This window comes from Mytilus edulis, chromosome 8, assembly GCF_963676685.1.
Source record: "Mytilus edulis chromosome 8, xbMytEdul2.2, whole genome shotgun sequence".
NCBI lineage: Eukaryota > Metazoa > Mollusca > Bivalvia > Mytilida > Mytilidae > Mytilus > Mytilus edulis.
The window spans coordinates 62,804,610-62,872,904 of NC_092351.1; the positions used below are offsets into that span (position 1 = coordinate 62,804,610).

The 68,295-nt window shown below is 33.0% G+C and overlaps 1 protein-coding gene across 1 annotated transcript; it reads right to left on the reverse strand.

Moving 5' to 3' along the window:
• Positions 1–26,216: 26,216 nt before the first annotated feature.
• LOC139486044 (uncharacterized) lies at positions 26,217–60,736 on the reverse strand. Its single transcript, XM_071270737.1, has 12 exons — positions 60,558–60,736; positions 50,216–50,420; positions 49,180–49,482; positions 47,906–47,954; positions 38,769–38,848; positions 36,111–36,179; positions 35,847–35,888; positions 33,831–33,896; positions 31,276–31,365; positions 29,587–29,691; positions 28,904–28,960; positions 26,217–27,900 (listed from the first exon to the last, which is right to left on the reverse strand). Exons 1-12 carry the CDS (start codon positions 60,591–60,593, stop codon positions 27,308–27,310), a joined length of 1,695 nt encoding a protein of 564 aa, XP_071126838.1. The 5' UTR covers positions 60,594–60,736; the 3' UTR covers positions 26,217–27,307.
• Positions 60,737–68,295: the final 7,559 nt, after the last annotated feature.

Here is a 68,295-nt window from a genome sequence, read left to right on the forward strand (position 1 = left end):
TTCATGTGAACTTCAATTTAACCCCTAGCTAGAAATTGACAACGCATGCATTGTACGTGTACTGGTTATTTAAGACAATACAAGAAAAGAATGTCAACAATGAAAGTGAAACTACGATAAATCATTTGATTACTAATTCGATGCACATAAAATCATTCTTATACGGTTAAAAACAATGAGAAACATCTATTTTTAATCTATAAAACAAAATCAAACATACCTATAAAAATCCAATTGCACGTGTTAGTTTAATCTATTCATATCTTTATTTATGTTTACATCGTTTATATGGTCATCTGAGGTCAAATCGGTAGTTAATAAGATGGCGTCTGGACTAAAATACACACGAAACGAGCCTATATATTATCTACACCATGCTCTGTAAACTGTTTATTTTAGACTTTTGATAGTTTGGATAAATGTTTTACATTGTAATAAATCAAATACGAGAATTGGAGTCAAATCGGTGACCATGAATTAGACAGCTAGTGCCCCTTTAATAAAATAGCAAGAATGATATTTCATGTATCAATGATGTATAAGTTTATATTAAATGTTAGATTAAACGGCTCAAAGAACCATCTTAATAGTCTCATAATTTGTATATGTATTTTATTTGTACTTTTCCTTTTTCAATATTTATATAGTTTTTTATTCACCCGACATGATAATTTCCGCGTTGGATTATTTTTTTTTTATAATTATTTTTAAATAAACAGGTCAAATGATATTTATCTACTCCTTACTGCTTCATTTGGATTCAAAATCAAATAAAACAGTTGCTGATTATAAAAATGATATCTAACTCACATTCAAAAAATTAACATCCCGTTTTTAAAAATGCTGTGTTCCATTATAATTTCATACAGAGAGTCCGTGAAGCTCCGTAGGTATTTCGGAAGGTTTATTAAAATTAAGAAGATGTGGTTTGAATTCTAACGATACAACTCTCCATCCAAGTCACAAGGATCAAAAGTTAACAATCATAGGTCAAAGTACGGCCTTCAACACGACCAGAGTCTTAGATTACACAGAACAGCTAGCTACATGTGTATAAAAGGTCTCAAATTGACTGGTGAACAACAATTTCATCAGGAAAACAAACGGTCTAATCTATATACATGTAAGAAACGAGAACGAGAAACACATTTGTACCACGCCAACAAACGACAACCACTAAACAACAATATCCAGCATGGGCAGCTTTCGTTGTCAGTATTATCATTATTTAAAGCACGTTCAACACGACCAATCTCCATATCGTACATGTACGTACTGAAGTCATCATTTTTGAGAGTCAAAATGTCATACACTTATCAAAAGTTGTTATTACTCTTCCTTAAACTACAATGAATAAATATATCTGCGCTTGTGACACATGCAAAGCTGGCTTTTTTCCGCTGTTGTTTTCATTTTAAACGTTGACTACACTCTTCTTCACGGTTAACAGCTGATGTTTTCGCAATTACTTCAGTCTTCAATGTCATATACAGTATTGCATATTTTACAGTAATAAGTGCACTTTCATACTTCGTATATGATTGGCTGGTAAGAAACATAAAAGTCCGCATTCTTTATGCTTCAATATTCAAAATTTTCTTCTCACCTCAATCAGTTACAAATTATTATCGTTTTGATAAATCAACGAAGAAGTTAACTTAGTCAATTTCATGGTAAATACTTTCAAGACTCGCCATGTTTTCTTGTATATTCAAGATTAGATTTGGTTCATTCTGGACCTTGTTTTGGTGTCTGTTACGGTCGTTTAATTGTTTAGTCCTACTCTTTTTACGAAGTTTAAAAAAGATGAAACTTATTGCGATGATAACCAAAAAACATGCTGTGCATACAGAATATATCGTTATGGCTTGATCAAATGGTCCTGACCCTACAAAACAGCCACAGATATAAATAAACAGAGTGCAACGATCTTGAAGAAGTATATTACAGTTACTTAGCAGAAATTGAAAGGACATATAGTTAACAGTCATGTCCTTTTTACATGCTGGTTGAATGACTTTTGAAAAGCATTGATTGTTGCTGTTTGAACTAATGACATCACTAAATTATAAACAGAATAATACAGACATATCCATTTGTAATTTGTAAATGTTTTAGGTGTAACGATTCTTTTTAAGTGTTGTGTAATAGAGAAATTACCTTTAACTTTTTTGTTATGGTGTATGTAGTATTTACAAGGTCAATGTAAATATGAATTTTTTTTCGAATTATAAGTTTTTAGTGTGAATGGCAAGATAGTGCGGCTAGATTTTCGATTTTTTCAATAGCTTACCTGCAAATATACATGCATAAATATTATATATAAACACGTGTAGTTCAATTTCAGTTGTGTTTCCTTCGTCCTCATTTGTGACCAAAATTTAAACTGTTGGCTTTTATTTTTAGCATGAATTGCATTATCAAAATTCACAATTTTCTTTGATATTTTGAAAATACAGACATGATGAAGACATAATATTTCAATCAGTTTAATTAAAGTCTGGAGCTGGCATGTCAGGTAACTGCTAGTAGTCTGTTGTTATTTATGTATTATAATAATTGTCATTTGTTAATTTTCTTTGGTCACATCTTCTGACATCAGTCTCGGACTTCTCTTGAACTAAATTTTAATGTGCGTGTTATTATGCGTTTACTTTTCTACATTGCCTAGAGGTATAGGGTAGGGTTGAGATCTCATAAACATGTTTAACCCCGCCGCATTTTTGCGCCTGTCCCAAGTCTCTGGCTTTTGTTAGTCTTGCATTATTTTTAAATTTAGTTTCTTGTGTACAATTTGGAGTTTAGTATGGCGTTCATTATCACTGAACTAGTAAATATATATGTTTAGGGGCCAGCTGGAGGGCGCCTCCTGTTGCGGGAATTTCTCGCTACATTGTAGACCTGTTGTTTACCTTTTGCTGTTGTCTGTTCTATGGTCGGGTTATTGTCTCTTTGACACATTCCCCATTTTCTTTCTCAATTTGATATATTCTTAATGATTTCTGAACTAACACTATGTATTTTTTTTAATTTTATTTCGATGATTTGAAAACCCCGACATTAAATGAAAAACACTGCACGACTTGAAATACAAACTTTCACGAACCTTTTGCGTGTATTATATTGCTTAATATTTGATTTCCTGTCATTTTAATAATTGTGTTGTTTGTAATTCTCTATTTCGAGGGTAAGGAAGGATACAACTGAACAAATATTTGGCAATTTTTTAAAGATTTTTATCTGTTCGTGGTTTAACTGAAAGATGTATTAAGAACGTTTTTAGTACAATATCAATGATAAAACAATGTGATGTTTTCTTGGTTTAGAGTTTATCTCTATCGGTTTTCTATTCAATGGATTGAATAGTGAAAGAGACCAAAATAAAAGACAATATAGATTATTATTTGACGGAAGACAGACAACACCATTACAATAGATGAAACGTCAATTTTACCAATTATGTATAAAAAGTCTTTTTTTCTGACCTAGATATTTATTAATAATATTTGTAGAATTATATACATGATATAATTTGCAAAATGAGATAACAATTTATTTTTATTTTCTCAGGAAGAAAATCATCAATCTTTAGTTTCAATAGCCATAGGCACAATACTAACGTAAGCGATATACTATTGTTCAGATTGCTATTAATGGTTTCTATCTTTGGTATCTTATCTTTGTATACTTGTATTGTGAAATATTTTATTGCAATACATTGTTATGTATTTATCGAGATGTAAATTTACCCTTTTCTGATTCATTGTCTTTTTTGTCTACCATCTCGGTGTCTGGAGTGGTTAACAATGGATACACCCCTGTGCTACCTATGAAGTAAAATAAAAAGTAAACATAAGAATAATACATGTACATGTGTTTGTTTACTTACGTAGATGGATTGGAGTACCAAGCAATTTCAGCAGTGTGGGCCTATACAGTTTAGAGAGCAACTACAGCTACCACTCAAGTCAATCACTAAGGAATTCAAGGTGACCAAGGTTAGACAACATCTGACGTTAAAAAACAGCAGGGATGAGATATTACGGTCAGCAAAAGTAGAAGTAAGAACTGGAAGGATGTAGTCAACAAAGAAGACAATAGAAGATGCTGAGTCATGATGAAAACACAGTGAGATAGTTGGCAGAGTTGCAGTTGGAAGACAGGGGCTGGATGTTACACCTACAGTAAAATAGAGAACAGCAACAGTGGACGAAAAAGACACCTGGTACAGAAAGAGGTACGATCAATGGAAGAAGAAAGTAGAATGGTAAAGGCAGTGAGTATGAAGAAACAAGGAAGCTCAACAAAACAGTCAATCCTACTGGAACTAACCGGGCCATGGGAAGAAAAAATAGAAGATGCCAACGAAAGAAAGAGATTGAAGTATCAAGACCTACTTGCAGAATGTAGATACAATGGATGGAGGGTTTGGTTATTTCTAGTGGAAATGTAAAGCAGAGGGTTTGTTGGACAGTCTGTGTGGCGAGCATTGAGAACACTTGTATTGTTGGAGGGGAAAGAAGTAAGCTGATTGGTAACTTGTGTAAAGACACATAGACAGCATCAATGTGGTTATGGAGAAAAAGGTCAGAACAGTGGAAGCAGCAAAGGCAGGGATTGATAGCCATGTGGTTTCGGTTTGTGACTTGATCACCCCAGTGGGCGCACCTCTAGAGGTTGTAATGGACAGCGCCAACACAGCCCAGAAAGGAGGATTCACCCGAAGACGGCACCACGCATCTTTCCAACAGGATGTACTAAGGTAATGATATGCCATAAAACATTTTGTAAAAGGAATAGTATATAGTAGACAGGAGAGTGAACTCATGTGTTACATAAGTCAAATATTACAGTGAGAGTAATAAGAGGGTTAGGGTTAATACGTGGATCGATTTTGAACTTTCATGCAGAAATCTTTAACAATCTACGTGTTTAGCTATGATATTAATCTAAAAGAAGTGGTATTGGCTCTATGAACATTAATCGCCGTTTCAAACATTTGCCTTCAAGTTAAAAAAATTAGTGCATAATTTAGTAATTATGTTTTAAATTAATATTGTAACTAGTCTAGATGGTTTTAAACATTTTGTGTTTGCAAGTACTAGTATCTAAATCAACACCTATGATATTACATGGACTCTCAACAGTAAATAAATGCATGGTAAGCCTGCCATGGGTACCAACTTCGCAGACTCTTTGACACATTTTTTAAAAATAAAGAATAAAAATAATAAAAACTTGTAAAAATTCTACATTTGGAAAACAATTCGGAGTTTTCAATGAACTTCCTAGCTTTATAAGAATGATTTTAGTATTTGTAAATATCAAATCTACGTGTTAAAATGGAATAACCTAAACAATTTGTTTTCATTTTGAAAAAATCCTTAGTATTCATGATAATAGTTTCTCCTTCATCGTTGAGACCCACATCGATGGTCTTCAATTTCTACGCAGTTAATGTTTCTTCCCTAGATGCGAATTAAGTATAAATTGACATTTTTTTTTTAAATTGTTGAGTGTCGTCTGCTGTTAATTACAGTGGATTTCGCAACTAGTTTTTTTCATTTTGGAAGAATTGGGAATTATTATCAAGGGTAACAGTATTATACACATCTCCAAAGACTAAATGAAATACTTCTCGTAAGTATAGAACTGATAGCGGAAATTATGAGTATCGGTGCTTTTAGGGTAAAGCTGTGCGGTAAAATTCCTTAGTGATCAATATAGCTAAGAAAACTATGTATCAACATGATCCAAAATAGTTTTAAATTCGTATAGATAATTGGTTGTACCGTGGAATTTACTAAGATCCTCCTTATCTGGTCACAAGAGTCATTGAATGGCTGCATAATAACGTTCGTTCATAATCTAAATAGTCGAATGTAAGATCGAAACCGCTGGCAGGGAGCTAACAAAGCGACTTCTTAAATTATTTCAAATATTTATAATTGTGCCGAGTACTTATATTTTTTTTCTGATATAGTTATATAAATGTATGTTTTCATTTTAATGATGTATCTTGTAAAATACTGATAAACTAACAAATTTACAGACAGTGTATAATCTAAATACGTATGTCCTAAAAAGACTTAAATTAGTAAACAAACCTTTTAAAAGCATGTTGAAACTTGTGATTTGCAAATCTATGCATCCGATGATATGTTGACACCTATTTAAAAATAGTTACAATAAAACACATATTACATTGTGATATTTACATTTCATTATCATGCAGTTACTGTCTCAAACTGCACAAATAATGTACGTACTGTGAGAAAAATGGTGAGATTTTAAATTTCGTCTTGATACAAAAAGTATCTAGACATATTTTAAAAGTTTGATAAAATACTTTTTAATGGTGCGTGTACCTGGAGCTGATGCATACAACAAAACAACAGATATTCTTTTCAAAGAAGTATAAATATTACCAAAAACAACAGATGGGTGCATTCCTAACCTGTACAGACATCTTGACTGGTCAAAGATAACCTACTACGGGTTGTAAGATTGATTAGAATAATACTGGCCTACAAGCAAGTGATCTTGAAAAGCTGACTTAGTCTTAGGACTATTTTATGGCTGTCGAAAAGATAAACTTTGATACAGGTCTGCCACTATCATATGTTAACTTCGATACCAGTACAGCAACGTGTTTACTTTGATTTTGACAACTTCGATCAAACCAGAACTGATCTCAAGTTAACTTTTGGCTGGTCGTCTCAACACCAAGTAAACTTGTAATTAATCAGATATATTGATTCATAAAATATTTTTGAATGTCTTTGTTTTTTTTATTTAAAGAATACAGATTGTGAATAAAGTAGGTAAACAATTTTGCTTTTTATACAGTTTTTTTTTTACAAATTGAAATCAATATTGCTTACACTGCTAATGTGCATTAAATATATCTTTCAATAAATATCAAATTCTTAATTCGTATATACATCTATTTTATATAAAATGTATACAGTCTGATATGTTTTATAATGTAGCACATTTAATCTTAAAAACGTAGTTATTAATTAAAATTGACAAACAGTGACATTGATGCATAGTTCAAAAATTGTATCAAAAAGTCATGATAAATGAAAGCAATATTGGTGTACAGTTAATTATATATATATATATATATCATGTTGATGGTCGGCTATATTTCGAAGTGCCCACACTACTTCTGTTTTTGATAAGCAAATGCAGCCACTAGAGCGAATTTCTCCAAAAGAAGGCCAGATAGGACCCCTTTTTGGCCCCAAAATATAGCATTTTTACAAAACTTTAAGCTATCTGTTTGAAAGTAGAATGTTTCATGAATATGAACATAAAATTTAGAATGTAAATGGATAGTGTGTCAAAAGGACAACATTTGCTGTTTTTGACAATACAACACACAGGTATGCTGATTTTACGGGGTTTATTTTAATTGTAAGTGGCTGCATTTGTGTTCAGTCTGTATATTCAAATATCTGTTGTATTTGATGTTAATACGTACAATATATAATGGTTTCAACTGAAAACTTGTTTTTTTTACCAAAACCCCCTGAAAAATTATGTGATGTGTCATATTTGATATAATTTTTCTTAATAAGCTTGAATTTGAGTGTCTTTTATGACTAAATCAGTTCTAACCTCTTGCATAAACCGATTGAATTGACTGAAGCAGACACTTACGTGTTTAAAAAGTGTCATAAATCTGTTATCAATATGAGGCCAAACCTAGCACTTACTGGACCATCTCCTTTGTTTGGAACTTTCAGAGACAATAATTCGGAATTCGAAAATACTTTCTTATTCATTTCGGAAAAAAATCAACTCCAGTCAAAACACATGGTCACATACAAAATAAGAAATTTTGTTTATGTCAGGCTGGATTGTATAATACAAATGACAGCAATATAGGAACACAATGACTACAAAATGTTGCTCAAGTCAATTTAATTACTAGAGCGTTGTCTTTTTTAAATAATGACGCGTCATATTAAAGGCGGTACTTTAAATATCTCAAGCTGTATAACATAACAATGACATGGCTGATTATATTTGTACGTTTTCTGAAAAGGTATGAGAGGTATCATCTGGAAATAGTATATTAGTATATGTAGTAAGTCGTTCGTTTGAATGATTTTGTTGGTAGTAAATATCCAGGGGCAAATATTTCATTCATGTTCAGGACGGATATATTCTTTCGCACAACCCAGATATCATTTATAAACGGTTAAGATGAATCTGCAGAAATTGGCGAGATGGCTCATAATTAAACAACAGATTTTATATCCGAAATCTAAACATGCATTTTTCGTCTAAACATTTAGTCAAAAACAGAATCGTAAATTCATGCAACAAAGTGAATTGTGGCACGATTAATAATCAATGTTATCTATGTTGTTATATTTGACAAAAAATGTAAAACGTTTGGAAAGAAGCAACGTCGACAATGATGTTCATTTCCCATCATATAATTTGTTTTTCCTTTTGTTATAAAAGCTGCATGTATATATGTTATATAAATCTAAAATTAGCAAACTATGTATACAGAGTCATTAACGAGTATAATAGTAGTTTGCTATTTTTCGGGGAAAGAACAATACGATTTCTGTTTAATTGATTAATCCGATTATTATGAAAAACTTATACTTGACAAATAAATAAACTTATCGTAGATACCAGGACTAAATTTTGTATATACGCCAGACGCGTGTTTCGTCTACAAAAGACTCCTCAGTGACGCTCGAATCCAAAAAGTTAAAATGGCGAAATTAAGTACGGACCAAAATTCCTAAAAGTTTTGCCAAATACAGCTTAGGTAATCTATGCCTGAGGTAAAAAATAGCCTTAGAATTTCAAAAATTCTAAATTTTGTAAACAGTTATTTTATAAATATACCCTTATCAATGATAATCAGGCAAATTGTTATACGCAGACCAGTCCTTATGTATGCCAAGTAGCAGACCTGTCCACGAGTGTGATCTGTAGCAGACCTGTCCACGGGTATGGTCTGTAGTAGACATGTCCACAGGCCGGTCTGTGACAGACTTGTCGTCAGGTCTGTTCTGTGGCAGACCTGTCCTCGGGACTGGTCATTATCATACTTGTCCACAGATCTGCAGCAGTCAAAAAAAAAAAAAACAACAGACATAGGTCTTCATGGTCTGATCTTACACGCAAGAAATCAATTTTTTTGGCTGTCTACAATATCTAAAGTTAACTTGGAAAGCAGTCATACATATACAGTATGCTCCAAGATAACGTTTGTACAGGTCAGGACAGCACTTATCTGTATATGAAAGCTCTTTGTGTGAAAAGTCAGCATATCTATTTACATTTGATATGAATTAAAAATTAACCCATCAAAGTTCTCCCCAAAGACACAGCTCCAAAACAAAAGAAGTTATACACTTCAGCGAATACATTTGAAATAATTACATTTGTTTGTCTGTACAACTGCATTGATAAAGACATTTTTCACCATAGGTATTGTCTAAGCACGGCACACAACTTCCGTTTATAGAAGCAAAACCGATACTGCATTCTAAAAAAATAATAGATTTGTCAAATTAACATCATCGTTAAACAATTTCATTCAAATGTGACGAGAGAACAGGCGGATTCATTAGTATTGAAAATCAGCATTTAAAGCGTACTCATAACTCTCGGTTATTATTGAATTACGAAATTATATGAATAAAACAGTACAAATGAACACTATTGTAAACGTATTCACACTTGTTAATATTTGTGTGCTTTTAAACCTCACTTTTCAATTCATATATGCTTTCGGTGCGGTTCTATTTCGTAGTGTTGAAACACAGTTACAGCCTTGAGCTGTTGTCTGCTTGGTCATCGGGTGTTTGTCTCTTGTTAACACTTTCTCAGTTGTAATTCGCTATTTTATAACATTGATTTATAGTACAAGGAAAAGTGTTTCATTAGACGTTAAAACATATAGCACTATTTACAAGTGATATGCTTACGTGCATGATATCAAACAATTACATGTGTGTACCTATCGAACAGTTAAGCGCAGACAGAAAATGTTCAAAGTTTATTAGTGGTTACATTATCAAAATATAATAATACATTTTACTGTGATTACTCGGATCACTCATTATTTAGGGTATTTCAAAATGCAGTAATATGGTACGTTAAACTATAGCATGCATAGTATCGTCAACATAGAGTTGTTGGTTCAACTTCGTCGAACTTTGTTAAAAACAAGCTGTTATTAAAGTAAACATCCGCAATTACAATTATTTATAACTGGAAGATGAGAAATAATAAAACTGGTTGGTAAATATATAAATTAGTGTATAGCAAGCATGGTTTGTCATTGCTTTTTATGTTTTCTTTCCACTTCTGATAAAACTAGTTCTTGTTGTCAAAACGTATACAGATCTATAGATAAACATAACAAAGAGGTGTGTTAAGTTTTTAGCAATAATCATATATAGTTTTTTAGGTACGGCGCGACATGTAAAAATTTTTTTTTTTAATCATCACCAAAAAGTTTACCGATAGTAACAAAGTCACGTAACTCAAAAAGTTTTAATTTTATTTTCACAAAAAATTATACAGATGGTTTGACATGTTTGACCATCATAAGAAACAACTATATTAGGATTCATGAAATTTGTCGTTCTCAAGTTACGGTGCGCCATGTTTACGCCGGTCAGACAAACAGACAGACGGACGCCGGACATTTGCATACCATTATACGTCCCGTCAAAATATTTACGGGCGTTTAAAAAAGTATGAAACAAATACTTATGCAAGTTCCGTTCTTCATTCCGTAGTTATCACAGCAGAATACGACGTCTTTGTCGCTATCGTTATCTTTCCTGAAAACATAGTAAATATGAATGTAGATGATAATTTATTATGTACAGCTAAAGACTTCATTGATTTACTTATAGTATGACTCTATTTCATTTGTGAATCTGTTTTCATTTATAAACAAAAGTAACTAAGGCTAAATGGAAAGCCAATTACACACCAAATGCCATTATAATATTATAATATATATGTCATGATGGAGATTTGCCTCATTAGGTCTCATACCACATCTTCCTATATCTACACACTTCATTGAAGTTGTGTTCCTAATTACTAGTAGCTCAATCATTCCATATACTAAAACAAACAGAAAGTACCGCGATGGAATTTAGTGGTGAGAATATTTTCACAACCTGCAATAGCTTTATAGTGGCAAGTCTTCACTAGCAATTGGATTAAACATGCTTTGATTTGTTTTAATGGTCGAATTCAGACTGCAGAACAATAACCGTTAAGGCTGAGTGGTTTTATGTAAAAAAAATCCTTTCAAAACTGCACAGTGACACTTCTTTGAAATATGTGTATGTGATCCTTTTTTTAACCTTCAATCATCGAATGTAAACCATTTGGTTGATCCATATCCAATCATACTAAAAAGACGATAGACTCGCGACCGAAAAAATGAAATCGTAAGATAATTAAGTACAGATGTTCATGAGCTGATCTTACAACTTTGAATCTTAGTTTTCAAATAACTAAACAATTAATCAGTGACAAACATGAGGAATTTGAGAAAAAAACATGTTATAAATCATGTCAGCACCGAAATCGCTACTTAACCACAGTACTACTCAATTAAATTTGATCGTTAACGGTGCCCTGTAATTCTTGCAATATGTCAATATTGATTTTATAATAAAAGTGACAGCAATATTGGACACAATGATTACAAAATGTTGTCTGCATCAATTTAGATGTCTCTTTTTATTCAAAATAATGACTCGATACAAAATTGCAGTAGTATTTATACCTCATGCTGCTTTGCATAACAAGCATATTTGACCGCATCAACCAAAACAGACACTATTTGTAATTGTTTTAATCATGAAAAGTTACCTTGTTTACATAGCCATATAATGAATCAGTTTTGCTTTTATGTCACAATGAAGTGTATAATACAAAGTTCAGAAACATCGAAACACAATGACTAAAAAAACATTGCCTGTATCAATTGAGCATGTCCTTTTTTTATTTGAGATATTGACTCGCAACAAAATTTCAGTAGTTTTGATACCTCAGGCCGGCTCGTATAACAAAATTGTTTGACAGCATAAACAAACTAGAGACTATTTGCACATTATTATTTGAATCTAATTAGCTGCATAATAAATCTGTATCATTTTTGCAAGGATTTGTTTCTTAATACAAATGACAGCAAAGTTAGAAAACAATGACTACTAATGTTTGACTGCATCAATTCCTAGTGGCAACATGTATTTATTTTGCCACTAAAAATCAATTGATATATCGGGCTTGCTAGTATAACAAAGTCAGTTCACCGTATCAATCAAAACTGACCATTTTTGCACTTATTATGTAACTTGTTTTTGGCCGCATAATAATGATAAATGTCGGGATGTTTTTTTATTTTCAAATGATAGCAATATTGGAGCACAATAACTACACATTCTTGTCTGCACCCATTTAGAGTGATAGCATACCCTGTCTGTATTCACCATGCTATTGAACCGTCACTAAATTAAGTCAGTTGGTCAGGATGGTTGAATGTCTGTAACATTCTTATTAATGTATTTGAGGAACGAAGCAACAATGATGTTCACATTCCATCATAAAAAAAATGTGGTTTCTATGCGTTGACTAAACTTTCTATTCGCCTTCTATAATTAAAAAAAAAGATCCTGTCTTTTATGAAAACTGAAGGTTTTTTGATTGTATTGCAATTATTAAATGTTTTTAAGAATATAAAATGAAAAATACGACCTATATAACGTGAACAAAATCTATACAGAGTTAAACGACTACAGTAATTTGGTAATCTGGGAATAACAACAATGCAAGTATTGTTTACATAACAAAAGTTCTTGTCTTATCTGAAAAGTCTTACAAAGATGATAATCTGTCAAAAGTGTAGGTGATTTAGGGAGAGTTTAATTTACGTCTAACGTTAACACGTCTATGAACGCCGTGATTATTTATCCATTGTTTACGTCACATTGAAATTATCAGGCTTATCTACCTAAGGAATATATTACCTTACCTGTATTTGGCAAAACTTTTAGAAATTTTTGGTCCTCAAATGCTCTTCAACTTCGTACTTTATTTGGCCTTTAATACAGTTTTTGTTTCGAGCGTCACTGATAAGTCTTATGTAGACGAAACGCTTCTGGCGTATATAAAATTTTAATCCTGGTATCTATGATGAGTTTAATGACTCTCTCTTTTGTTAACGTTCATCTTTCTTTATATTATATCTTACTTAATTGATTTGAGATTACAAAGTTAAATTAAATAGACGTTGTTTACTGCCAGTCCTGACATTGAGTGTACCCATCCGTCACTTGGGTGCCTTGATCAGTGGATGTAATGATGAAAAAGAAGGCATCAAAGTGGGTCACTGAGGAGCCGCAAGAAGATTTATTCAAAAGATACAAGACGAGTTAGAGAAAAAATCCAACTCAACGCGACTAAATCCAAAGCTCTTCAATGAATTTTTATGAACGCTATATTTCGTGCAAAATATAATTGAAGGGACATGTATGAACTCGCTGATCATGGTTTTTGTTTTGTCAAATGAAGAGTTAGATAGATTGTTTTTAGCAAACGTTTATCCTTAACTTGCTGCTTGATGGATTTATTACGCTTTTCGTGGTGGCGTTAACACATTCTTGTGAAGCTCATTTCTTAATACTATTATGCTATTTTGTGTACTGACGTAAATTGGTTCTAGGTGGTCGTTGTTATTCTGTGGTTAAGATGTCGAAATGTAATATTCTTTTATTAATTGATGTATGTCTCTGTATTCTTGTATTAATTTGCACAGTATTCCTGTAATTCAACGTTGGCATGTAACGTTTTCATTTAAGCGGTATGTTTAATATTACCATTAAGTGCGAAGTTTGGCTAGCCATCAAATCAGGTTTAACCTTTCATTTTTCTACAAATGTCGTGTACCAAGTCAGGAAAATGGCAGTTGTTATCAAATAGTTCTCGTCTATGTATGTTGCTTTGGCTTTTGTTTTTTATGCGCCTTAGTATTTCTTTTGGTCAGTTGTTTTCCCATTGAATTTAATGTGTTTTCCCGGTTTTAGTTTGTAATCCGGATTTGTTTTTTCTCAATCGATTGAGGACTTTTACCTTTTTTTACACAATTCTCGTTGATATGATGTTATATTGAAGCCTTCGTAAAGCTCATTGATTTAATAATAATAATTTATTGTCAAATTAAACTCATTTCTTCCAATTCGATGTTTCACTCTGAATATGTCAAGCATTTGGTTTAAATTCATTAAATTCTTAATCCTTTTGATAACTTCGATCCCAACAGCTATAGCGACATAGCCAAGCTTGGTAGGTTTCTTTTCCGACAATGAGTCTGTTTTTGATTGCACCATACAGTATTCCTTAATGGAGCACCACATGCCGTTTTTAACTACTCCTTTTTTAACACTACAGGCAAGGTTCCCCATATATATAATGTCTATGTTATTGCTTTCCATTGTTTTACTAAAACTTATTTTAGACGTATCTATTTACATGCTGCTATATTAAAGCCTTCATAATGCTCATTAAGTTGAAAGTGATTATTTATTGTCATATGATTAAAATAATTCTTTTGATATTAAAACAAAAAATAGCAACACAAAAAAATAACTGACTTGAACATAAAACATACGAATATACAATCAAAATTCACCAAGAATCCCTTTTCCTCAGCTCTAAAGACTGTTTTATAAAAACAAAACCCTATTTTTGTTACTTGTTTTATATAAGACGGAATTTGTTTTTCATTATCAGACCGATTTGGAAATATAGAATTATCTATTGCGATGTCATTAAACAGTTTTATTTGTAATATATACACATGGGGAAAAAGTATTGCAACACCTTGATTTTTTAAAACTTGAAAAATCAGCCTTTTATTTTGGAAGGAATATTATAAAATATTTGTAAAATAATATTGAAACATGGTTTATGATTACATTTATATTTTAACGAACAAAAAATGTTTAAAAAAAAAAAAGATTTATCTAACCACAATTTTAATAACAAAATGAATTGTTTTTTGTACAAAAAACTACATTTTACAACCTTTACTGTAGTCGAACTTTACAATGTCAAACATTTCAAAATTGATCATAAGATGATTGTTCACATCATGGTTGATCGTTATACGCCAAAGAAGTAGTACTTTGTGCGCAGCCTCAATTCAAACAGTTAACCTCCACTTAACGTCTTCTGATTCCTTCCATAAATCGACTTATTTGTTGCTAAGGTAGCAGCAACCATTTCTGATAAAGGGCATTGTTTATTTCATCACGTGTTTGGACTGGGGTGTCCTTTTGCGCACATTACGCCCAAAAGTGTCCCATTTATGCTCGATATGGTTCAAATCCGGGCTACGATCGGGCCAAGGAAGATAAACCGAATTCCATTGGAACAATGGATCTTACTCTACGATGCTAATTTCCAACTTTGGCGAGCTCTGCACTACATTGGATAAGGACCACTGTGTGTCTGTTCGTAAGCAAAGGTCCCCGAAATGGTCTTATCGCACGATAACCAGTAGCGATGAGTCGATCTCGAACAGTTTTTGTTAAAAGGCTCCTGTATGCCCATCACTCTCATTTTAGGATTGTATTGTATGCAATGGGTTTCTTTCTGACCAAGCTTCATTATGCTTGATTTTCCCGAGCAGATGGCCAAGGGGGTCTTTTTGATCTCGGATAGTCTTTAACATCGTTTATTGCCTGATTTTATTCTCAAAACGACTAATAGTGGAATGGTGATGACCAACAATACCGACATTCCTGCTTCTCTCATGCTGATAATCTGCCATCTTGCTGCGGTTAAGAGTTGTTGATTAACCATTACAAGGTGTCAATGACATAACTTTATAAACTTGGTTAATTAAAGTGTTGAAAACAATGAGGATAAAAACACCTGTTTTGCTGTTAACGAGTACAGTAGCTGCATGAGCAGACAAGAACTTGTTGAGTCGATAATTATTGATCAAACTCAGGTGATATTTAAAAAATGTTTAACTAGTTCTATTTTAACAAATTATATATAAAAAAAATAAAGAATGTTTTTTTAATTTCAATTTCAATTTGGTGTTGCAATACTTTTTTCCATGTGTATAGTATTAATTTGACAGTAGAGTAAGAAGTGGTTTTCATCTTTTAAGGTTTCACAAATAAGACATGTTCGTTGGTCTCGAGGTATTTTCAGATATATACCATTTTCTACGGGCACATTATGGTCACTTATATAAATTTTGCCAAAAAAAGATCTATAGTTTTAAATTTTTATATTTTAGATAAAGTTCTTTATCTTGTTTGATATTTATAATTTTATGAAGAAAAAGTTTGTTACTTTCGTTTAAACTGTTTATTCTATTTTCTAGTAATACTGGATAAAAGATGCTTGAGCATTTCTTAATCGATGTCTTTAGTTTTTTTGACAGAAAACTTCTTTTTGTTTATCAATACTAGTTTCTTGTGTATAATGTTTGATAAAAGAAGACCAAGTATAAACTCCTTGTGAATCAAGTTATTTGATAAGTGTGATTTTTGTTTCTTTTAGTAATAGGTTTATGTTCTCAGTATTCAATCTAGCGAAATAAAAAATTGCTTGTGTGTTTATATATTTTTCTATTGATTGTCTTCCAAGTTAAGCTGTAACCCCTAAATAAGCATCTGTTCTTGTTGGTACCTAGAATATATTTACAGAAATTATGATGAACAATTTCAACAGGAGTTTTATCCAAATTTTGAAAATTATCTACATACATGTATGTTATGTTCTTCTCATATATGTTATGATGGTATGATACTAAACCCCTAACGGGAAGGATCGTGCCTGATGTTCATATGATGAAATCATAATCTTTCAGTCAGTTTAATTGAAGTCTGGAGCTGGCATGTCAGTTAACTGCTAGTAGTCTGTTGTTATTTATGTATTATTGTCATTTTGTTTATTTTCTTTGGTTACATCTTCTGACATCAGACTCGGACTTCTCTTGAACTGAATATTAATGTGCGTATTGTTATGCGTTTACTTTTCTACATTGGTTAGAGGTATAGGGGGAGGGTTCAGATCTCACAAACATGTTTAACCCCGCCGCATTTTTGCGCCTGTCCCAAGTCAGGAGCCTGTGGCCTTTGTTAGTCTTGTATTATTTTAATTTTAGTTTCTTGTGTACAATTTGGAAATTAGTATGGCGTTCATTATCACTGGACTAGTATATATTTGTTTAGGGGCCAGCTGAAGGACGCCTCCGGGTGTGGGAATTTCTCGCTACATTTAAGACCTGTTGGTGACCCTCTGCTTTTGTTTTTTATTTGGTCGGGTTGTTGTCTCTTTGACACATTCCCCATTTCCATTCTCAATTTTATGTATATCTTTGTTTGAAATTTCAATCTGCCTTTTGCTCTATAATAAACTGATATGTATCCATGTATGCTATTTGTGCATTTTATGTCAAAATTGGTTTAATAATATAATCAAAAAGATTACAGGATACATTAACGTAATTCTGTCAAAAGGCTGCATGTTATTTTATTGAAAATAGAGCTTTCCTAGTTTTTGACAGTATTTCAATCTGTAGTATACAAATACGAATGTTATTTATTTAGTGTTTTAACCATTTTTCCAATTGAGGATAAATTAAATTTTCAGTCTATTCGTTTCTTTCAATAAATTGAAATATGTCAAGCATTTGGTTTTAATTGATTGAAGCTCTTTAACACTTTTGATAACTTCGAGCTCAACAGCTATAGCAATATTCCATCAACAAACTGGGTCGTTTCTTTACTTGTTTTCCCTTACATTGAGTCTGTTATTGGTTTCATCATTAATATTCCATAATAGAGATTAACATGTGATCACTACGTTTTCAATCGGTTAATACGGTTCCCTACAAACAGTTTCCCAGTAGCGTATAGATTCTTTAAGTAAGTTGTCTTCATTCTGACAATACTCTTATCTTCAGAGAAGGACATTGTTCATATTAAGTTATACGTATTACAGGAAAGAGAATTCAGAAGAATGCAGCAAATATATTTGTAACGCTTTTTTTTACGAAAAACTTATTGTGTGAACAAATACATTTCATAATACACAAGAATGTGTTTTAATAAAAATAAAAGTTTGAAAAGTTCACAACTGTGAAATGTACTGAAAGGAACTTTAAAAGTAAGTAATTTTAAACGTCAAATGAAATTTTGCAGTCATCATAAATAAGTAAATTAATATTTACATTGTAGCAAACAACATTCAACAATTATACACACTTTAAGAGTATTTTAATGTATCAAAGGTTGTCAATTCATACTAGAGCTTTCTTACAAATTGACGAAAGGTACGTATGCTTGACGAATCATACGTAAGACTCGTTTTAGGGATCCTTTATTTTGACACATTTATACAATAGTCGTGGAACTTCGTACAATAATCGTGCATGCTACGACACTTATTAAATTGGATTTTTCTTGAGATATATTTAGGATTTCGGGACGTACGATAGGTTAGAATATGATTATTGATACCACCAGGTCGGAGGAGGTAACACTACAAAGTATTCTAAATATAGAGTTGTCAGACGAAAAAAATGTCCCCTAGAAATCTAAAAACCGACCCCTCCCCCACTTTTAATATTACAATGTTGCACTGTTTAACCCAAGAAAATATCAAAGCAAATACAAATGTCTTCTTCCCTAACCGAAATACAAATACGTCCTTGATTCATAATTTGCAACGCTCAAAATAATAAAATGAAAAAAATAGGATGATCTTTATACTATTCCATATACTGGTGCTCATTTCATAACTTTTGAACCATCGCCTTAATGTGATATATGATACACCGGAGCAATGGAACGGTTATTTTAGCTTATAACTGCGTTTTGCCTAAGTCCTGAACATTCATGAAATATTATCCACTGGACGATAAGTGACAACTTCGTGTCTATCTTCCAAACATACTGTTAAATCGTCATTATAAAATCCACAATATATATGGTGTAAAACTGTAGATTCATTTCTAGATATACAAAGTCTGTCTTTTTTTTTTAGATTGATTCAACATTACTTTTTAAAATAATTGTATCATCATTTTATAGCAAATTTCGATATTTGCTGAAAGTGTACTGTAACAAATAAAAATAAATGTGAATCTTGTCGTTAAATTTAGACTAACGATCTTCAATAATGTCATTGAATTGTTAATCGTGAAACTCGTGCTTAAAAAATTCCCCCGGAAATGTGTGTACTCGTGGTTTACGTAAATAACGTATCGGACGTAAGTGTATTTGACACTTTTTTCTCTGTTAGATTATATTATAATCGTGTATTATTTGCGATATTATTTTTTTTTTAAATAAACTTGATTTAGAAAAGAATGCTGTTTTACTGGATAAAACAAAGACTCTTTTAACTGTTTTTGTAAAAATGAAATACGTGCTCCCTTTACGTCCGTTCGTACCTTTCGTCAATTTGTAAGAAAGCTCTACTAGGAATAATTACACATTCACAAGAGGTATCTTTATCTGATGTGGTTAAGATATGCTTCCGTTTTTTGAAGAAACAAACTTTGGGTGAAAGTTGGCACCTGTTAAACCGTGTAAACCCGCTGTGTTTGTTTGTGTCTGTCCTGGATTGGAAACCTGGTGTTCAGTGGTTTGTTGAAGTGGTTCAAGAGTTTTTCTCGTTTTTATAAAAAAATAGTCAGCTGTTTTTTCTGTTTTTTTTAAAGGTTTTACACGAGTCATTTATTCAACCCTTTATAGCGTGCTGTTCAGCGATAATTATAAGGTTGGTATCTTGAATTGTTTTTCAAGTCCCTTTCTGGCATACAAGTTTCCTTCTCCGGGAACTGAATGTTCTTTGAATACAAACAATGCGGAATTTGCATTTGAGTCAAATAAAGAACACTTATGTTTTCATTATCTCTGATACAAATTTATTGAATTAACTGGGAAGGAGGCGTGCATATGATTACAAATAAAAAGAAAATGTGTTAATGAATCCAATCAAAAACATAAACAAAAGAGTTAATTTGTGCATGCACCAAATTATTGGGCCGGAAATATGGGGGTTTTCGGTGTAAAAAAAGAGCAAAATATTATATAAACAATCTTTATATTGAGTTAATTTTAATCCTCAATTGACAGCACTGATCCAATCTAATTAGTTATGATAATTTTATAAGATATAACTTAATTGTGCAATTGATGAAATCGAATATCTTTTAAGTGCAGTTGATGAAATAGAATATCATCTAATTCTTTTTCAAGACTTGTTTTTGAAACTCGTGACTATCAAAGTTGCATCTACTGACAAAATATTTGTATTCGAATTCCTCATCTCCGATATGGACTTAAACTCAGTCTTTCAACTCACTTCCTCACCAATGGAGTTTATGTCAAGATGACATATTTTAGGACCCTCGATTCTGACTATTACAGAATTATTTGCAAACTTTAATCAGTCACTCATATGTGAAATGTAGGTGAAAAAACCCTTATTTTTATCATGACGTCGTGGTTATTTAAGACTCATCTATGAACAAAATCTCATGAACTATAACTTTTACAGATATATGTGGATGGGGAGTAGTGGTGTTGTTCATCGGACTACTAACACAAAGGTTCCTGGTTCGATCTCCGTCCCTTCTCTCCTTTGACACCATCTGCAACTGTGATCTTAAGAAACGAATCTAGTATGTCGGAATAAGACGATAAATGGCTGACCCATGTGAAGAGAAAGCCATATATATTGCACGAAAAAGACACCCTTGTAGATTTTGAAAAAGAGAAGGATTATTCCGCAGCACTCGCAAAGTGGAAAGGAATTAATATAAGTAATAATATAAAATCCTATTATGAATAAATATGTTTAAACCAGATATATTGACTTTAACTTTATGAAGGACAGATAAAACACTAAATCGTTTCGCCAACTTCGTTTGACAAAAAATATAAAATTCCTAAAGCAAACAAATATCAAAGTATTCCTCTCAGTAAAAGTTGATAAATCCTAGACACATTGTTTTCATTTCTATTCACTTTTGGTAAAATCAACACAGTCATTAAAATAGGAATGTACCTTTGTATGATATTTAACCTTGAATTCTGCTCAAACCAATGCGACAGGTAAACTTGAACTTATTACCAGTTTTGAGAAATATTGATCGTTGTTGAATGCCTCATGGTGACTTGAGGATGAAGGACAACAATAAAAACGTTCCATATTTGGGTTTTGATATTAATATTGTTTCATGTACATTTACACCATATCCCCTTCATATTTTCATTGGGTATACGACAGACTAAATGAACATTCGTTGTTATAAATATTCAGCATCTTCTTCTTATATAAAAATTAATAAAAAATGTATTTATTTCAATTACTTAAAATCTTTTATTTTCATATTCTGCAGTAAATAATAGTGTAGATCCGCAGAAACTTGTGTAACAATCTCAAACCCATATTATATAATGGACCGGCTAAGTACTAGTGCCAGCCCTTAATAACTGATTCGTTATACATACGATTGCTGATATTCTAACTTAGATTGAATTTCTATAAAGAAAGATGAGTATCGGACAGAATGCTTTGAGTGAATTTACAAACTCGGAGATAGATTAAAAATTGCGGTTTTTAAGAACAACAGTTACTGATCAAATCAAACGTTAGGAGTCATTACCCAATGGAACAAAAAAAAACGGTCATATTCCTGACTTGGTAAAGAAAAAATTATGTTAACGGAAGTTTTGATTTTCGACGCTTTACTTTGTCGTAATTGTTGTCGTATTATAAAAAAAAAGACATTCGCTACCAGTTGAAGGCAGAGGTTTACTAATTTCAGTTGTGCTTTTCTAAACATGGAACTATTAAGATAGTTTGTATGGATCCCTATTTATGGTTGAAGACGATAGTATACCCTAATGACGTGTTTGTGTTTTCGTTTTATTCTGTTATGTTATTGACACCACATCGTTCATTTTTCCAATTGGATGTAATCTAAACAATGCTAAAGGCGTAAGATTTTCCGGAGGATTCAAAGTAAATTCTATTTAATTTAAATTAATATTTATTTTGTGAGGTACGAAAAATGCTAAACAACCAACTAATGGTATAATATGCCGTTGTAGTTATGTGTTATGAACTGAAACGAAACTAATGCTAAAACGTCCACACACAAAAAGATGTCTTGTAATCGTAAGAACATAATGAGGAAATGTTTTCGTTCTTACCTTTTGCATACACCTTCTTTTTCTGTTCCGTAAACATTCGAAATCAAAAGTAATTGTAAAATACTGTATGTCAACATTGCTTAAGGAAATAAAAGTTCATTTCATTGAGTAATACTTGATATGATGGTAAACATACGGAAACTATTTGAAACATTGATGTGATAAATATAGCATCGGAAAATGACAAATATCCTGTGCTGAAAACAATTATATACTACAACACACGTGATTTAAAAAAAAAAATACTGTAGACATCTTTTTGTCGGTTTATAACCTGAAATTTCGTAATATCAATATGTGAAAGGTCACATAAAAGTCAGAACTTGAGATTTTTATGCAGGTGAACTCCGGGAAATTTTCATTATCTATTTTAGAATATCTAATCGAAGAATTAAATTGAGAACACTATTCAATGTTTGACTGAACAACACATCTATAAGCACATGCGCGTATGTGAAGTTGATTATCATTGTTGTTCGTTTACAAGTTGCATATTGAATATTTTTTGATATTTGAATCTTTCAAAACCTCATCTTTTAATGACATTGCAAAGGCAATTTATATAGGAATGATAGAACACGTAAGGAACTTAATCTTTTTCTACGCAGTGACAGTTGATTTGATTCAACGTCATAGACAACGACTTGACAACCCATATTATTGTTTGACGTAAGGAGACTGAAGTATTACCGAGTTAAAAAGAGTTTTTAATCTGAAAAGATGAAATTTTGCCGTATCTCTGAAATATTTGCTGCAGTACGTCATAACATCTTGCATTTGTCAATGTTGATAACAAAAATACATAGACTAAATGTAAAGCAATGCCCAAAACAAACTATACCAAACCTTATTTTTCTTATCAGAACAAAGGTGTGTGACAAATTAATTTGAGTCCGCTAATTACCATGTTACTTCATATAAATGTGTACAATATCCTCTGTAGGTAGCCTATCATGGCCGATGGGACATAAAACAAATGCATCCATGATTGATTGTACAGAATGTTCATGACTTAAAATATTCAATACAAGCACAATTAACAAAATAATTACAAATGAAAGTGAACCAACGCCTGGTGAATATGTAGTACGACAGAGTCCCTAAAGTGGATACTTCGGGTATGCAGGGTCGTTACGATAAAAGAAAACCAACTCTTATAACAACAGGTTAGGGGCTGCTGCGGAAATTTATTGATCGACATGTTTCGGTGCCTAAGGCACCGTCATCAGGATAAAAACAATACAAAGAATCATGCTGAAGTACAAAATCGGGTTGAAAACATTAAAAAAAGTCACAATGTTACTATGGTAAGAACAATTTCGACAGGCTTCCCTTAACCTGGGGTACTGATTCAGCATAGACTAGTGATATTTATGCTGTGTCATTTCTCTCGGAGGCCAAAACACTTTTACAGCATTCCTGACGCGATATGAAGCAGTACCTCTTGCCATGGGAAGCCAGTCGAAACATTCACTTGCTATTTATAACGTTACTACCATAGTAACATTGTGATTTAATCTGTTATTTAAAATTTTTCAACCCGATTTTGTACTTCAGCATGATTCTATGTATTGTTTTTATCCTGATGACGGTGCCCGAAGCACCGAAACATGTCAATCAATAAATTTCTGCAGCAGTTCCTAACGTGTTGTTATTATAACTAGTTATCAAAGTTAAGGTATCAGGATTATAATTTGGTACCCCATACACGCGTTTCGTCTACATAAAACTCATTTAGTTTTTTTATGTTGTGTCATGTGTACTATTGTTTGTCTTTTTCATTTTTAGCCATTGCGTTGTCAGTTTATTTTTGATTTATGAGTTTGACTAGTCCCTCTTGTATATCTTTCGTCCCTCTTTTATTGAATAGTCTATTGGTGCCTACAGTTATAAAATGCAATCAGCTGATATTGATTTTCTGTCAGAATTAAAACGAGTTCATGGTGTATTCGCAGTATTGTCTGCTCAGTTACATGTACGTAGAGTCACAGAAACCCGAAAAAATCAAAAAAAAAATTGGATAGAGTGGAACCATTATAAGAATTTTAATCGCTTCAATTTTACAATTTTCGACCACCAGTTAAAACCCTCATTTCCATTTTCTTAACATCAATTATGAACAAATCATCTAGTGTTGTATAATTTCCTTTTCTTACCAACATATGTAAAAGAGGGACGAAAGATACCAGAGGGACAGTCAAAAACATAAATAAAAAATAAACTGACAACGTAATGGCTAAAAATGAAAAAGACAAACAGACAAACAATAGTACTTATAACACAACATAAAAAACTAAAGAATAAGCAAAACGAACCCAATCAAAAACTAGGGTGTGATCTCAGGTGTTCAAGAAGGGTAAGCAGATCCTGCTCCACATGTGGCACCCGTCGTGTTGCTCATATTATAACAAGTCTGGTAAATAGTCTAATTCGGTAGGTCACATTCATGAAAGGGAAGGGGATTGTATTCACGACGTAAGGGAAATATCCGATATCATTTGTGAAACGGTTATTCCATAACGGTCAACCAACGCGTGGTGGCGTCCGTAAGATTTAAGAAGGGATGATTTCAACTTCACCATTGAAAATCTTAGTGTAATAGCTTCCTTGTGAGCAGCCACTCTCTATCAAGAAAATCATGATAGGAAATGCAAGCACGGGAATATCGTATAAATTGGGAGATATATACCCCGTATGCAGATGCTGCTGGAAATTTGCTACTTAGAAATGGAAAGTTCACAATTGGAAAGCTGAAATCATCTCTCTTTTGTCGTAAAGTTTTGTTTTCAACCGACCCAACCGGCCCTCATTGTCAATTTCTAGATGTAAGTCAGGATATAAGGTCGACTGAAATGTATCTGTTGTATTCTTTATATCTAGTTTAATTGGATAGATGCGTTCAACATAGTCACCAAATTTTGAATTATTTAGTGAAAAAACATCATCTATGTAGCGGAAAGTAGAGTTAACGGATATTACTAACTTCTTATCTTTCTCCCCAAGAAGTTCATGTACGAAGTCAGCCTCATAATAATAAAGAAACAAGTCGACAAGACGAGGGGCACAATTGGTTCCCATTGGAATGCCGACAGTCTTTTGAATAACATGTCCTCCGAACGTAACAAATATGTACAAGAAATCAAGCATCTTTATAGTGTCAGTTTCAGAGATTTTTTTGTTTGAATCAGAGTGATCCTTTACAAATAAAATTGAGAATGGAAATGGGGAATGTACCAAAGAGACAACAACCCGACCATAGAAAAAAAAACAACAGCAGAAGGTCACCAACAGGTCTTCAATGTAGCGAAAAATTCCCGCACCCGGAGGCGTCCTTCAACTGGCCCCTAAACAAATATATACTAGTTCAGTGATAATGAACGCCATACTAATAAAAGTAGGATTGATCCCTCCCTAATACAAGATACTTGAATCTACGTTGGCCATTCTTTTTAATGCAACAAAACATTACCAACTCTTTCAATTTACCTTTTAAGGTATAGAATACATCCTTCTCATTGTCTTTATCATGCATATCGTCATATTAATACATTCACTTTTATACTGCAACTAGTTGTGCTTATTTCTTAATATTGTAAAATAAGCTATATTTTGTGCAATGTCAATTTCAGCATAGAACATTTTGGGATGAAAAAAAGTTTGAAATTTGTTTCACAATTTGAACATCTATCAATGTGTTAATTAATTCAAGTTGTATAAAAAGAATATAAGGTCAATGTCCTAGAAATATAGAAAAAACAATATTTGGAAAAAAAATTGGAAAGGCTCGGTAATACCTCGCCAATCCCAAGTTTTTCAGCCGCATACACACATGTCTATATTGTTTCTGACATTGACTTGATATTGAATATTAAACAGTAAATTGATTTTGTTCTGTTTGATGTTTGTATAATGAATAAAATCACGAATACACATAAAATAAATATACTATTTATGTTTACCATAAAATGAATTATTGTATAATCTTTTTTTTTTTATTTTCATAGTTTTTTGCACTATAAATAAAAACACAGACACAAATCAAATCAACAACATGATACATGTTTTACTAGAATAAGCTAGTTTAATTATACTAATTAGAGGAGAAACAATGCTTGCTGCTGTGGTAGTTAGAGTCTTTTTCGTGTTTGAAGCTGTGATGTATGTCTGTTCTTGGATTTCGTCAGCTGTAGTCACCGTAGGCATTTGTCCTTACTACTTCCCTGTGTTCGTCCATTCAAAAGTGAACAAAAAACGATTAATGTCTTTCTTTCGAAGTATCTGTTTAGTCTGATTTTTTTTGCTAATGCTTTTGCCTTCTTTTAATTGTTTGTTCTGTACTGCTGTCAAAATGCTTTGACTCTTACTGTCATCCATATCACGAAATAGATGCATTGTAGATAAAGCTTGCTTTTGTGACCTTGCAATTTAAAATAAAATGATTGCTGATTCCATTGTATTTGTGTTTGTAAGTGAATTAATGTTAAAATTTTGAATATCCCCAGTTTTAAAACCACCTGATATAAGGCATACGTGTGATTTGTATCATTGACTGGCAGAATTTGGGACACAAAACTCACTTATATTTGGTGTTTTTGCATATTATACATACTAAGTCATTTTGCAAGTCCATTACCATTTGTATAGTTTGCATGTACTTCAACCACATTACCTACGTACAAGCGATCTTCTTTTCTGTATGCAGCAGTACAACTACATACTAGTATTAACCATTCTTGATGCAATCGGTAATGCTTTGTCCATCAGGTCGCATGATAATATCTCCCGTTATTTGTTGAGGATAATGTGAACATGGTCACTCCTTGATTGTTTTAATTTGTCTTTACATTAAAAAATAACATAAGATGTCTTTAATGTAACTAAATGAACGAAAAAGCATCGATTCAATATATATCCTTGATTATGTCTTTGATACATCTATTTTACTTTGAGTTGTAGGAGCATAAGATATCCCGGGAATACTAGAGATATGAATGATATTACTTTCTGATCAATTTTACACCAGTAGCGTGTTCGATCTATTTGCGTCATCGGTGTATATAATGAAGCAGGCCATTTTTTAGTTTCAGCGCCTCAATCGCGTTCAAAAGGCACATCACATGTTGTTCTTTGTCACGCGCATTGGCTTTATTATCAATCAAACAGTATCGTCTCCCGCATTCAGATACAAATTTGTCTAATTCAGGAATCTGTTCAAGCCACTGCCCTATCGTCTGATGTCTCTTCATTTTATCAGCATGGGTAAAAACGATAATAAGAAATTGTTTTAGCTTTTCTCCAAAATAATTTAGAAATGTTCTAATTGAATCAAGATCGTCTTGTCTGATACGCCCATACTCAATTACAAATAAAACAATATGTGGGCCAGGAGCTGCCAACTGAATACACCTTTTTATTTCTAATTCAGTATCTTGTTTCTTTTCATTTATTCCACATATGCCTGGTGTATCAACTATCAGAAATGATTTTTGAAGTACGGTCCCTGTCGCCCTGGTACATTTTTCTGTTACTAGCTTCGGAACATCACTTGCCTCAAAACATCTGTGTCCAAGTAGAGAATTCGCTGTTGAACTCTTTCCCACTCCAATCTTTCCCAGACAAACAACTCTAGTCTGTTCGTCTTTAATTTCCACATGAAAATTTAAAAAAAATACATATTTAAACACGAATATGTCCAATACGAACACTACGCAAAGGTTTAAAACAAGTTGTGTATGTCACTTGTTTATCTTTTAAATTTTACAAAAAGCAAAATATGTTCACAACGCTACAAAGGGTTCATCATGTTCGAATCTTATACATATCGAAAACATGTTTGAAATGTAAAAGGGAAAAGCTGTGTTTGTCGTTGAATACCAATGTTCGTATTTTTTTTGGGGGGGAGGGGGGCAGGTGCACCCGAATTCAAATGTTTAAGGATTCACAGATCAATTTCTACAGTCTTTGTACGAAGTAATTAGCAAAACTACGAAATAAAATATATTCACGATATCGCAAGTTTTCTTATACTACGAAAAAAATGATAACCACGAAAGTAAATAAATCCACAAGTAGGTACTTTGAATTAAAACAAAAAAGTAGCTATTACAAGGTTTTTAAAAATACGCAAATCAAAGCTGAAATACCGATACATTTTTGTATGTTACATTGCTAATGTAAAATTATCTACGAGAAAAAATGAAATAAAAAAAAATAGTAGCTTACATTCTGCATGAAAGCATGGTTCAAAATCTACATTGTTTTATTTGCGTAAAACATTTCCTTAACAAATTAGGACAACGATATCAAGTATCATTGATGTATTCATATTCTGTATATTAACAGTTCATAACATGTTTTTTTTTTAAACACTACAGGTTCTCAAAAATGAATTTGTTATGTATTGCCTTGGTCTTTGTCAAAATTTTACGAGTTGTAAAGCACTCCAATGTCATTTGGATTTGACTTTCTATCTTGTTTTGTATACAAAAATACCCAATGAGTGAAGTTGCGCTTTCCAACACGTCTATTCTATTTCTAAGGATCTACATTTGTACCATCTACAGGCTCTTATAGATGATGTGTTTTCCATGGTGTTAGTTTGTTAGAAAATAGTATAGTATATTCTTACGCATTTAACTTACCTAAAACGTTTTTGGGGTCAGCACCAAATTCAACTTCTTTATATATATTACTTGCAGCTAGATTTCATGGTAAAAGAAATAAAAGATGATGATTTACTGAAACTTTTATTCAGTGGAATATAGAAATGATATATTTGGAGCATACAGAAAAAAACATCACATCAAGTCAGGCAGCATTTGTGTTTAATGAACAAACAAGAAACAAACTATTTTACAGCTTGGATATAAATGGTGTTCATGGTATGCATATGAAACCTTACATGTACGTAATAAACAAATTTGATAGTGTGTGTCAAAGTATTATGATATGCAAAGGTGTGTTCAGGAAACGATCTGATGAAATTTAAAGACGGATATATGTTTATAAATAATTCTTAATTATATATATAAAAAAACTTTTTATTGTCGTGAATTTGTATAGCGCTATCATAAACATCGATAATTTATTTTTTGATGAAAACGCAAAACAATATAGTATCCTTTACAATATCGCTTGGCGGCTAAAGAGGAATATTTCTATGTAATATTTGTTTCCAGTTAGTTACTGACATATTTCAGGTTATTATGCTTTTTTCTCAAATAGAAACAATATTGGGAATAACTATTATTTTACAGAGTATCGAATATTTATCAGCATGATGTTCACAATGAAAGTCTGGTATTGGAAGAAGCATATTTATTACCTGTATGGCAATGAGAGCTGCGATTATCTTCCTTCAATGTCAAATAAAGATATGACTTTTCTATATTCTTCGAAGTAGTTGGTTTCTCATGATCATTCATACTTTCTTTTGCATTTATAATAAAACAAATAAAAGAATTACTAAAGTACAAAAACATGATAAAGTAGATATTCTCTTCAAATTAACAATACAATTTAAAGTCATTCCCAAAAATCTTTTCTTTTAATTCCTCGCGGATTCATGTTTTTTAATCAATCTTTATGATACACATCTAACACGTAATATGATAGAGATGATGAGGGCACTTATAATTTTGCAAAGACCACATAATATATGCCCTTCAACAATCAACGAGACCCAAAAAGGTCCTATTATGATAAAATATGAAAACAAAAGACACCAAAAAATGAAATTAAATGAAAAACACGTATGGTTGACACATAACGAGCACAACCATTGAACTGCATGATCATTCTGAAGAATCTAGCAGGGTTATACATTTGTTTACATGTGCTTGAGGAGTAAATAGTTATCAAAGGTACCAGGATTATAATTTAGTACGCCAGACGCGCATTTCGTCTACATAAGACTCATCAGTGACTTCAAAATATTATTTAAACTGACTCAATGGTGACACTTTGCAACATTTAACTTAACTATAATGGAGACATGTGCAATGAGCGGAGTTCAGTAGTTTTGTGATTTTACTTTTTATAATACGTCCATCGGCCATCAGTTTTGATAATTTTCCAATGATTATAATTTAGAGTATCCGCCATGTTATATACGTATAAATAAGAACTTTGTAATACTCATAATTGAGCTAACATCAATAGATATACATCATTATTAAAAGTTTCTTGATGATTGGTAAATGTGTTTTTGAGTTATCATCCGAAGGAAGTATAGAAGACAGACGAACGGACGTAAGGACTGACGAGCGAAGGTTACAATGGTTAGATAAGAGACGGGCGTATACAAATCAATAAAAATGACTCAAAGACACAATTTAATAAAAAAAATAGTGATTCTAGACGTTGATGTTGATCAACTCATAGCCGAGCGGAAAAGTGCAGGACGTCACATGCATGATACATGTTATAAGTTAGGTACCACCTTATGCAATGATAAACTATAAGAATTAAAAGAGTGTTTTGCTGCAAGTCTAAATAACTCGATAGCTATACAATCATAGTAATGTTTCATACTATTGACAATACAATCTTCATCTGTTTAATAAAAAAATAAAAAATATTTAATATTTTGGGTCGATGTTTAATTTTTAAGCAAACTTCATTCAAAAAACAAGTTACTTTTCATAGAATAAAAAAGCATACCGTTATTTTCGAGATCTATTTTCTACAATGTGCATCTTAGAACTGACTGTGTGTAATGAGATGTATACAACTAAAAGAATTGAAATCAAAACCAATGTTGTTTGCATGTAAAAGAATATACCTAAGGTTTTTAAAAAGATTCTGCTTAATTGGGATTCTTGTCATTCATTTACAGTTAAACAGACAACATTTGTGTATTAATGTTGACGATTATTGTATAAACCTGCTTGACCTTACATTGTGAATTGCAGTCGCATGCCAATGACGTATTGGTGGACTTATATAAAAATTCCATTTTCTACGTCGCATATTAACAATTGATCAATCTTGATGGAGATTATGAAAAACACACCTGTTTTATAAGCCATCTCGCTGACTCCTGAGTAGTTTGAACCTCCTTGGTCTATTGTTTCATCTGCCAAATATTCTTCACAACCTGAATCTATAAAACATATTTAGTATTACAACAAATGAATCAGATAATAATATCTGTTCAAGATGAAGCGTCAACGCAATCTTTGTACTTGCATCATTGTGCATAAATCTTTTGTTACATATATTCTGGAAGAATATGATTTATTTTTATACAGTCACTGATTTTGAACAAACAATCAGTAATGGGATTAGCTACACGAAATCAATGCTCTCCTTATTTTGTCTATATTAATGTTATTTGAGTTGTTGTATGTTTCGTGCAAATCGGATAACTGATATTTACAATGTGTTTTGTGTTGTGCTGTTTTGTCACCGTTTCAGATGAAGGAGATATTGTATTGAATGCTCACAGCTATAGTTAAGGTAGATCATAAGTGTATACTTTTTGAGACAGAATTTTCTTATAATCTGTCAAAATGAAGATTTTAATACGCTTTTTTCAAAAATATAATAAAAAGTATGGGTCACCGTGCTATTTTTCAAGCTATGAGTCGTTGAAAATTGGCTTAATTTGGTTAGATTGTACATGAAAAAACACATAAGAGTGCATAAAATGAATTCTATGAGATAGAATTTTGAAATAAATTGTGAAAAGAGAGGGTTTATTACATGCTTTAAGAAAATAAAAAGAAAAAAGGGGGTCACCGAACTTGTTTTCTTGCTACAAGTAAAAATATTTTTTTTCCCTATTAGTCCAGTATAATTTTTTTACTGTAAGAGTTATCTTCCCTTAAATGGCTCATTTGAAAAAATGATTCTAAAAACAAAAGAAAATGATATTTGTTCAAATATTTTGGTTAATACAATAAATCACCAAGTTTTCCTTATATAAACAAACATTTTAACCATAAAATTGTAAATCTGTCTCAAAAATTGCAGAATAGGGCAAATAACTAGACCAATTTTGTACTGTGATTGTACAATCCAAGATGGCGGTATACCATGTATCTACCTTAATTCAGCCAAAATTTAAATATCTGTCATAATTTCTATACATAAAAAGGCCTCTGCTACCTTTGTTATCTGTTAATACTAAGTCTTGAAGCTGGTTTTTTTTTTATTTTTCTAGACAACTTTCGGGATAATCCATACCGTCATTTGATACTTAGTTTGTGTTAAAACTAGATCACACATTCTGTTGGGAGACTGATATAATTTCAGAATAAGAACAAAAACCTTGCATTCATATAAAACAAATATAATAACATGCTGGGCAAACCATGCATCTAGAACGTTTTCTGGAATAACCTTTATCAGAAACACCCGAATCGGAATGTGTGAAAGCTAAGAATGTATAAAAATCGAAACTATATGACCAGAACGGACTTAAAAATAGCCTTATCCACTTAAGATCATATTTGTCTGAGGTAGTTGAAACCTAAGTTTGTTATAATTTAAAGTTGATGGACGATTTCATTGGATATGTTTGTTATAAATCTTGTCGGTACAAAAGTAAGGACAGCTGAGATGAAGATATACTCGAAAACTAACAGTCCATCAAGAGATTGGTAGTTTAATATACTTCGTTTATTAAACATAATACACATATTCAGTTTATGTTCAAGATATTAAAGTATCAGTCAAGGATTACATGTACCACAAAGAGTCTTTTTTCAGGTACAAATTGATGTAAAAATGATCAAATGCCAAACATTGCAGACTAATGCTTCATTGTGCTTATATCTACTTCATATTCGATATGATTTGCATGATTCAATTGAGATGTACCTTAATCATTCTCAAATACATGTCAGGTTTATTTGTGCTTCCTTTTCGGAACCATTGAAACTACTACTAGTGTACCTTGAGATTGCAAATGTTTAGAATGTACTTTAACATATTTATTCAATACGAAATGTACTATATTGCCAAGATACCTCCTCATTCCGTCATTGATGCATATACATGTTTTATATACAAAGAGGAACATAAAAACATAACAAGTGTTGACATGACTAACAAAGAGACAATAATCCCCTACAGCATAAAAACATGCCGAAAAAAAATATCATTAAAAAATGATCCAAAATATTATGTTTTATGCAAAGAACTATACCAATTACTTGCTGCTATTGTAAAACTCACGATGGTGGTATACAGTGAATCTACCATATATATACAATGGCATCAACATGACAAACCCATGCAAACAAAAGTAAGTGCTATCGCAATTCGTAAAGTACAAATCACCAAGTTCATTCTTGGTATAAAGAACTGCAAACACAGTAACAGGTTCCGATACTATACTTGTTTTAAAAATAAAGTACTTTTTATAATGAGATATGCTAGTACAAGTTGGTAAAGTTACCTTTCTGGTATTAACAAAAAATTGAATAATTTATGTGAATGTTTATCAATACATTAAAGTATTAAGCCAAAAAATGAATTCAATTGCGTAATCACCTCTTACTTTGTAGCGTATGATCATAAATATATGGTTTTACTTCCTATAGAAGATATGAAAAATCTCACCTGATCCATATGCCATTTCGCTGTTATTTGGTTCATTTAAACCTTCACCAAGGACTATGTTTACACCTGCAAAATATTAAAAAAAAAAGAAAAAAAAATACAAGAAAACGAACTCAGACAAAAAGACAAAACGGAAAATGCATAATAATGAAAGTTAAATGGCAAAACGAGAAATACAAACACAACATATTCGTAAGTAAATGTAGGTTAGAAAAAATGTTTATGCTTCTTTATGATCTAAAAAGGATAATAACAAAAATATTGAACCTAATCAGATGGGAAAAGCATCAGCTATAAAATCAAACGAATGGATAACAATTGACTGAGAACAGACTAGAAACAGGTATTTTCTACAAATAGTGGATTAAACTTGGGTTTATAGCTAGCTTAACCATTCATTTGAATGAAAGTCGCATAACATTTCAGTTATGAACTAAAATCGTACATAAACGTACGTTCATCCAACCACCTTCTTTGTCGGTGGTCATGTAACCATGTAACGGTATAACCCTTCTTAGATTTCGACTGCCGATTTCAGTGATGCTGACTTGTTTGTAGATTTGGATATCTCTTTTGCATTTTACAGTTATAATAACTGTTATAGATCCTATAATTGCAAAAAACACGGAAACTGGTCAATCACCATCAACTACGTAGTATCAATAACTTCTTTGTTTCCCTTATATGTTTTTCTTGTTAACAACCCCCTTAATTCTTCCATGACGATAATCCAGAACACTTGAAGAGAACCATCAGCAATTGGCAGAAATCATGACAATCCTTATCAATGGATATAGGAGTCAAACACACCTAGCCATGCACAAAAATTGAGTGTGACATCTAACAGTCTCTGAGTTTTTTTGCAGTGAATTCAGATGTTATCCTTTGTAGGGACCCTCTTATAATTGTAGAGTTTTTCTGTATCTATGGTGAAGGCCCTACTGTGACCTTTGAGATAAAGAACAGGAATATAATCGCTGTTTCTTTGAATTTTGTGTGGTATTTTGCTGTGAATCTACTGATTTTCTGTTATTGATGGAAACTCCATTTCCTTACTTTTTCTAGTAGTTACTGGAAAGAAGGAAATGTATTATGGGCAATATAAAATCATAGGTCGAAGAAAGACTTCACAATATAAAAAAACTAATAGACTAACAACAATCAAAAACTAGTTATACAAAAAAACTAAAGATTAAGAAACACAAAACCAACAATAGAGCAGTCATTAACTCAGTTAGGTGCTGTACGATATAATTCAAGTGTGTCCTTTAAACATGTTAAAATAATTTGCCTTTATTGTCTGATATAATAGCTTTCATTTAAAATTTGAAGTTCGCAGTTACTGTTTACCTTAAGCAGTTTTCAAAGTAATTGTCAAAAACCTGAAGAGATTTTTTTTTAAATTTTAGGCAATAATTCCTATTTGGTGTTATCTATTTATTTCATGACGCTATTGTAAATCATATATGAATGACGATATTTGTGGCGTTCCAACGAGAAAAGTATAGCAGAGTTAACATATAGGAAAAAGAAAAAACAGACTTAAACAGAGGTTTAAGGTAAAGAAAACCTTCTATGAGGAGTCATTTGACAATTTAGATTATGCTGATTTGCAAAATGTACATGTAGGTTATAGTTTGCCTGTCTCTATATATATCATAGTGTGTAAGATACCTGCCAAAATGGGTATGATTCTTCATTGAAAGGTAATAACTCCTACAATAGTAGTCTAATAATTTTGAGAAAAAATAGAAGATAAATGGATCTTGACAAACTGAGAATGTTTGAATGACGAAAAATGACGGACGATGGATACAAAATGGTTACAATGGCTCACTTGTCCAATATGACTTAAAAAATAACAGACCGACGTTCTTTATATCTGATCTCTCACTGTTCTAAACCAGTGTCCTGTATGTGCATTTAGTTCATTTGAGAAACCATTTTGATTCAAAATGTCCTTTACATAGTATATCTACTGAATGAACCCATTAACATCAATCTAATAACACTTACCACAGGTAAACCGTGTATATAGTAAGATGTAGATAATGAATCCTGAAAAAAAATGTTAAAAACACATATAATCAAATCTAATGAGTATCAAATTTAACCAGTATAAAGTTCAATCGCATATCTTACTCATTTTTAAAATTTCTTTTTTTATAAATTACTTATGTTTTTTTTCTCTCTGAACATGCTGAAAGAGCTTAGTAAAATTGATAAGCTGGCGTTTTCTTAAAAGATTATAAATGATAATATGTTATATTACGTACTTACCTGTCGTCATAATGATAGTGAAAATCAACAATGTTAATGCAACATATCGGAATAGATCCGATAAGAAACCTGAAAATTGTAATTATTGATATGAGTATCTGTATTGGAATCATTATTTAATATTTATAGCATAACATTTTATGTAGCATCCCCTCTATCCGCCTTATTTATAAAAAAAAAAGGACGCAACCTATTAAAACAGCCATCAAAACCAAACTAGAAACAAAACAATTTCAGCCAACAGTTAAACAACAAGTAAATAGCAATTAAGCAAACAAATAAAATGTATCGATCAATATACAGACAACAGACATCAAAACTGACAAAAATGATGAGTTATTGATTAACTCATCAATAAATTAAAAAAAATTAAAAAAAACTCAAATCGAAATTTGGGCAAAAACACGATGGAACAAAATATTTTAAATTTGAATTCAAATCTTAAAAGATTGAAAACGCAATGTATCAACAGTAGCTGGTTATTATTGTAGAGTGAATATAATTGCTAACTGGAAATAAATTTAACATATACGATCAGCAAATACACAACCAGTATATACAAAATATTTCTACTAGCATTACTATTCAGTCTTCAAACTGTTTGATTTGTTTTTATATTCTGATTGAGGACTGCGAAAACATAAAAGGGGTTAGTTAACAACAAGAAGACTAATAAAAGTAGACAACACCATATTCAAAAAGGTCTGGATGGACCATATAACCTTTACATCTCAATTGGCTATAAAGCAATTCAAAATTTATTTTCACCTTTTATACATAAATATTTTTGGCAGATACTACAAAATACAGCAATCCAACTGAATGAAGCAAAAGAAAGCATAATAAATACATTATCAGTTTCGGAATAATTGACACCATTAATTATTGATTCGTCATATGGTAAGTGTTTTTGTGACCAAAAATAATGTATGATGTGTATCGATCTGAGGAGTTTAGGCCTTTTCATAAGAGGCAAAAATTAAAATCTCACAAATTCTGAACTATAAACGGAAAGTCCATGACCATATGATCAAATTTAAAAAGCAAACACATCGAACCAATTGACAACAACCGGTAATTTCTGACTGTGTACAGACATGTTATTATGTAGAAAATGGTAGCTTAAACCCAGCTTCGTTCTTATGTTGTACTGTTACACAACTTTTACAGGTGAGGGGAGGTTTGCCATCCCGCTACATGTTTAACCCCGTAAAATTCTGTATTGATGAACCTGTCCAAAGTTGGGAGCTTATAATTCAAAGGTTCAGTGGTTGTCGTTTGTTGATGTGTTCGAATTTGTTTTCCGTTAATTTTTCTTTACATAAAGCCGGCTGTAAGTTTTCTGGTTTGAATTGTTGTACAGATGTCATTTCGGAGCCTTTTGTAGCTGAGTATGCGGTATGGGCATTCCTCATTGTTGAAGGCCATACGGTGGCCTATAGTTTTCTATCAATTTCTGTGTCATTTTTGTCTCTTGTGCAGAATTGTGTGATTGGCAATTATACCACATCTTCTTTTTAATATAATCATAGCCAGGAAAACCTCTCACTTATATGACAGTTGCATACACTTGCAAAGGGACATTCAAACTCAAAATGGGAAAAAAACACCGACGACGCCAAATGGCTAAGAAAAACAGATTGTCAGTAAACAAAACATGCAAAATTTTGAATTTTGGTGGATAGTTTGACTCAATGACAATCATACACAGTTTCTTATATATGTTATATAACATGATGATGTGGGTTGGTTTTTTTCTGAAGAAGCAAAATAAATTATTTGGCTTGATTATTCAAAGTTATTACGGTTTAACAATTATACATTGAATGAGAGTTATTTTTAGGTTGAACCTTTTAACGTACTCCTACAAAAATGAAAAGTCCTTTTCTTGTCAAGAATGTTTGTTGATTTCTGATCAAATCAGCTGTTAATACAAATTACATTAAGGAAGTTCGCTACTCAGTTTCAAATTACAAGTTTTTTTTTATAATACAAGTATATAGTATACATAAAGGAACAGAAAAAGCGAAAGAAAATATATGGGTGTATGTACTTGTTTTCGAGATAGTAGACTTTAAAATTTTAGCGGGACAATGTTCTCTCTTGATTTTCCAAGCTTTTTCATTGACTAGTTTAAGTTCTCTAAATTATTAAAAAATATCAAATATTTTATTAGACTTTTACAGATGGCTTATAATTATACATGTAAAAGATTTATATAAAGAGCATTGGGGTCAATTGGCAAAATATTCAAGGCATTCACATATTAGATAAAACCCGAGAATCTGTCAAAAAATCCAAAACATGCTAGCGAACATCCTTAATACATGTTAAATATTAAATAAGGGTAAACTCACCACTTTAAATATAATATCACATATTTATTTTCACTATATTTTTAATGTTTCCCCTTATACGTGCTATGTTTATTTCCATATGACTAATATAACATGCATAGCACAATATATGAGGATAATTACATTCAACTTTTATTCACTTCATTTTTTACTATCTGATGTTTAAATAGCCCCCCCCCCCCCCCCCCCCCCCCCGCCCCCCTCCCAACCCATCACCCCTGTACTATCATTTTTAATGCATTCCTGATGAAATCAAACAAACCACGAATATCAAAAGTAGTACATTCCCATAAATACATACTTTTTTCTATCCTATAAGTTGTTTGCATGTGAAAGTTTAAATCGCTCTCCGGAAAGCTGGTCTTCACTGACAGTTGAAACCTGATTGTTAAAAATATATAATTAGTAAGGTGTGTTTTTAAAACTTCCTTCTTTAATTTTTGCGATGTGGTTTAAAGATACATCTTTGATATGTCTTGTATGATTTTTAATTTTAGTTTCTTGTGTCCATTTCGGATTTTAGCATGACGCCCATTTTCACTGCACTAGTATACATTTATTTAAGAGCAAGTTGGAGCACGCCTCCGGAAGCGAGAGTTATTCGCTGAATCGAAGACCTATTGGTGGCCTTCGGATTCTGTCTTCTCTTTAATTTGGTTGTTGTCTCTTTGACACATTCCGATTTCCATTCTCAATTTTACTGTCCATACCATAAAAATCAATAAACGATGCATTTTATTTTTAGTTTTTAATTTCACAAACCCAGGGAAGTATTTATTATTGTGTTATTCCCTTGATGACAATTGGAAGCTGTACTGTTTTGGTAAAGTGCCGAATTGACCATGTCGTCCTTTTTGTATCATTTCACTCCCCAGTCTCTTTTATCCCTCGATATTTGTCAAAACTGAAGCACGTTGTTTTTCTATTTGAAGTTTAATCCACCACTAGAGTAAGTTTACCTTTTATATTTGTGCTCATTTTTTATATCGTTGTGCATATTGTTGAACTATACATTTTATGCAAACTCATTTTTGATTATTGGTGCTCATTTACGCACGACATGAAAAAATATTGCCGCTGTGAATTTACAGTACTGTTTGTATTTTTTATGTATGCATTTGCCCTTTAAATTCCATTCTGTATTTGTCAATCCCACATATTAGGATTTATTTTTGTGTTTTATCGATGTAGACAAGGGTCACGCTCGAATTTTCTAGAACTACAGTACCGCACAGTTTTATAGTGTAAATTTTTCATCGTGCACGATATGTAAACTACAGTCATTGACATATGCAACCTGTCATTTTTATTGCATATATAGATACTTACGTGTAACCTTTTTCTGATAAATTGATGTTGTTTTTCGAAGTGTAGTGTACAAGAGTTACTTGTATCGAACTATGTAACCATTTTCTTTGTGAATGTACTACTTTTTGACATTTATTGACTCAATAGTATGCTTATGTTTGTTATTTTGTATTTTCAGTTTTTTACCCTCTCTGGAGGTCTATACCAATAAACAGTTGAACTCTCAACGACTTATCAGTACAGTAAAAAATCTAGATCAAAGAGATGAACCCAAGATAGATTCAACATGTCACACTCAGAATCCGTTTCTGACAGAGAGCTCAGATCTTTGAGAACACTAACATCAGATGGAGACCATCTTTTCGAACAATCTAATGAAAGACATCACTATATCCTCAGAACTATAAAACGAGATATAGACGCTATTTTATTAGACGTTGAAGATAACCCAGTGGTGGACCTGTCCACAGCGTCAACATACAGAGAGGAACTTCTGAAACTGTCAGAAAAGTATGAGAAAGAAGCTAACAGATATTTTGATTACTTAAAATCATATAGGACAAGAGAAAGTGAAAGTGAGCATGCATCATTTAAAGTGTCATTCTATGCTTTAAAGGTTAAGATATCAGTTGTCAAACAACATCTAAGTGAATTGCTACCTAGAAGATCAATAGAAAATAGTGAACGAACTCATAAAAGTCGTAGCTCCCAACATAGTTCTCGTCATACTGTGTCAACAAGACACTCATCACTAAGTGCTCAATCAGAGATTCTTAAACAAACAGTGAAACTTGAAACCGCTAAGACACGACTTAAATATGCTAAAGAGGAGGCGGAGTTGTTGCACCGCGAAGCTACACTCAAAGCAGAGAAAAATGTCCTCGCTATGAAGCGAGACGTTGACGAAGCTGAGTCGGGATTACAAGCTGTTAAGAAGGCATTGGATTTCGATCTTAAAGACTATGGTGAAAGTTACGAACCACCAAGGATCGCTGATCCAGTAGTTCAACATGCCAATGAAAAGAAAATGTCTGAAAGAAAGTACCGTAGTGCTAACATACCAGATACACGTAACATTACAGAACAACGTACAGCAGAATTTGTGGAGCAACAGCGCTCACACCACTCCTTACATTTGAGCAAACATAACCTTGAAGTGAACAATGTAAATATTCCTATTCATTCTTTAGAACCATTGAATCCTACAGCACAACCTTTCGTTCCAACTCAGAGGAACGAAGCACATGAATTGGCCAAGTTCATGGTGAAGAAAGATTTAATCACATCTAGGCTCATATCATTTGATGACCAGCCGTCACATTACTCATCTTGGAAAATTAGTTTTCAACACATAATGACTGAGTTAGATACAAATCCATTGGAACAGTTGGACCTTCTTATAAAGTATTTGGGACCGAGCTCAAAACAGCACGCTCAGAACATTAGATGTGCTAATGCTCATAATCCGGCTACTGCAGTGCGTCTTATATGGGAACGCTTAGATTCTAGGTTCGGTAGTCCAGAGATGATAGAATCGTCACTTCACTCACGTATAGTTAACTTTCCCAAACTCTCGAACAATAACCGAATAGAACTCTACGAGTTAGCGGACTTAGCCGCTGAGATCGAGTCAATCCGCAAAGATGAAAAGTTTGCCACCACATTCGCTTACTTTGATTCGTCTCTAGGCGTGAATCGTTTTGTAACTAGATTACCTTACAGTATTCAAGAAAAATGGACAACTACTGCCAATGGTTATAAGTCAAGAAACTTTGGAGCATATCCTCCATTTTCTTTCTTTGTGCCATTTTTGCAAAACATTGCTAAAGTGCGTAATGACCCTGGATTTTTATATGACAATCAAGACACCAAACCATCCACATCTAAACACACAAGAGTACAAAACCGAAATCGAAGTCCTGCGAAAGTTTCAAGCATTAAAACAGACATTGGACACAGTGTTAATAAACCACCTAATAGTACTAGTATTCAAAAGTCAAAAGAGGATTTGTGTCCCCTTCATGGAACTAACCATACGCTCAACTCGTGCCGCGGTTTTCGTACTAAACCACTGTCAGAGAGACTTGATTTAATTAAGCAAAAAGGTTTGTGTTTCAAGTGTTGCGGACCTAAGAGACATTTCCGTGACAAATGTAAAGAGGATGTCAAATGCAGTGTTTGTGGTTCTCGTGACCATCCGTCAGCCTTACATGTAGATATTACAGCGAAACCCGAGAAAAAGCACGAGGAGGAGAATTCTAAGGAACAAATAAGCAGCAAATGTACCAAAATATGTGATTCGATACACAATACAAGTAAATCATGTGCTAAGATAGTACTCGCCAAAGTATATCACTCCGAGAGACCAGATCATTTCAAAACTGTTTACTGCGTGATCGACGACCAAAGCAACAGGACTTTAGCAACGTCAGATTTCTTCAACTTCTTCGGCGAAAATGACACTGAAACAGAATATGAACTTGCTTCTTGTGCAGGAATGTTCATTACGAGTGGAAGACGAGCTTCCGGATACATGTTAGCGTCACTTGACGGATCATCTTATCTTAACGTACCTGAAATTATCGAATGTAATGACATTCCAAACAACCGGGAAGAAATACCGTCATCTGTTGTAGCTTCAAGTTATCCACACATGATGGACATAGCAAGTTGTATTCCTGACATTGACAATCAGTCTGAAATACAGATGTTAATAGGCCGTGACCTAATTAGAGCACACCATGTTATTGAACATCGTATAGGAGTCGACGAGGTACCGTACGCACAACATTTGCCCTTAGGATGGGTTATAGTAGGGAATGTATGCCTAGGAAGACAAAATGTTGTAAATGTAAACAAAACTGTAATTTTGAACAATGGACGACCTACATTATTGTCCCCGTGTGATAGCCACATGTCAGTGAAATTAGACCCAATCTTCAACAAGACTCAACTAGACGAAACGGAAGGCACGTCAATAGAGGATCAAACCTTTTTAAACATTATGTCATCAGGATTCTTCAAACAAGATGATGGACACTGGATTGCGCCACTACCATTTAAACCCAACAAACCTTCTTTAGAAAACAACAAACAAATTGCAGAGCGTAGAGCTAAATCTTTCGACATGAACTTACGTTGCAACTCCGTAAAGCGCACACATGTGTTAGAATTTATGCAGAAACTGTTAGACCGAGAACATGCCCAGATAGCACCCAAACTATCGCCAGGTACTGAGTGCTGGTACCTGCCTATGTTCGCAGTGTATCATCCAAGGAAACCAGAAAGTGTAAGAGTAGTTTTCGACTCTTCAGCAAAACATCATGGACTATCTTTGAACGACGTCTTGTTGAAAGGTCCAGATATTTATAACAGCCTACTTGGAATTTTACTCCGTTTTAGGAAAGAGGCTTATGCCGTAACCGTTGATATCGAACAGATGTTCCATAACTTCAGAGTCATCGATGAACATAGACGTTTCTTGCGCTTCCTGTGGCACAAGGACAACGATTTTGATAAACCGCTAACTGAATATCAGATGTTAGTACACGTCTTCGGCAACAGTCCATCCCCAGCAGTGGCTACGTATGGTCTGAGACGAACTGTCCAACACGCTGAACTTGATGTGAAAGAGTTTGTTAGCAACGACTTCTACGTAGACGATGGTCTTACCTCGTGCGCAACGCCAGAGGGAGTTATTGATCTTGTTCAAAGAACTAAACAAACTTTATATGACAATGGCAGACTTAGATTGCATAAAGTTGCATCTAACAGCAGGTTAGTGCTCGAAGCATTCCATTCAGATGACCTTGCCAAAAATCTCAAGGACCTTGACCTTGGATCGGCAGATCTTCCGATGCAGAGGAGCTTAGGTCTCTCATGGAACACAGAACTGGACGAGTTCACCTTTAGAGTATCTTCTGACATCAAGCCATTTACACGCCGCGGAGTTCTGTCAACAATTAACAGTCTGTATGACCCAGTTGGCTTTGCTGCACCAGTGATAATAAGAGGCAAATTACTCATGCGCCAGATGCTCTCATCTTCATCTACTTCTGATTGGGACGATCCACTTCCAGAACTTCTAAATCAACAATGGGAATCTTGGGTACAATCATTGAGCGAACTTGAAAATTTTCGTATATCTAGAAAGTACAATGGACCTTCATTTGTCAATAGTGTTAAACGAGAAATTCACATATTCTCAGACGCTTCTAAAGATGCAATAGCAGCTGTCGCATATATCAAACTTTATAGCGCAAATACTGTTAACACTAGCTTTCTTCTCGGAAAAGCCAAAGTTGCCCCGTCTCATGGACACACAATTCCACGTCTGGAACTGTGCGCTGCAGTCTTAGCAGCAGAGCTATCTGACATTATTCGAGATCAATTAGATATCGACCCAGATGATTTTTATTATTATACAGACAGTCGTGTAGTACTTGGATATCTGACAAACGAAACAAGACGCTTCTACATATATGTTGGTAACAGGGTAAGCCGAATTCGTTCTTCATGTCAACCTACTCAGTGGTCTCATGTGTCTACCAATGACAACCCAGCTGATTTAGCTACTAGGTCCATCAGCACGAAAGATCTTCCAGAGAGTCTTTGGATAAAGGGCCCTAACTTGCTCTCGATTAATGACAAACATGATGAACACGATCATTTATTAGTAGATCCCGAAAATGACAAAGAAATACGTCCATCAGTTAGCTGTAAGAAAACAGATCTCAAAATCGAAGACAATAAAACGTTATTAGGATGTAGTAGATTCGACAAGTTTTCTAAATGGACACGTCTTGTAAGAAGCATCGCCTTTATAAAATCAGCCATTCGTAGGAAACTGCACCAAGAAGGAGCTACCTCAACTGATCTGCTAAGAGACTCTGTAAATTTAATACTACGCTCAGTTCAACAGGATGTTTTCTCCGACGAGATTAAGTTGCTTCAAGAAGGAAAAAATGTAACTTCAAGAAGCCAGTTGGCTCAACTATCACCTATACTAGGCTCAGATGGACTCGTTAGAGTAGGAGGAAGGCTCAAACACGCTACTGTAAATGATTCATTAGACATGTCCCACCATCCTGTGATCCTTCCAAAGAACCACCATGTTTCGTTACTTGTTATTCATCATTTTCATGAAAGTATACACCATCAAGGTAGACATTTGACCGAAGGTGCAATCCGTGCCGGTGGTTATTGGATTATTAGTGCGAAACGTTCTATTTCAACTCTCATCAACAAGTGCATAATTTGTAAGAAGCTCAGAGGAAAACTTGAATGGCAGCAAATGTCCGATCTCCCAACAGATCGACTTAGCCCTTGTCCTCCGTTTTCTTATGTCGGCGTGGACACATTCGGTCCATGGTCCGTCGTATTTCGCAAAACTAGAGGAGGCTCAGCTAATCAGAAACGTTGGGCGTTACTGTTTACATGCATGACCACACGCGCTGTGCATATCGAAGTGATAGAAGACATGTCAACCTCGTCTTTCATCAACGCTATGAGACGCGTAATTGCAGTGAGAGGTCCTATCATCCAATTTCGTTCTGATCGAGGAACTAATTTCATTGGAGCAACATCAGAGCTCAATATTGACCCTGAATTTGTCGAAAAAGGACCAATCAAGGAATTCTTACTGAAATCCGGAACTACCTGGATATTTAATCCACCTTACGCACATCATATGGGTGGCTCATGGGAGAGACTTATTGGTGTTTCTCGTCGGATACTCGACAGCTTGTTATTGGAAAACAAAAGTAAGACAATTACTCACGAAGTGCTTGTTACACTAATGGCTGAAGTTATGGCCATCATAAACAATAGACCATTACTACCAGTTTCAACTGATCCAGAGTGTCCCAGTATTTTGAGTCCGTCGTCATTGCTTACGATGAAAACTTCACCAGACGTGAAACCGTTTCCTTTATTCGGTCCAAAGGATATGTTGAAATCTCAATGGAAATGTGCACAAGGATTAGCAGAAGAGTTTTGGCGTAGATGGAAATCCGAATATCTTCATCAACTTCAGATTCGTACAAAGTGGCAAACTGACCGTCGTAATCTACAAGTTGGTGACTTAATTCTCATGAAAGATCAGGATACGCCACGTAATTCATGGCCCGTAGGACTGGTGGACAGGATATTTCCAAGCTCGGACGGCAAAATTCGAAAAGTGGAAGTCGCCATCGTCAAAGACGGAAAGCGCACAACTTATACCAGACCAATTACCGAATTGGTAACTCTCCTTGAAGTGGACTAACTATAATACACGTAGTGACATTGTGTTTTATTCTGACAATCAAATTTGATACATACACAATTATTATAACATTGTAAGGGACACAAATGTTAATTTTTCATATGACATTATCCTTTTATTTTTAAAATGTAGTGATTTCCTATGAAATCAGAGGAGGAGTGTACTGTTTTGGTAAAGTGCCGAATTGACCATGTCGTCCTTTTTGTATCATTTCACTCCCCAGTCTCTTTTATCCCTCGATATTTGTCAAAACTGAAGCACGTTGTTTTTCTATTTGAAGTTTAATCCACCACTAGAGTAAGTTTACCTTTTATATTTGTGCTCATTTTTTATATCGTTGTGCATATTGTTGAACTATACATTTTATGCAAACTCATTTTTGATTATTGGTGCTCATTTACGCACGACATGAAAAAATATTGCCGCTGTGAATTTACAGTACTGTTTGTATTTTTTATGTATGCATTTGCCCTTTAAATTCCATTCTGTATTTGTCAATCCCACATATTAGGATTTATTTTTGTGTTTTATCGATGTAGACAAGGGTCACGCTCGAATTTTCTAGAACTACAGTACCGCACAGTTTTATAGTGTAAATTTTTCATCGTGCACGATATGTAAACTACAGTCATTGACATATGCAACCTGTCATTTTTATTGCATATATAGATACTTACGTGTAACCTTTTTCTGATAAATTGATGTTGTTTTTCGAAGTGTAGTGTACAAGAGTTACTTGTATCGAACTATGTAACCATTTTCTTTGTGAATGTACTACTTTTTGACATTTATTGACTCAATAGTATGCTTATGTTTGTTATTTTGTATTTTCAGTTTTTTACCCTCTCTGGAGGTCTATACCAATAAACAGTTGAACTCTCAACGACTTATCAGTACAGAAGCACTAAAAAAGGTTTGATTGTAAACCATTTGTTTGCAAGTACTTAAAATAAATTAATTGTTAGTATATCTTTAAGGTGGCTATGATGTCTTCCTCCATCTTGGATTTAAAAGAAGCAGATAACTTTGGTCAAGATATTTGATGAAATGTGCAAATTTAAACAGTTGTATATGATTTATGTCAAAGACTTCAGATATCAATATAGAACATTGTGTGTTTGATCATGGTAACAGCTGTAATTTCTCAAAAAAACACCTTGTTTATGTTTGATTAGACTTTTTTTCCAACTTTAACAAATAAGAGGAGATAATTTAGATAAAGTAATTTTTATAATAGAAAGTGTTAGAAATTTATCTATTTTGAAATGTAGCAAGACAACAAGTTTGGTGAGCCCATTTTTCTTTTTCCTATCTGAAAGAATGTTTTAAGAGCAATCTTCTTACTGTACATTTTATCTTCTGATATTACATTTTCTTGTTATAACACTAAATTTGATATTCATACATTGTTCATGAGAGTAATCATGAACAATGTATGATTATCAGCATAACTGATTCCAGTACAGTAAAAGAAAAATAAGTACCGGATTTGAACCTCACGTGAACAGCGATAAGTGGTTGGTCTGAAACCAACAACATTTCAACAGTTTCAACTTTCGTTTCCGGCTGGACGATACATACTTTCAATTAGTTTAAAGTATTAATGCGTCGAGTATCTTAAAATGTCTGTAAATTATTTGGTTGATTTTTCTTCATTTTACAATGTTGAAGATTGGGTACAGTATCTTTTACAATAAAACGAACTGATCACCATAGTAATGAACAAGTCGAATCTAAAATTCATGTCAAATGTATAAAGTTAGCAGTTGATGAAAACATGGTTTATCACATCAAAATTTACATTTTTGTACATGCAGCTAAACCTATAAAGTAAAGTACGCTAATATGGAAGAACGTTACTTTACCGTTTAGTCGTTGAATGTTTCACCAAAGTGTCCATCGTACAGTTGTTTTCTGTCAAATATTAATTAAAAAAAACATTTCTGATAAAATTATAAAGATTTTTAATACAAGTATATTTGTAGAAAAATTGTTAATGTTTGCTTGCCCCTAAATCAAGTTTCAATTAAAACAAGTTTGGCCCCGGACCAATCCTGTATATCTTTATCATTTGTTATAAATTTCATTTTCTATGTACATGTATCTAGAGTTATCCAAAATTGGTTGATAATTGTATGATAATATTTCATTGTTATGCAATTATACTTTATTTGTTCATTTATTTTTTTACTCTTAAGGAAAGTTCATCGGAAGGTAGCAAGACCTTAATGATAAATAGTCCGTATCAATTTCACAAACAATACAAGATGGTTTTGAAGTATAGATTCTGGGTGCTGACGTTGTTTATCATCTTAATAACGTGTTGTACATAAATGTTGTAGTATTCTTGTATTTGTCTTTAGGTATAAAACTTTAACTGTGTAGTCTGTTTTTGTTGTAATTCATCTGAAATTACTCTGTACTTACACATCCCGTTATTGTATTATTGTTCTATGATAATTTTGATATTCTTGTCTTTCATGTTTGCTAATGAGATTTGTCTAAATGCCTTTGAGTGTTTCTTCGATCCACATCCTTGTAATTTAGATAGTGCTTGTTTTCTTTAAAATTAACATCAAAAGAATGAACATCAACTGTACATGTCATATTCCTGACTTTGTACAGGCATTTGTAATGTACAAAATGATGGATTGAACCTGGTTATAGCTAGCTAAATCTCTCACTTATGTGACAGTCGAGTGAAGTTTCATTACATTGACACAGATGTTTGAACAAAACAAACAGACATAATAGGTACAATAGTGCTACAATGTATTATCTTCATCACAATAAAAACAAACAAATATGAAAACAAGCGTTAACCACAATAACGGAATGTATAAGTGCAGAGCCACGTCATATGTAACAAAGAAACGCGACAATGCATACAGACAAAGCATTTTAGCAGAAAAGGAAGACATATTTACAAACAATTATCATGGAACAATAACATAATGACGGGATATATAAGTACAGAGCCATGTCATATGTAACAAAGAAACACAAAAAGCCACAAGTTTAAACCAGAGGTTATTAATATCTAATATATTATTAAAAAGATTCCACTGTGTCGCGTGTAACAATGTTAGTAATTGTGTATGTTTTATAATACTCAATACATTTATAATGAAACAACTACCTTCTAAAAGTCTGAATGACTCATCAGACGTTTTTTTGAAGCATGAACAGTCTTCCTGGGAGGGAATGCATGATGAATTATATTGTGGTGTCTGAACAAAGACATATCCTCTAGCATAGTCACATCGACATTTACGGTTGTATTTGGTTGATCCATTGTGATGAATAACAAGTCCTTTATCCACACAAACAGACTTCTTGTATATGCAATCACTATATCCCTCAGTAGTAAATGTAAATGGCTGGAATCGTTCAGAGAAACATTCATCACTGTCAAGGTTTCCTCGTAAAACACACTTTTTACCTACAAATATCAACTTGACAAAATTTGAAAAATAATTATGATATAATAAAGAAGATGTGGTATGATTGCCAATGAGACAACTCTCCACCAGAGACCAAAATGACAGGCAATTCATATTTTATGTGGTAGGATTAAACAAGTGGTGTAACAGGACAAAATAAGAACGAACTATAAAAATCATTTGAAAAAAGGTTAACTCATCAGATGGATAAAAGGAAATACATATAACGAAAACACAGAGTGGACACATGCCTGTAAATTAATAATTGATTTTGTTTATTGTTCAGCATTTGATTTTTCTTAATGCCATAAGAAGACGAATTTCAAATACCAATTCACCAATGTCGACTCTTCAAAATAAATTGTTTATGCTTTACTTTTTGACCAAATAACGCGTGTCATCTTACTATCTATACTATACTTAATACTTCAGATTACTTGTATCCTGATATCTAGCTTCTGCTACAGTAATGCTAATGTATTAGTAAACGTTTACGTTGTCATTTATGTTAGTGTTCTCTTTGCGCTCCGCATATAGAATCAACTTCTGACAAAAAATTACTATGATGAGTATTTTTAAAAACCTTATGTCTCAAAGGCAATTAATTCTTTCCCACACTATACTTAAATCAAAATTTCAAACATCAATTCGCAAATATATTCGTTTTGATTTTGAGTTACAACCTATTGTGTTTGATTCTTTTATGAAGGATTTATGATATAAAAATGTTACCAAGCGGCCAGAGAGTCGGTGTGTTCCGACAAAACTCACGATACTCCTTTTCGTAATCATCCCAAATACAATAGTAATTAGACAGTTTTATACATGCTGTTGTTGCTTTAATTTTCCATTCAGATTGGTATGGACATCTTTTGTCGTATTCAGTGATGTTAAGGCTATTGCATTCCGTTTGATTCGGTAGTACATTTTGTAAAACCTGCAAGAAAAAAAAATATCATTTGTATTCTTATCCCGCTTTTTTGTTGTCCCTCAATATTAATCTTCTTTTCTATAAAATAATTTGCGAATTGGTGTTTGCTTTTCGATTTCTTTTTTTCTTTCTTTTGGAAACAGTGCAGTATGTCTTTTATTGTTCATGAACTTTTATTGTTCATGTAACAATTAAGATTTTCATACTTTTAAAACAGTTACTGTTCGCTCCTGAATTCAAAATGAGCAACATATTTTTTTTCTTTATAAATGACATGTTTTTCAGTAAAATAGGCCTAATAAATCAATGAAATTGCGAAATAAAAGTAGGTTTTGCGAAATAAAAGTAGGTTTTTGTGTTTTGTTTAGAAGTACAAATACTTTACAAATTGTGACTTGGGTGGATAGTTGTCTCATTGTCACTGATACCACATTGTTTTGTATCTATGTACAATAATACAAGTTACTGGGAATGAATGAATATAATATTTAGGTACCAAACATGAAATATCATTTCTTCGGATGGTGTTTTTGAAATTTGGAGATGATTGTATGGATCTAATATCTAATGGTTATAAATTCCATGCACGAATTGAAGAAGGGAAAAAGATTTAGAAAATATGTCCAATTTACATCTCGGTACTTTATAGTGAGAACGGTTTCTAGTATTATAATAATTATCATCTGTATAATTCGAGTTATAATTCATAAGATATTCTGGAACATTATTGCTGTGTATTTTATGAAATAAACATAATTTACGTCTATTTCTTCTAGAACTCAAAGTTTCTCATCCAGTTTCAAAAAGTAGGGATTCTATACTTGCAAATCGCGGGACCCAGTAATAATTCTGGCTGCCTCAAACTGCAAGCGCTCAATTTTTTTCAGAATCTCTAACACAACATCCATCCCATAGCTCGCATGCATATTATAAAAGTGGAAGTATGTATGCAAGATATATCTTATTAAAATTGTTTCTGTTAGGAATATATTTCAATTTTCTAAGAACAAAAATTTATTTAGTGGCACTACAGCAAATGTTATCTATATGTACTGACCACTTGCATTTCTTAGAAAAAGTACCACCCACATGTCTGTGGTCATCAACCTTTTGAATAAATTGTCCATTTATTTTAAATTAATAGTCTGTGAATCCTTACAGAAATTAAAAACCATATATTCTGTTTTTTGAGGATTAAAATCTACAAGCCATTGTCGTGACCAATCATTCAATGTTTCTAAATCCTTATTTAATATCCGTTCTATATCTAAAGCATTATTCGAAGAATACATGAGTGAACTATCATCGGCAAAAAGTCTAACAAAACATTGAATTTCATCTGCTATGTCATTTATAAACATCAGAAATAATAAAGGCCCAAGTACTGAGCCTTGGGACACACCTGCTTTTAATGTTCCAAATGCAGATTCTGAATTTTTTAGAAGTACTTTCTGTCTCCTATTACTTAAATAATTTTCAATCCAACCTAATAAGTTGCCTTTTATGCCATAAGTTTTGATTTTTTTCTAATAGACCTTTATGACCTTTATGCCAAAGTCGGTCAAAAGCCTTCGATATATCACAAAAATTCATACACATTATTTCTTTATCTTCCATAGCTAAAAAAATTCTGTGATAAATTTCAATCATTTGTTGAAATGTTTAATGACCAGGAACGAAACCAGACTGGAATTTATACAATAGCTTGTGTTCAAAAATGAAATTAAAATATCTATAATACTAAAATTACGAGGTCCAATTTGTCAGCCGTCATCATGTAAAAACGACGAATCACAGAATTCAACTTTATATATAACTAATATAGTACAAAGGTGTAGATTAAAAATTACACCACTCCAGGCCCTTTTGTTTTCCACGTAATTAATATTGCCAATAATTAAGAAGTTCCGGGTCGAGTCCGCTACCGATACCAATAGTATATTCACCTGTTACCTATTACCTTATCTGTACGTTCCGCATCTAACAGGCGCACCACCAAACGTTGTATTCAGGATTAATATGCTATATACACGGGTCATAATCACAGGGTTGACACTACTAAATTGTCAAATTGTTACCTATTGTAGTATTTTAATCAGTAAGACTTTCTAAGATAACAATACGAATACTAAAAATCTGGACAAAAAATAAGGCGTATAGGTACAGTTTTCAATTTGTTAGTGGGCATGACGTAAAACAGCGAAGCAAAGAATTCAACTTTATTTATAACTTATATAGGACAATGCTGTTGATTAAAAAATACTCCATTCCAGGACCTTTTGTTTTCCAAATAATTAATATTATTGTTTCAATTCGACGGGTTCAAACAGAAAGACTTGAAAGTAGAGAAAAACTGTTTATCTTATAATCGGCATGACTTTATCAGATGACAATACTAATACTAAAATAAGGCTTGCGCATAGTTATATACTTTAATTCAGTCACGGACCCGTGATATCACGGGTGTGTTCTAGTGTTTATAAACTATTCTTCTAAAAACTTTACCTACACAACTTAACAATGCAATAGGACGATAGTTTGAAACCATCGATTTATCCCCATTTTACCGTGGATGATTTGTTTACCGACTCCCCCCACTTTTGAAAAAGTGAAAAATCAAATTGAACAATAAGTCTGAAAACTCACTTATTAACGAAAAAGGTTTTAACCCCACTGAATAAAGGTCTGACAACTCGCCCCACTTTAAAAAGATCTTGCTTCCTTTAAGTATGTCAAATTACAATTGGGGTACACTCCCGACTTCTCAAACAATAATATTTGGTGCATCCAATTGCAGTCGCCTTAGAATTCAGGACCCCAGTTTAAATATCATAGCGGTATCAGGCACCACTCTTGATCAAATTGACAAACTTGTTTGCCAATCTGACTATATAGTGAATTCTGACTACATTTGTATGTTACTAATGTGATTTTATCATTAGGGACAAAAGACATCAGTGACACCGAGCAAATAACGGCAAATCTCACGACATGCATAGATACAGTTAAAACCAAATATCCAAATGCACGCATTGGCATATGCAGTATTCTACCAAGAAGAGATAAGAGTGCCTCTATACAAGCATTGAATACAGCTGCAAGATCTGTCAATAGTTTTTCACAAAAACTCTTTGTAAAAAGTCAAGTGCTGAAATACATTGACCTATGGGACGAATTCGCTCCGAACAAAACACCATATATATACCGAGCACTGTTCGACTTGAACGACCCGAGTGGGGTTCATATCAGCATGTCCGGTACAGAACTGGTAGAAAATATATTCGAGAACTTTATTAAATCAGAATGTGACGGTGAATATCAAACCCCGAGTAAAAAACGTAATCGAAGTTCAAGTTCCACTCCTGGCTCAAGCGAGAAACAAGTAACCAAGATGTCCAAATCATACTAACTAATAACTGACAATATATATAGTACATGATTTTTATTGTAGTCGAAATCTAAATTGCTATAATGCATCTCTATAATTCAACTTTGTCAACAATATTCAAAATCAATGCTATTTTTAAACAGCTTGTAAAATTTCTATGTTTATTTTTATTTACATATAAACACGTGTACTATGTCCTGAATTGCGACCCTTTAATCAAATTGTAAAATTGACAAATATTTCAAAGAGTTGTTGTAACTTATGTATGTTCACCAACGTACACTATGAAATTACCAATGTGTTATCAAAATTAATAGTAAAATATACAATATGGTTATTTATCATGTTGACCGAAGAAATCAAGCTTCCATGATTATTAGTAGTAACCAATGTGGGTTTCGGCCTAGATCACAAATTACCTTTTAAAACTAATTTTATTTTCTCTGCACCTAGGTATGCTGCTGGTTTGATTCGTTATAGTATACTTTGGATAATGTATTTGTATCCTGATTCATTTTACTGGTAGTGTGTTAAAATGTCGACGGCTTCTCTTATTCTAAGTTCCATTAGCTGCCTCTCCTGGTTGTTTTCAAACCACCAATTCCAGTTAAATGATTCACTAAATTCGATCTTTTGCGATTTTGACGGGAATATCAAAATGTTCTGTATTTTTGATAAGCAGTTTGGTTATTTCATCATGATTGATTTTTCAGATCGCCTCCTCAAACTGGAATATTAATACTTCATTGTCTGGGAGAGTCAAACAATCATGGTAAAGCTGATTTGAGTCATTGTATTGACAACCTAAACATCTTTGTGCGTTGATTGTTCTACAAATTCCTAAAATTTCTCGTGCGTACATTGTATGTGAAAATCAATTGATTTCTTATCCTTCGAATATTTTTTTCTTCATCCGTCATCCCTTGAGGCAATAAACTAAACTTCAATCACATGACTAATCACGACTTTAAATAGTATTATCTTTCGATTTAGAGTTATCTTTCTTTAAACAGATTTTATAACGGTGCAAGTTCAATACAAGTTCAAGCGTGTCGTTGTAATGTGCGGATGACAAGTTCAATCGTGTCGTTGGAATGTGTGGGTGGCATACCAAACATATTTTTGTAAACAGTGTAAAACGATGGGGGGAAATCACATGACATGGGCCAGAGACATCCATTTTCCACTACTGCCTGTAGTCCGGAATATGACAGTTGTTGTCCATTCGTTTGATGTGCTTTGTCATTTGATTTTTCCATGTGATTAGGGACTTTCCGATTGAATTTTTCCTCGGAGTTCAGTATTTTTGTGATTTTACTTTTAATTTTCATTCGCTGTTGATGCAGAATTTTGAGCGATTCACTCGGAGCTCAACCATTTAAGGAAAAACGTCTGTCTTCATATTTCGTTTTCAGTATTTGATTGGTCTATATATATGCAGAATGTTTTCGTTACCAAATCTTGAAGCAGAAACATCAAAACGTACATTGTTTTTTCGAATGTCAGAGCCCCGCTTAACAGTCTCCCGAATGACCAAAATATTTAAAAAAAAAACAACACCATACAGTTCCGTTCCCACAATGTGTATACGTGCTGCACCTGTTTTCTTATTTAGGTAAGAAAAGATTAATTGATTATAGGTTTACGTCGTTTGGTTAACATTTCATGTATGTTCAGGAGGAGAAAAACATAATAACTAATATAATAGGCAGGTCCTCTTTTGATGACTTGGAAATTGAGGTTTCCACCGGAAATGAGGGAGCATAAGGTAAAGACAGAACTATTGCATTGCAATATGAAACCTTCGGACCCCCCGAAGATTCGATGCACGGTTTTGTAATGCCCAAAATAGTGTAATTCTCTCTATAAACGAGGCATGACTACATGTACGTAGCTGCGTACTTGCACTTCCTGCATATCCAAACGGACCCCAATTTTAGCATGGCTTAAGCTACCAGTCGAATAAAGACCACGACGTGACTATTTGTTTTAAATCCCCTATCACCCTATTAGGTGTACGAATAGAAGGACAACAAGCTAATCTACTTATAGTAGGTTGTTTAAAAAAAACTATAAATAACTTAAATAATGAATGAAATTAAAAAAAAAAACAGCTTGAACATTAACTTTTATTTACATAACTGGGTATTATATTCTTAATTCACTTGTTTAAACAAACATAAAACCATCGCACAACGCTACCCAATTTCTTGAACCTACTGCAATCTCGAATAGTATTCTCTATCATTCTTGGCATAAAATAATAAAACACATTGATGAATTTGTCAGACACGTTTATAAGCTGTACGCAAAATTGTCTACCGAATCAAACTTGTATCGCAGTACAAAAAAAGTCATGTACACTGCCCTCAGAGAGGTTTCAATAAGTCCTTACGTTAGACATAAACTTACGCCACGTTCCAGTTCCCCTTTAGTGAATAATTTGTTGTTACTGCCTCAAAAATAATTTCATTTACTTGTGTATATATGTATGAAAGTATTATACAGGAAATAAATAAATGCCAGGACACAGATGAATTGTTACAAAGGGACATAACTCAAGAACTGTAAAAGTGACACTACCCAAATTTGTTATTGATGATTTCAGTTGGAAAGCAGGGGTGTTCTCGAAGCTATCTTAGGACTAGGACGTGTCCTAAGTCCATCTTATGACAGGTATTTATCCTAAGTCGTGTTCTCGAAGCTCTCTTAATTTACAGTATATCTCAGTTTTCGTCCTAACTTTAGGACACCTAATTAGGTGTCTTAGGATCATCCTATCTTCATCCTAACATAATAAAGTTTGGATTTCGCTTTTTGTTCACTTTTTTACCTGAAGATTAACATGAAATGAAACGCACCATCGGTTTTGACTCGTATATAAAGAAATAATGCATGATTTTAAACTTTTAACTTCGTTTTTACGATTACACTACCAATTAAATTCTCATTTCAAAACAAGTTGTTTTCCAGTTTAAATTACAATCCTTTTTGGTATAATTTTATTTATTGGTTTAGTCATTATTAAATGTTTTATCAATAAATAAATTTGACGATTTAAAATTTCGACTTAGGATATGTTTATGACGTCCTAACATAAGATACGTCTGAGCTAGCTTCGAGACACAACTGAAGAGTGTCCTAAATTGATCCTAAGTCCATCCTAAAATTGGTCTTATCTATGACTTAGGACGAATCTTAGGATACTTTCGAGAACACCACCCCTGATGCAAACTAAAGTTGGAAAACGAAAAAGAAAATTTCAGCATTTCTTTCAATTTGTACAGGGGTACAACTCTTGAACGGTCGCTTTTTCATACTTGGGTTCTTTTAAAGATTTGTTCCAATTTTCACAATGCATTTGTAAATTTTATTGTAGCATTTTTTTAGAAGGAGTACGTATACACACACCATTCACATAGGTTTATCATGTGAATGTCAGGATAATATATAAAAAAAAAACATTTATTCGGCACAAAACTGTTTATTTCGAAGGGCTCTGTAAACAGTTTCCTCTTTCTTAGCCTTTAACACAATAATGTTAATATTATTCTGAGTGACATTGACCATATATTGTATAAAATGTCTATACATAATTTACGGAGACATTTCAAATACTGTCAGAGGCCTATTTATCGAAACTGTCCTAAGATCGGTCCTAAGAATTTCTTGGGACAGAAGTTAGGATAAAGATAGGACGTCTCAACATGCACATCGAAGCAATCTTAGGATTATCTTAGCTAGGACGTCCTAACCGCTGTCCTAAGTATTGGCAGAATTAAAAATTTTAAAAATTAAACTATTTGATTAAATTGAACCAATTTTTACAATTTAAAAAAATTTAACAATTATAGAATAATTATTAGTTTAAAATTAAAGGTAATAAATAGTTTTTATAATTGTACATTTTAACTATATTAAACAAAACATATGACAAAAAATTATAATAAATTTGTTCATAAAAATTGAACAAACTAATTGTAAATAGTTAAAATTAGATATGTTATCGGTAAAATCACTATATGCTAGAGTGAGCTGAATTCGAAGTGTCACGGTTTCGTACTTTAAAAAAGTTCAAAGGCAAATCTCGTGCATCTTTCATATAAGTACAGAGTACTTCAACTATGTTATTACGTGTGTATATGATGAGCAAGAGACGAAGTTCGAATTTTACCGATGCAAAACTGCAGACCCTCCTGGACGAGGGTGTTGCTAAACGGCGGAAACGGAAAACGGAACGGGAACGGAAAGAAATATTGATATGGGCGGAATGGGGGAAAGGGGGGGGGGGGGCGACAACAGACAATTACGATAATTAATAAATACTGAAATCATAGAGACTTGACTACAGGTCAGATATATTGCACGTTAATCGTCTACGTGCATTTAATATAGGAACATACGTTTTCTTTAGACGCGCGTAGACGACTATATATCTGACCTGTAGTCAAGTCCCTATGACTTAAATAACAAAATCACAAAACACAACATGTAGGCTAAACATAGAATAGGCGATATCAAGGGAAAAAAGAAACAGTGTTGGAAATACATAACAGCTAAAATTAAAGTTTCCTACATTTAGGTTTATAGATATTATATAACAAAAATCTCGTTTTTGTTAATCCTGCATTGCTAACCATTTTCTGTATGCTGTTTCTCTCTATCTTTAGTTTTTACCTTAAACACAAAAAGCGTAAATATCGTAAATAATGGGCAATTCCTCCTAATAAGAGTCTATTCACTATGTCTGCATGTTTGTATAGAACCTGTCTTGCTGATCAATTTTGTTATTTACAGTTTCTATCTATCATTTTCATAATATGATTTTCTATTCGCATCCAAAGTGCGATCTAGAAATAAGTCAGCATGACAAATAAAATAGAACATAGGGGTTTCCTATAAAATTCTAAGGGAAATATGGAAAAAAAACACAATTTAGACTTGATTAAAATGTAAAACTTTGCTTTTTTGGTAACTTGTCAAATTTTGCAACATGTGGTGCTGGAAAGAGGGGTTCGGATATAACATGCATCATGTAAGGGAGCTTAGGGAGGGGGTCTAGGATGAAATTTGGAAAAGGCTGGACATTAGTTTGAAATAAAATAAAACAGCATATGCATTGGACAACTCTGCAAAAGCAAAAGGCGGATAACAATTTATGTAAAAAAAGTCACAATAAACTAATACATGTAAATAAAAATGCAGCGATTACAACCAAAAGACAGCATGGCAATTTTTTTCATTCTAGATCCCTCCTCCCCTTTCACCCGCCATAAAAATGAAATGGAACCTATACAAACCATATATTTGTTTATAAAATAACCATCCTAAATATATCCTAAACTTAGGACCATCCTAAGACCATCGTAAGACACCTATATAAATTGATATCCTAAAGTTAGGAATATTCCTAGGATTTTCCTAAGTTGCGACATGTTTGATAAACCCACCATGCCCACTTAGTACTAAAATATGTCCTAAGTAAGTTGGTCTTAGGACACGTCCTAATCCTTCGATAAACAGGCCAATGGGTGTTAAAGCCGTATTAGTACAAACATGCGTTTTATTTGGCTAAATATCTATAATACTAAAATTACGAGGTCCAATTTGTCAGCCGCCATCACGTAAAAACGACGAATCAAAGAATTCAACTTTATATATAACTAATATAGTACAAAGGTGTAGATTAAAAATTACACCACTCCAGGCCCTTTTGTTTTCCACGTAATTAATATTGCCAATAATTAAGAAGTTCCGGGTCGGGTCCGATACCGATACCAATAGTATATTCACCTGTTACCGATTACCTTATCTGTACGTTCCGCATCTGACAGGCGCACCACCAAACGGTGTATTCAGGATTAATATGCTATATGTATTACACGGGTCATAATCACAGGGTTGACACTACTTAATTGTCAAATTGTTACCTATTGTAGTATTTTAATCAGTTAGACTTTCTAAGATAACAATACGAATACTAAAAATCTAGACTAAAGTAAGGCGTATAGGTACAGTTTTCAATTTGTTAGCGGGCATGACGTAAAACAGCGAATCAAAGAATTCAATATTTATAACTAATATACAATGCTGTTGATTAAAAAATACTCCATTCCAGAATCTTTTGTTTTCCAAATAATTAATATTATCAATAATTGATAAGTTCCAGTTCGACGGGTTCAACAGAAAGATTTGAAAGCACAGAAAACTGTGTATCTTATAATCAGCATGACTTTATCAGATGACAATACTAATACTAAAATAAGGCTTGCGCATAGTTATATACTTTAATTCAGTCACGGACCCGCGATATACGGGTGTGTTCTAGTATATCTTATTTTCAACAGTTATTGACATCGTACCTCTTAATTTTATGAATATTCCACATTGGGCTTGTAAAATATTTTACTTGACTTCCGTGTTTTCTATTTATGTTGAATGACCGAAGAAATATTTATAGATTAGGTTTTCTCTCAAGGTAAAAAAACCAGGCGCTATTTTTATATATATATGCGTCAGATGCCCGCCCACCGTTACTATACTTAGCTACGCTTTTGTGATTATTATTTAAGACAATTTAATGGTTTCTATTATGTAATAGTGTATGGCTGCTATACACACATCAAGTGGCAAACACTTCATGTCGCATATTTTAGTAGACGTAATCATTGAATTGACAAACTCACTGAATATAAATGACGCAAACAGTTAAAAATAATACGAGTATTTGAATTATATTAAAAAATAATACTTACTGAAAGTGCTAGGGTACAGAACATTATGCTTCCCATTGACACCTTCACATCGTAGTCAATTAAATAATTTGAAGACCAATTGTTTATTTTGAAAATAGATTTTTTAAATGTTCTGATAGATATAAAACTATACACAGTTGTTTACATATAGTATATAACACTATTCTATATTTAGAATCGATAGTCTGACGTCAATATATAAAATAAGCAGATGTGGCATGTACGTCTGCCAATATGAAACAACTACCAATCATCGATCATCACCGAATTCCCTATAGTGTACTATGTTCTTTCTCATTTTTTTGTTAATTCTTATATGAGCTGAAAATAGAAGAAGACCTAAATGTTTGGATGTTTCAGGGTGTTTTTTTTAAATATTCCTGGTGCAATCTCGGGTGCAATACGGTATAATACTTATATTTTTCGGAACTTTTCTGGACTTGTCCATTCTGTTCAGGGCTACATTTGTAAGCTGTATATCATTGATTTTTTTTTTCAAGTGTTCATTCTATTTAGTTGGGAACTTATTGAGACTAGTGTCAAGCTATTTATCAATTCTCTTTAATAAAAAAAAAAGCTATCCTGCAACTCGTCATCCTGCATTTGCCTTTGGAAAACTACTTGAGCGACAATTTATTTTTCTTTAAAATATCATAAACGTTTTTTTTTTATTTTTTTATTTTATAGTTCAAAAATAAGTTTATATAATAGAAAATTAAATCAAAGATTTTATTAACCCGGTAACAAACTTTAGATTGCAGACTTCCAACTCATATTTGGGAGTTTTTCAATAAAATTATGAATTTCAAACCTAAAAAAAAGTTGAAAATCAACTTGTCTAAAATTTTATTTCAAGAGTTATTTTGAATACCTCTATTATAGACCTGTTTGTAAATAAAAAGTGCAATCTTTAATACTCTTTAAGTGATATTATTTTCATAATTTATGTACATAATTGTTTCAAATGTCCCCTACGAAACCGCTTCGTAGCGCACTTCTTGTGCCATTTTAATGTATCCTATTGACATTTAACATTCATTGTTTTACTTTATATACTAGAACGGTCTCATTTTTAGCTCACCTGGCCCGAAGGGCCAAGTGAGCTTTTTCCATCACTTTGCGTCCGGCGTCCGTCGTCGTCGTCCGTCGTCGTCGTCCGTCGTCCGTCGTCGTCCGTCGTCCGTCGTCGTTAACTCTTACAAAAATCTTCTCCACTGAAACTACTGAGCCAAATTGAACAAACTGGCCACAACCATCATTGGGGTATTTAGTTTAAAAAATGTGTGGTGTGACCCGGTCAACCAACCAAGATGGCCGCCACGGCTAAAAATAGAACATAGGGGTAAAATGCAGTTTTTGGCTTATAACTCAAAAACCAAAGCATTTAGAGGAAATCTGACATGGGCTAAAAATGTTTATCAGGTCAAGATCTAATTTTCAGATGAATCGATCAACCCGTTGTTGGGTTGCTGCCCCTGAATTGGTAATTTTGAGGAAATTTTGCCGTTTTTGGTTATTATCTTGAATATTATTATAGATAGAGAAAAACTGTAAACAGCAATAATGTTCAGCAAAGTTAGATTTACAAATAAGTCGCATGACCGAAATGGTCAGTTGACCCCTTTAGGAGTTATTGCCCTTTATAGTCAATTTTTAACCATTTTTCATAAATCTAAGTAATCTTTTACAAAAATCTTCTCCTCTGAAACTACTGGGCCAAATTAATCCAAACTTGGCCACAATCATCTTTGGGGTATCTAGTTTAAAAAATGTGTGGTGTGATCCGGTCAACCAACCAAGATGGCCGCCACGGCTAAAAATAGAACTTAGGGGTAAAATGCAGTTTTTGGCTTATAACTCAAAAACTAAAGCATTTAGAGGAAATCTGACAGGGGTAAAATGTTTATCTGGTTAAGATCTATCTGCCCTGAAATTTTCAGATGAATCGGTCCACCCGTTGTTGGGTTGCTGCCCCTGAATTGGTAATTTTGAGGAAATTTTGCCGTTTTTGGTTATTATCTTGAATATTATTATAGATAGAGATAAACTGTTTACAGCAATAATGTTCATTAAAGTAAGATTTACAAATAAGTCAACATGACCGAAATGGTCAGTTGACCCCTTTAGGAGTTATTGCCCTTTATAGTCAATTTTTAACCATTTTTCGTAAATCTTAGTTATCTTTTACAAAAATCTTCTCCTCTGAAACTACTGGGCCAAATTAATTCAAACTTGGCCACAATCATCTTTGAGGTACCTTGTTTGAAAAATGTGTCTGATGACCTGGCCATCCAACCAAGATGGCTACCACGGCTAAAAATAGAACAGGGGTAAAATGTAGTTTTTTGCTTATAACTCTGAAACCAAATCATTTAGAGCAAATCTGACCAGGAGTTAAATTGTTAATCAAGTCAATATATATCTGCCCTGAAATATTCAAATGAATTGGACAACCGGTTGTTGGGTTGCTGCCCTCCAATTGGTAATTTTTAAAGAAATTTTGCTGTTTTTGGTTATTATCTTGAATACTATTATAGATAGCGATCAACTGTAAGCAGCGATAATGTTCATCAAAGTAAGATCTACAAATAAGTCAACATGACCTAAATGGTCAATTGACCCCTTAAGGAGTTATTGCCCTTCATAGTCAATTTTTAACAATTTTCATAAATTTGGTAAATTTATGTAAATTTTTACCAAATATTTTTATCTGTTACTAATGGGAAAAGTTCATTATAGATATAATTGTAAGAAGCAAGAACGTTCAGTAAAGTAAGAACTTCAAACACATCACCATCACCAAAATACAATTTTGTCATGAATCCATTTGTGTCCTTTGTTTAATATGCACATAGACCAAGGTGAGCGACACAGGCTCTTTAGAACCTCTAGTTTGTTATTATCTTGAATATTATTATAGATAGAGATAAACTGTAAACAGCAATAATGTACAGCAAAGTAAGACCTTAAAATAGGTCAACATGACCAAAATGGTCAATTGACCCCCTAAGGAGTTTTTTTTTTTTTTTCTTAAAATCAATTTTTAACAATTTTCACAAAATTTGTAAATTTTTACTAACATTTTCCACTGAAACTACTGGGCCAAGTTCATTATTGAAAGAGATAGTTGTAAGCAGCAAGAATGTTCAGTAAAGTAAAATGTACAAACACATCCCCATCACAAAAACACAATTTTGTCATGAATCTATCTGCGTCCTTTGTTTAATATTCACATAGGCGAAGGTGAGCGATACAGGCTCTTTAGAGCCTCTAGTTTTCTGAATTGGAGAACTATTTTTTATCGATAAAGATTAGGCAGTTTTTCACATATGAAGGTACAACTCATGTTACGTAGTGGGCATTTTGATGAGTTTTGGAATTCGGCGTATAGTTGACAAAACCGTTTCGTATACAAAATGTTTCGTAGTTGACGTCAACCCTATTCTATGTTGACAAACAAATACTGAAAATTACATGAAACTAACTTTTGTTATTTCTTTTGCACGAATATAATTAAAAAAGAAAAAATCCGTAACACGAAAATATAGTCATATTTGATAAAATGAACATTGTGGAATCCACTTCCAAACCCATTGGCGTGGCAGTTCTGTAAAGCTATGGGATTATTGCACCTGATATAACAAATACAATAGCTATTGGATTGTACTACAGCAAGTTAGTACAGCATTTCTGGGGTAAGCATTTTGTGAGGCCGAAAATATCGTCCAAAACATGGAAACTAAGCCATATTTGATAAAATACGCATAAGGGTCACTTACTTTCCGACTTATTGTCTATGTTTTCGGTATGGCTAAGGATTATAGACGCTGTACTTACGAATATCTATTGGATAGTTTTGCAACGTGAGAGCAAATAATTTCTAGGGTAAGCATATTAAAACTTCCCAACACATTGCATTATCAGTTCTTTACACCAAGGGATGATAGCCGCAGCTCAAACGAATTTCAATTGGATTATACTACAGCAGGAAGGTAAAGAACTTCTGAAGTAAGCATGATGTATGGCCGAAAATTTAGTCCGTAACACGACAAAACAATCAAATTTGATAAAATACGCATTGGGGCCACCCACTTCCCAACCCATTGCAGTGACAGTTCTTTAAATCTAGGGATTATAGACTCTGCTATAAGAAAAAGTTTGTGGGTAGTACTACAATGTTAGGGCAAATAATCTGAGGTAGGCATTCTTAAAGCCCGAAAATTCGGTGTCATCCATTTTCGAAGCCAATACATTGGTAGTTTTGTATGACTAGCCTCTGCTTTATAAAAAAAGTTATTTGATAGTTATACAGCGAGAGGATAAAGAATTTATGGGGTAAGCATTAGATAAGGCCGAAAATATTGTCCGAAACATTGAAATCAAGCCAAATTCGATAAAATACGTATTAGGGGCACTTACTTTCAGACCCATTTTCTATGTAGTTCTTTATGACTAGGGATTGTATACGCCACCCTAACGAATAGCTATTATATAGTACGTCAACGTGATGGCAAGTAATTTTTAAGGTAAGCGTTCTAAAAGCCCGAAAATTTCGTCCATTACACGAAAAAAAGTCAAATTTGATAATATACGCGTTTGGGTCACCAACTTTCCAACCCATTGATTTGTCAGTTATATATAGCTAGGGTTGGTAGACTCTACTCTAAAACAAAAAAAGCTATGTGATAGTCCTACGGCTAGAGGGTAAAGAATTTGTGAGGTAAGCATTAGGAAAGGCCGAAAATGTCGTCCGAAACATGGAAATATAGTTAATTTCGATACAATACGCATTGTGGACACCCACTTTCCGACCCATTGTCTATGTTTGTTAGTTTGGTTTTTTTTGGGGCTAGGTAGAAGAGACGCTGTCCTAAAGAATTATAGCTAATGGATTGTACAACAATGTGATAGCAAATGTTTTCTAAGGTAAGCATTCTTAAAGCCCGAAAAATTCGTCCGTAACACGAAAACATTGTCAAATTTGATAAAAAAAAATATGAAAGACTAGGGATGGCAACGATTACTCGAGTACTCTGGAACTCGCTCAGAAGGTAGATTCATGGTATACCGCCATCTTGGATTGTACAATCACAGTACAAAATCGGTCTAGTTATTTGCAAAAATCAGCAAATTTGGAAACAGATTTGCAATTTAATGGTTAGACTGTTTATTTATATAAATAAAACTTGCTAATTTATTGTATTATTCAAAATATTTTAACAAATATCAACCTTTTTGGTTTTTAAAATCTTTTTTTTTTTCAAATGAGCCATTTAAGGGGAGATAACTCTTTTAGCACAAAATTTATACTGGGCTAATAGGGAAATTTTTTATTTTTACTTGTGGCAAGAAAACAAGTTCGGTGACACCATGTTTTCTTTTTATTTTCTTAAAACATATTATAAAACCTATCTTCTCACAATTTTTTTCAAAATTCTATCTCATAGAATTTTTTTTATTCACTGTTATGTGTTTTTTCATGAACAAACTAACCAAATTTAGGCAATTTTCAACGACTTGTAGCTTGAAAAATAGCACGGTGACCCATACTTTTTATTATATTTTTGAAAAACAGCATAGGAAAATCTTCATTTTGTCAAATTATAAGAAAATTCTGTCTCAAAAAACATTTACTTATGATCTACCTTAAGTACTATTTTACTACTCAGATACTCATTTGCCTTTTGAGACTTTCCCATCACATTATTTCCCGCACTTAAGTTCCTTTTGAAATATCCGCATCGTGGTTCTAATCAAAATCTAAAAACAACATAAAAACAACTCACATCAAATATAACATTTTAATTTAGTACATTAAAATGCCTCCACCAAAATCAGCCGTATAAAGTTTTTCTAAAAGATTGTTACAGGAACTTTTTGTTACATGGAATTAAAATATTGTGGTGGTATCACATGTATGATATATCATAATTGGCTGAAACATCCCACTGAGAGCTCTGCACAATCTCCAGTGAAATAGTCTTCACTACATAGCTTAATAAATTCGCCGAGAAAACTTAAATATTCTGACACAGAAGAAAAAAGTACATTAGCAATAGTCGAAATGGTTGTAATGGATTACACAGTTCTGTTGAAGGTGGTGGATATTTGAACCTTATGAACATTGCCGCACCTGAGTACAAGGTTCCATCACGTATTACAATTAAGTCCCGTATCGCTAAACTATTTGACGAAGAGAAAAAGCGTCTCATTTCTGAAATATCGTCTGCCAAGAGTGCGTCACTTACAACGGATACAAGGACCTTCACAGCTACAGAAAGTCACATAACTGTTACCTAGCATCACATAACTGATAACTGAAAGCTAATGTGTTATGTACGCGAGCTATGCCTGAAAGACATACGGGGGAAAACATTGCTAATAACTTCAGTCGATTGTCAGTGAGTTTGAGTTAGTCGGAATAAAACGATACATGCTTTCATGACAATGTCCGAAACATGGAATGTGCTGGTAACAAATGCCTATAGCTAGCTATAGAGTGGGATGATTTTGGATGTTTCGGTCATACGTTGTAGCTGTTTATCAAACCCGTATTTGAATTAGCATCTGTTGCAAAGCTGATTCAAAAATGTAGAACACGTGTTGGTCTTTTCAAACATTCAATTACTGTTATAGCATAAATGCGCAATAGACAAACACGTCTTGGGGTCCCTGAACATGAGTTAGTACAGGATTTTGTAACAAGGTAGAATTCAACACATGCAATGCTTTCGCGTCTTATATGTATTCAGAAAGCAGCGTGTATTTGTCTAAAGGAATAAGATTATGACGTAGTTCCACACCATTTATTGCATCTTTCATGGACACTCGATACAAACAATTAACTCTCTTATCTTCTGAACAAAGAAAAAAGGCAGATGAATTTCTAGAAGGTCTTATTGGTGAAACGCTTCAGACACGGTTGACAGAGACAAGCGGCATCGATACTCCGCCACCAAATATTAATAAAGAGACAACGACGACCAAGTGGATTGACTTTTTGATTTATGACAAACCATAATCACAATACGAGTTAGAACTATAAAGTTATTTTGCTATATAAATCTAATTTCAATAAATCTCCGCTTGAGTGGTGGTCTGATAACGAGACGAAATACCCACGTATATCTATTATTGCAATACGTGTGTTAGCAGTTCCAACATTCGTCAGTTCTTTTTGAGAGGATATTTTTGTGTACCGGACTTGACGTAACTAATCTTAGGAACAGACTTTCAGCTGAAGTTGTAGATTAGACATGTTATAAAACAAAAACAAAATAAAAGTCACCTGCATTGAACCCTACGCATCTGATTAGTGACATTTAATGGTGTACAAAACACGGTTTAATAACTTTTACTACAAGCCGTAAATTTACCTTTGATCCTCGCATTTTCCAACCTTTAATTGTTAATCAATAGTTATGTGTAAACATGATTGGTATGAGATGTACATTTAATTAAAAAAACGTTTATTTAAAACTTTATCTATCTTTAATTTATAGTTAATTAGCAGCGTTTTGCACTTTTGTACTAGTGATTTGAAGTACAACAGTTTGTTTTTAAATTATGGAACAAGTCTACAAACCCAACGAGAACAGATTATTAAGATTGTCTATTAAGGTGGTACCTAACACTACAGGGAGGTAACTCTGTAAAATCAGCCAAATGTTTTAATAACGTTGTGTTGTAAAGGGAATATTAAGCTTCTCAATGATCAAAATTGGTGTTTGTCAATCTG

Excerpts from the sequence above, each read along its gene's own strand:
- LOC139486044 (XM_071270737.1), bottom strand. The coding sequence starts at position 60,593 with ATGGGAAGCATAATGTTCTGTACCCTAGCACTTTCA. Across the intron at positions 29,692-31,275 it reads CGAGATGGCTTATAAAACAG|AAAGTATGAATGATCATGAG; the intron begins GTGTGTTTTTCA and ends TAAATGCAAAAG. Across the intron at positions 27,901-28,903 it reads TGACCCCAAAAACGTTTTAG|ACGAACAGACTAGAGTTGTT; the intron begins GTAAGTTAAATG and ends TGGAAATTAAAG.